At 43.9% G+C, this 52,378-nt stretch overlaps 2 protein-coding genes and 1 long non-coding RNA gene across 6 annotated transcripts; all 3 read right to left on the bottom strand.

Moving 5' to 3' along the window:
- Window positions 1–5,944: 5,944 nt before the first annotated feature.
- Window positions 5,945–9,653, bottom strand: LOC143332396 (oligodendrocyte-myelin glycoprotein-like). Of its 2 annotated transcripts, none has more exons than XM_076749783.1 (2): window positions 9,363–9,653; window positions 5,945–8,537 (listed from the first exon to the last, which is right to left on the bottom strand). In XM_076749783.1, the coding sequence occupies exons 1-2, from the start codon at window positions 9,368–9,370 to the stop codon at window positions 7,115–7,117; spliced, it is 1,431 nt and encodes a 476-aa protein (XP_076605898.1). In that variant the 5' UTR covers window positions 9,371–9,653; the 3' UTR covers window positions 5,945–7,114. The 2 variants fall into 2 exon arrangements, with proteins under 2 accessions (XP_076605898.1, XP_076605899.1); XM_076749784.1 differs by having other exon boundaries at window positions 5,945–8,534; window positions 9,363–9,640.
- A 1,431-nt stretch (window positions 9,654–11,084) lies between these two features.
- LOC143332987 (uncharacterized) lies at window positions 11,085–13,530 on the bottom strand. The gene is made up of 2 exons (XR_013078247.1): window positions 13,446–13,530; window positions 11,085–12,232 (listed from the first exon to the last, which is right to left on the bottom strand). It is a non-coding gene; the product is annotated as an uncharacterized LOC143332987 (long non-coding RNA).
- Window positions 13,531–20,587: 7,057 nt separating this feature from the next.
- Window positions 20,588–45,281, bottom strand: ksr1a (kinase suppressor of ras 1a). 3 transcript variants are annotated; one of them, XM_076750487.1, is made up of 21 exons: window positions 44,715–45,281; window positions 35,989–36,129; window positions 31,475–31,622; window positions 30,883–31,372; window positions 29,302–29,483; window positions 28,933–29,002; window positions 28,714–28,797; window positions 28,463–28,524; window positions 28,264–28,373; window positions 27,661–27,829; window positions 27,327–27,368; window positions 26,928–26,976; window positions 26,777–26,840; window positions 25,615–25,902; window positions 25,341–25,537; window positions 25,155–25,251; window positions 24,615–24,748; window positions 24,073–24,204; window positions 23,822–23,957; window positions 23,474–23,607; window positions 20,588–22,311 (listed from the first exon to the last, which is right to left on the bottom strand). In XM_076750487.1, exons 1-21 carry the CDS (start codon window positions 44,922–44,924, stop codon window positions 22,305–22,307), a joined length of 2,946 nt encoding a protein of 981 aa, XP_076606602.1. In that variant the 5' UTR covers window positions 44,925–45,281; the 3' UTR covers window positions 20,588–22,304. The 3 variants fall into 3 exon arrangements, with proteins under 3 accessions (XP_076606602.1, XP_076606604.1, XP_076606603.1); XM_076750489.1 differs by lacking the exon at window positions 27,327–27,368 and having other exon boundaries at window positions 44,715–45,257; XM_076750488.1 differs by lacking the exon at window positions 20,588–22,311 and having other exon boundaries at window positions 23,338–23,607; window positions 44,715–45,257.
- Between the last annotated feature and the right edge of the window lie 7,097 nt (window positions 45,282–52,378).

Consider the following 52,378-nt stretch of genomic DNA (forward strand, 5'->3'; position numbering starts at 1 on the left):
ATTGAAGGAGAAACATGTATGGATTTTTAAATTGAGCGGTGTTCTCCTTTAATCTGAGCAGCCACCAGTGCCTGATGAAAGTGCCTAAAATGTTTATCCTTCTTTGGGCAACTTTAGGTGCTCTGACAGCTCTGCTTTTGGAGCAATTGAGCGTGTAGTACTGAGGAGGAAGGAGAAGGGTTGTATTTTACTACAAATTATGTGGCCTGGAAGCATTTGTAATGGCGACAGATGTTGAAGATATTTTGATTCGTGATTAGATGAAAGATTTCAAGAAATAGACTCATTTTTACATATCCGACATGCCCCGAACTCATCTGTGCTAAATCACAAGTCGCTATTTACTTGAGATTCAAGTAAAACACAGAGACTTCTGAAATCATACAACGGCATCAGTGCAACTGTAGCTTGTATTCAGTGCTGAAAGATGAACCTCTTCTCAATAGAGGGGAAACTCAGCATGCAAAAAAGCTCGTAACTAACCGAGCCGTTGCATGAAAACTGGTGGATCTGGGGATTGAGAGAGAAGTAAAATTGATAGTGTGTGAAAGAGCTGAGGGGAAAAAGAAAGTGAGAGAAGCAACAGACTGACTGACAGTGTTATGAGATGCTGTTTTGAGAAGAGGCATCCTGTTTCCTGTTGCAGTAATCATTTTACATCCTCAGAATCTTCACTTGACCTTGGAGAAATTGTTCCAGGATCATTTCGACCCATTTCCTCCACACAGATTCCTATAATCTGGTCATGAAAATATGTCCTCAGTCTTTAAATGTCTGCGGACATATTTAATGATAACTGACTTTTAATACTGAAACATGGTGTAAAGCGAAACTTGAAGTCTGCTGGGACTTAACATTTTTACACCTGATTTGCATAATTACCACATGTTCCAAGCATGCGCTGACATGTGAAAGAATCCAATATTAAATATATTAATTTTCACACAATAAGAAAAGCTCAGAGAAAATTCCTCCTACCACTTCCATGAATTTGCTATGGATATAATTCAAACACTTGATTTTATCCTTTGGATTTTGTGAATGATTTCATATTGATCACTGTGGATTGAGTGATCTGTGCTTTCCTCAGGAGGGCCTATTACAGCGAAACTCAGAGCCTAGAGGAAAGCTGTGGAGAAGGCTGCGGATGTGAACAAATTGTCTCCCTCTAGTGTCCTCTCCTTTCTGCTTCTTCTTTGTTGAGCTAAAGCACCTCTCAGCCTGCAAGAAGAGAGCCAAACTGAAACATGCATAATTGACAGTCCTATTTCAGGAATTAGCCACCCACCTTACTGCAGTCTACCTGCTCTTTCATCTTGCCCGGAATAACTTAGCATCTTAAAAAAGTCTATTTCAGTCATACAGGATTATTTACTTGCAAACTGATGAATTTAATAATAAAAAAAAAAATGTCTCTTCCCATCATTGATTTGCGAGTGTGGTTGTGTAAAGGCCTTGTTGACTGATCACGATATGTGAGGATTATGGGGAACGCGAACAATTGTCACCACACAGAGAAACTGTTTGAAGTCAGATCAGTAGGAAGGATGTTCTGGTGATGAGTGATTTCTCTCCCCCCATTATGGCTTCTGTAACTACGCAGATGAGTTAATTAAGCTGTGCCAGAGGCTACACACTAGCATTCCAGGTAGATGGGCCACTGTGATATTCAGACATCCACATTATTAAAAAATGAAACTGTAATATTGACTTTTGAAGTATCTAAAGTGCATAAAGCTTGGTGATGCTTCCAAATTATCCTTGCAAATGTAAAAAAAAAAATGCAGTAATCCCTTGTGCCAAGTGCCCAAGAGCACCTTGAAATACCACAGAATAGCTTGTAGCACCCCAGAGGATCACAGAGTCCTCAGAGTTTTTCAAAATATGCAAAGTATGCAAAGTAAATCCACAGCGCTACATGAACAGAACAGTTTTCCAGAATTACTAAAACCGCATGTACGTTTCTACATTAACAATACAGACCGAGCCAGTTGATCTGCATTCTTGACCTCAGTATTAAAAGACCATTTGCATGTGGGGCTCTTCAGACCAATCAGGCTCCAACACAGGCGGATGATGACGACATCGTTTACCTGCTCCAGTGGGCTGGGAGATAAGCTCATGCCCCTGCTGCTCCCTGGAATGTTCTGGCTGCTGTTTGTACGACTCCGGAGAGAGCTGTGTGTTACAGATGATGACGAGTGGCACTAAAGCACCACGAGGAGCCATCCTATCACCTGTACAGTCAGCAGTGGGGAGAAAGATGTGCACGTTGGCCTTTTGAAGAGCTTTGTCAAGACAGAGGAAGTGGTGTACCCCTCCCCATGCGGAGACTGAACGTGAAACTGCCCTCAGTCATGTAAGTTATATCAATTTCTTCGACTGGTTGAAAATTTGTTTTTTTAAAATTCAGCATTGTTTCTTGATTTTCAACTTGCAGTCCTCAAATCTTTTTTCCACTCGCTGTCGAAGCCCATTTTGTCGAAATCCTCCTCAGGACAGCTGTGCACTCTGGCTTATCATGCAAATTTACAGTACACACTCAAGATTTCCTCTTTACTATGGCGTTAAGACACACTCATGCCTGCATGCAGCTGCATTTGTTGCCGGTATATGGACAACTGACACACACAAAAGCCGACAGATTACCAGCTTGTAGAAGTCTGATTCTGAGTTTTAGTAACTTTCTCTGAGTTTGTTTTATAGGCGTGCATGTGCTATACCTCAGGTATATTTTTAAATCTTCCAGAGGGTGAGAATGGCACAATAAGCAGGCCTCTCTGGACACCACAGCAAAGTGGTGCTTTCTGTCTTCTGGCTCATTCTTTGTTTTCTACCACCTTATTCTCTCTCCCCCCCTAACTGGCTGCCACCATATATTCTCTCAGTTGCCAACCACTTCCTATTCTGCAACCACTAGCCTTAACACTGACCTTGCCTTGTCTGTGCCATTGAGAGGAGAGCGAGAGATACCATATCCTCAGCTTCCCCCCACTATGCTGCAGGGTAGAATTTTGCCTGTCTCATCAGTCTTCTGACTGCTGGAGTACACCTTGTTACTTCCTTCAGATTCCTACACGTTTCGCTTTCAGCTCATCAGTGCCCAGACTGGAAAACATTGCTCTTGGCTCAAAGAGAGGGTGAGCCTTGGCATATAGACCCAAGCTGTCAATGCAGATTAGGTTTATCAGATAAAGTTTATCTGCAAAATTTGAGAGCCCTTTGGTTGGCCAGCCTTATTCTGGGTCACAATTGATACGGTGACGCAGGCTCTAAGGAGGTCACAATTGGCAGCTGGTGTTCTGAGCCATAACCAGGCTGCAGTCTTCTCATGACATGAAACTCTGTGCATCAACATATGTTTGAGCTTTGGTCGTGATGGTCCACGATAATGGGCATTAAGTGTAAATTGAGCCTGGAGATTGTTAGTTATTGTCATGTTTTTTAAAATCTCATGTCAGGGAAAGGTTTCCTGTGAGGGCCATGGGCTGCTTGCCTAGCTAATTTGTTCCCTTATTTTGTGTTTGAGGTTGATGTTATCAGAGAAGAATGTCATTCGGAAGTCCAAAGAGAAGTCCCAGAAGGGTGTACTGAATTATCAAGACTTGTCATTGCAGTCAACTGAAATATATATAAAAACATAGCTTTTGTGCATTCTTAACAATGGTGAGATTTCTCCTAAGAGGTCCTTGAAAAACACAGCATGCCAGTGAAATGCTGTGCCCTGGTAAAGAACAAAATCTCTCTGTGACTAGTCCACTGACTGTGACGTTTTAGGACAAACATTCATTTCTGTCCCACCACCACAAGAGGGCACTTTGAGCACATGTAATCACAAGAGGAGCTGATGTCATTTGTGTTTATGTGTCTTTGTCTACGTGTGCATTCATGGAGGTGGTTCAAAGTGACAAGACTCTTGTGTTCCTTTTGGGAGTGGCGAGGCTAAAATCACACCCAGGATCACCACCTACAGTGGCCGTCTGGCCTCTCTTGCTGACGGGAAAGACTGTGTGACATACAGGCTGCTGTAAGGGGGACAGCTAAAATGCAGGGCTGCTTTCTGGACTCTGTTATTTCTGTATACAGTCTCAGAAAAGGGATTCAATTTCAAACTAACTCGAACCTGTTAGCTTGGTGGTGAGCCAGATTTGTAAGCAGTGCTTCAAAAACAGAAGAAAATTGACTTTTGCAGCAATGGTACACACACACACACACACACACACACACACACACACACACACACACACACAATGATGCATAAAGTAAAAACACACACTTGCCACCAGCATTAAGATAGCAATACATTATATGTTCTTAAAGCCTTTCTATATGCCACTGTCTGATCATGGTGGTATATAAAGCTGAAGGGGAATTAAATGGTACAAGGACACAAGAGGGCAGTGGGGTTGCCGGGTATAAAGAAGTACACTGAGGATGAGTCTTATTGAGTGTGGCTGAAAGAAAGAAGGCAGCTCACTCAAAACAAGCCCGGGTGGAGAGATGAAGGCATGGCAGCGGTAAATGATGCTAGCCTTCTACACCTTGTCAGTTATTAGGAGAAGCCAGAAGAGAAATCTGACATTACATTGTGTTGTCTGCAGAGAAAATAATTGGCAAGCAGGCCAACTCACTGGTACCTACAGTGCTGTACTTGGAAGAGATCTTTTAAAGTTCTGCACCTAAAGTGAGACGGAAATGTGTGTGTGTGTGTGTGTGTGTGTGTGTGTGTGTGTGTGTGTGTGTGTGTATGAATGTAAAAATGTATGAATTGATTCTGGGCATATATAGATACAAATATAATAGAAGTTGCACGCCTTCGCCCATAAACCATAAACTAATGTATTACTTTGGATGACTTGTTCGAATAAGCTCAATAAAAAATAATTATTTAATAACTGATAAGTGATTAAATGAAGATGCAAGTTGAAGGAGAAACTGAGACTCGAGGGGGGAAAATTAAGCCCAAGTTAACTTTCTTTTTGTCTTGAACTGGGCTTAGAATACACTGCTTCAACCACAAGTTTCTTTCTGCCGTGGCTTCTGCTTCTAAGCTATTAATACACGCAAATCATTCAGCAGGTGTTTTCAGCATGTAGGCTGGCTTGCAGATAACATCATCACTTATTTTTGCTCATTCTGTCTGACTCTTATGTCTTGTTTTTTTTTTTTTGGAAGTGTTTCAATGTTCTGTGTGAGTAAGAATTTTTAGATTTGGAAATATATTTCTGTTTGTATTTCCATTCATTTCTTTTTTGGCTAGCTGTTCAGGTGTTATCCATGGCCCGGCTTGCATTACATCAGGCTGTTATTCACAGTGTGGATGGTGACAGTGACTCCATATTGCTCCTCTATGCTGTCCGTGGCTGAACCACAGGGTCACCTGTTCACCAGTCTCGCACCACCCTGTGCCACGCAGCGCAGGGACGAAGCCCTGGTTTTCTCGGTCACAGATGTTCCTGCATGTGCGATTTTCTCACTTCTCTTCAGGACATCGATAAAGATCGCAGTGAGAGCGTGCACTATTCTGGGCTCTGTTCCACAATGCATTTCTGCATACAGCAGTTTTGTCACAGGTGTTCTTTTTTGAAAAAAGTCAGAAATATTTCAGAGCGCTTGCTCAACCAGTCACAGATAAGACGGTGTTTGTTGTGGCCATTTTCCAGGTGAGGTTAAGTGTAAAGCAAGTTGTGACTGGAGGAAGTACTATCGTGCTTTGTGAACCTTCCTTCAATAAATAAATTCAAAAACAAACCTATGCCTGCTAATTAAACATCTACCTCAGCCCCTGTGAGGGTTGACACCTATGTCAAAGACTCATGGGAGATGTTGTTACTACTAATGCTAATTAAAAAAAAAAGATGCTGTTTGTCTGACCTCCCCTGAGATGGAAAGTGTGGTGTAAGAAAAAAGCAGTCAAGGCAAAATTCAAACAATCATCAAAAGGTGTAAATAACTCAGCACGTTTTATTCCACATTACAGAGAGTGCTCCCCTGCCACTGTATTCTTCAGTTTATCAAATGCAACTCGCTGAGATGAATTTCCTACTACTTTGGCGCCTTTTGATGCCATAGGCAAAGATATTTTTAAAATGTCAAAAACTGTTGGCTGGCACATCACTGTTATTTACGCTTAATGCAATCAAGATTGGAATATCTTAACATTTCATGTGAATAAGCTGAGAATGTCTGTGCTTTGATGCTCTGCAGCAATATAATGGTGGGTTAGCATTCCTGGAACGTTCAATCACCATGCAGATCATTTTCACGAGCGTCACTGAATCATGAAGGACACTTAAGTCTGAGATGTGATCAAAATACAGAAGCAGTACTCGGCACTCAGAGTTTGTTAAAGATAGTGACGCAACGTTGTCCATTTGTTTTCCCCTTTGCTCCAGAGTCTCTTTCGCCTCCTTTTTTTGTACTCATGACCAGCTCATTACATACACCCCGTCCTCAGAAAATATTCCTCCTCTGGTGATACGGTTTGTTACACGAAACAAGCAGGCATTTGCATCAAGGACATCTATTAAAAGAGTCAAAATAAGTAAATTAAAACTTTGAGTATCATGTCTTTTTGAATGGCAATGCAGAAAAATAAAAAAAAAAACAAAAACACATGGCCAAGACAACATCAGTCAAATCCAGACAGGAGTTGGGAAAATATAGAAATTAAAGATACACAACAATTTGTAGGTCACACTGTGTGCTAGACAGCCTTGAAAAGGGTAGACTGTAGTTGCAGATGAGCACCAGGCCATGTTCAGTTACATAATAAACTGGTACCTGAAGGTATAGTGCCACCATGTGCTTAGATTTATTCATTACAATGTTATTTTTTCAGTGACAGTGCATTGGAGTGGAGGTTTGTAAAAAGTGTCATTAGAAAAGGTGTTTTTTGTGACCAACTATCATAAAAGCAACATCATACCATACTCAGAGTAGCAGGAAGAGAACTTGTCACCATTGTGTTGCAAATGGCCTTTTGCTGAGAGAGCTGATAATATACAAACATAACAGTACCACACCAGTCAACAGGCTCATATGTGCGCTGTGTTTGTGCTGTAAATTCATATGCAGACTCAACACTGAGCTGTCAGTGTTTTTCATTCGTCTTTCAGAGGACATGTTGCAGAATGAGGGACAGAAGCCCCAGGCTGTGTAGGAGAGGGATCCAAGAGCAGGTAGCAAGAGCCGGGCTGCCGTTCCTGCCACTGGGAACGGACTGATTCTGCCTCCTCACGCTCCTGGTGCGAAGAGTGGTTGTCTTCGTTGTTTGGGTGGAGGGGCTCTCTGTTGTAAAGAATCGGTCTGTGGCCAGCGTCACGTCAGCCCTGATGGGTGTAATGAAGCTTGTGTCAGAAAGAGGGGATGTGTCGGTGGTGTGGAGAGAGTCAGTGGATGAGGCTTGCTTTGTGCCAGAGATGAGATAAGAATCAGTGCGGAGCATGCGCTCTGCAGCTGCCGGGCCAGCAGTCGCTGAAAGGTCATTATTACTCAGGCGTGTGCTTTTGGGCGGCACGGTGGAGATGCTGATGGGTGTGGCTATGAAGGGGTGGTGCGGTGTGTTCCAGGTCTCTTTGGGGGGGTGTGGGGTGCTTAGCAGACCAGAAACAGACAGATACCACCACCCGGTGACACTGTCCTCTGGGGGCATGGAGCTCAGGTCCTGGGCACTCGCTGCCAGGGGGGGCAGGTTGTAGGAGGCAAAGTGCCACCCTCCTGTCCTGCCAGGGCGCATCCCTCCACAGACAGGCTGGGTGTGGCAGGGGCATCCCAGGACGCGGGCAGAGGTATGCTGGGTCCAGGAGACTAAGTAGCTGATGTCGGCATAAAGGTGACAGGCCCAAGGGTTGTCGCCCAGGGTGATGACTCTCAGGGATGTCGTCCTGTCCAGCACTCCAACTGGCAGCGTGGAAAAGCGATTAGCGTGCAGATAGAAATAAGTTAGCCTGAGGAGCCGGTCCAAAGACCCTGGCAGCACCTTCACAAGCAAGTTGTGGGACAGGTCAATAGTCTCCAGGTTTGCAGGCATGTTGGTAGGCAAAGTCCAGAAGTGATTGTGGCTAAGGTTGAGAGTGCACAGATTGATGAGTGTATTGTTGATGAAGATGGCCCGCTCCAGCTTGTTGTTGGACAGGTCAAGCATTCGCAGATTCCACTGGTACACTGTATCGTTCTTGTCCAGCAGCTGGAGGCGATTGGAGGCGGCGTGGAGATGCCAGAGGGAACGAGGCAAGCCGGCGGGCAGGTGGCTCAGCCGGTTGTGAGACAAATCAAGGAAGCGGAGATGAGTGTATGCGGTGAGCTGGTCGTCCAGGTTGTGAAATCGGTTGTAGGACAGGTTGAGGGAGAGCAAGTTGTGCTGTAGGCCATCGGGCAGCTGTCTCAGACCCCTCCAGGAGCAGTCCACCTCCCTGTGGCTGCGGCTGCAGGAGCACATGGAGGGGCACACAGCTAGGACATGCAACCCCAGCAACAACACAAGCAGGAGTTCCAGAAGGGCCTCATGAGGGGGGAGCTTCAGCAGCACATGCCTGCTAAAAGAAAGACAAGGAGACAGGAATGTTAGGGTTTGTCTCATGCTGCATCCCATTGAAGTTCAGGAGGCACACTGTGAAAGCAGAAGTGATGCCTGCAGCGTGCTTGGATAGTGAACGCAGGCAGCATGCACTTGCTATCTGGAGAAGCATAGGAACTGGGGAGGGCTGTGCTGAAGAAAACTTGTTTCATTGTTTCTTAAAGCTCCACCCTCTGCCGAATTCTCTCTCTTCCGCTCTCTCTCTGCTGTATACACACACACACGCACACACACACACACACACACACACACACACACATAGGCTGCTCAATGTGTGCTGCGCATCACTGCATAGCTTGCAGATACACACATCCACAGAATATGCCAAAGTCACTCCCACAGCCATGGGAGGAATGCTTTTTAGGATGCTGTTGAAGTGTCCTTATGAGAAACGCTCATACTGTATATATGCACCATCAGTAGAGGGTTGAAATGTGTCCTTTTCTGTAACTGATAAATATTTGACCTGATCTGTTGGATATTTCTAGTCTATTCAAGGGTATCATTCATCACAAAGGATGAGAAATCCCTGCAGTCATTTTCCCTGGCATCAGTTTACGTCTTCAGTCATCAGTGGTTGTCAGAGCAGTCAGTCCCATGCTCTCAGAGGAGGAGAACTAGCTCAATAGATGGGTTTTATTAATGACTCCACAGAGAACTCATGCATCAGCTGGTCCGACGGCAGGCAAAGACACAGCCAAGAGCTCTACACTGCAGTATATGTGAGCTGGGGTGTGGCAGAATGTGTGTGTAAAAAGAGTCTTTGAATTTGTCCATAACTCACCTTCTCATCTTATCATTCCAGTCACTTTTCTCTGCTCCTTTTTGCTGTCCAGCCTCTCTTCCCTCTTCTCTCCTGCTTTCAAGCTCGGGACCAGCTGCTGCTCTGCTGAAGGTGAATTATTTTCTATGCCTGAATTCCCCTCATAGAATTTGACCCTTGCTCACTTGTCCAGTGCAGGTTTTTTTTGAAGTTGTCTTCACTGCCTTGCAGTTTGGTCCTTTTGTCCTCCTTGCCTCTAATATGGGTCTTTTGGGTTAGCGTGATCAGGCACTGCAGGCTCTGGGCTTACTCTGTGCAGTGCAAGTGAGGGAGGGGTAGGGTGCTGGTTGGGGGAAGGATGGGGGGTGGGGGGGTGGGGGGGATGGAGCGAATAATGGAGGGGTCCCTGCACCCAAGGCTGCTACAAAGGAAACTCCTCAATCCCTTATCTGGCAGCTTTCAGGATTTACTTGTGCATTTAAAGCGACAACTATTGTTGTGCTTAGATTAATTGACTGATTGCAGTCCCGTTTGTCCTCGAAATAAATTAGACTGTTATCAGTTATCACCCAAATCAATATTATCCCCCTCTAAAGCATCCCTTTACAAAGTAAGACTGCTGTAATTGGTTGTTATTTTCCCTGTGTAAATTTAGACACAGCCACAAAAAACTTCCAGATGTATCGCAGAGAACGCCCGTCCACTGCAGCTTCTTACCTGCAATCAGCAAGACAGGCAACACTCCATTCTGCACTGCAATGCTGTACTGCTACCACGCATGATTACCTTGCATTGTAGCAGTGATACAGATGGTGATAGTGGTTTAAACTCCTGAAATGTGGTAAATTCAGCTAAATAATGCTGCATCACTGTAGATTCCTGATTTATTCAGCTGCAGCAGCTGAGAGTTCTTGTTCTTTTGTATGCGTTTGGTGCTTGTCTGTGCTCAGTTGTCTTGTAAACTAAACAAAATATCTCTTTTTCAATGCATTTGTTCCTCACCGACCTCTCCCTGTACTTGCCTGTCTTGCTTGCCGATACTTCCACTAGCTCCCTGCACTGAGATTGAAACTCATGTATCCTGTCATTGCCCCTTACAGTGAGCCTCAATGTCAAACCCTCACTTCCACTGTCAGTCACTACACAACATGTCGGCAATTTGAGCCGTGTTACCATTTTAGCTGCAGTGAAAAAAAATCATCCAAAATCTGCCATATCCGAGTTTTGCCTTATTCCCTTTGAGTGCCTGATGTACGATATGAAAATAAGTTCCTGCCTGAGAAATATTTGACATTCACTCTCACGGAGGATGGCTGGATCCCATCTCCAAACTTACACATCACCCAGAGCTACGGCAGCTCACAGCGTTTCCATCTCCTTGCTATCAGAGTTGAGCTGGAGTTGAAGTGGAGGCTGCATTGAGAAGGGACAAACCGTTCAGACTTTTAATGAAAGGCTCACATCCATCATGACGTCACAAGTAAGTAGATGAACAAATATCTGCACAAGACGGCGGAAACAACCACATATTGGTTTTTTGAAAAGGTTTTTTGTGTGGCTTTGTCAGCTCTGGCTGAGGTGAAAAGGAGTATTCTTTCTGAGTTGAGCGGCACTGCCTGGACGAGGCACATTCTCTGCTTGCTAATCAAGCAGACCTCTCTTTGTCTCTCTCCCCCTCTCACACACACATGTTACACAGCCACAGCTAAATAGGAAATGGATGCATAGTAATAAACTCAAGACTACGGTAACAAGCTCTGTTTTATTCATGTGGTTGTTGCATAAATGTCATGCCCGTCATAAATGTATGTACATCTTGTGCTTTACTTTTTGAGTAAAGCATATAAGTCACAAGCTGACTTGCACAAAGGCGTGTATTAAAATCTGAATACATTCTTATATTCAAAGCATATGAATGAGAAAGAAATGCTCAGTGCCTAGTTTGACAGATTCAGCGGCACACGCAGTTGTTCGACTTACTATAAAGGAAAAGCTGCAGAATGAAATGATCCTTTATTTACAGTCAAGGTGTTCAAAGCTATATAGAAGTGAAGGCAGTTGCTCATGACACTTTGCCCTCACATGCACACACAGACACACACAGATACACACACACACACAACACTACTCCACATCCGTTTCCTCTTTGCTCTCAGAGGTGGAGGCTGCTGCAGCTTTGGTAGGCTGGGAATTGTCGGCCTCCTCTTGTGGCTTTGAGGAGGATGAATTCTCAGCAGCTGAAGCTTCCTCACTCTTGGCGGTGTCTTCCACCTCCTTCTTGTCCTCCTCTCCTATTTGTCTCTCCTCGTTTACCTTCCCTCCTTCCTCGGTGGCACCGTTGCCCATCTCCTGCTGTGTTTGACTGATGTCGCCCATTAACACGCTGGTCTCTTTGGGTTCTGTCTCTGGCTCACTTTTGTTCTTCTTGGCAGTTCCCATCCAGTATTCAGTGTTGCTGATCAGTTCTGCATTGCTGCTCAGCGCCTCGATGCGGCTGCTCAACTGGCACACCTTACATGCCAACAGCAAAGTAGAAAGCAGAAGAATAGTACAGACTATGATCAGTCCACCGGCCACCATTAATATTGGAAGACATTCCTTCCTGAAAAACCAAATGTATTGTGTGTGGAGCTGTGAATCAGCTGAAGGTGGAATACAAGGACTATTGGAGAATCGGACTGCTGTAGATGAGCTGCCGGTCTCAGGCATGTCCCTGGAAGTAGTGCGTACACCAGAGATGGGTGGTGTGGTTGAATTGTTTGAGTCATCTTCACTGGCATCATTCCCCCAATCAGCTCTTAAAGATTCGTTCATAGTTTGAGCTCCACACAATAGTGCACCCAGAATTTCCATGCAGCACAAGAGGGAGAAGAGGTTGTTCATGTTGTTTTCTGAGAAGACATGGAACAGCAGTTTAGTTTCAACTGTGGTTTGGAAAACAAACTCAATATTATAAGGAGACAGGAAGAAGCTTACTATATAATCAGGAAGCCGTCATCAAACAAAAATGGTGTTGTGTTTGTGTTTCAACCCATTTCCAGTAGTGGAAAAATTAACTAAATACATTTACTCAAGTATTTCACTTATGTACAATTTTTAAGTAAGTGTACTTTCCATTTTATGCTACTTTACATTACTTCTCCACCACATTTTGGTGACAAATATTGTACTTTTCACTGCAATGCATTTATCTGGCAGCATTTGTGACAAGTTACTTTGCAGATTCAAATTATTCTTATAAAATATAACGAGCTATTACAGTGTGATATGATATTACAGATTAAGCCAGCAGTGAATAAAGTACTTACAATCATTCAGACCTTGACCAATTTTTCGAAATTTTGTATTTTTTTTTTTTTTCTTTAAATGCAGCCATACATTATAAAAAAAAAAAAAAAACCCTGCAAAGATGTAAAAATTTTGAGCATTTAGTTGCCTATGAGTTTTTTGGTACCCTTTGAAAGTGTGGAGTAATGTGCAAAGTATGTTGGCCTGAAAGATCTTGCGTATGTGCTGAAAATCTGACATGCAATCCATGGGAGCTCGCTACTGAACTGATCGTCACAAACTATGTTTTTTCATGAAAATCAAAGCCTAAAAAGAAAAAATTTGCCAACATGAGTCAATAAACAGATAATGTAATTATGAAAGCTGTTTGCATTCGAAAGGTTTTGAAGATTCTGGCTGACATACCAGATGATGCATGACCTCCACCTTTCCATTACTGTACACCCTTACGTTGGTGGAAACTAACAGCTGCCCAAAAACTACAGCCCGGTTTAGAAAATGCTTAGCAGTAATGTCCTGTAAACTTATTGAAGTATTTTAGTTTTCTCTAAATAGATAAAAAATATCAATAAATATATGGGTTTAGCATCGTTTGAGGACATATTTGTGAAAGCAATTGTATGGTATGTTGTATGTCCCTGAAATTGATGTTAAAGTGATGTTAAACCCTACAACAGTTTACTGTATCTTTCCTTTAAAATAGTCAAAATCAGCAAAAAATATCCCATTTTTATCATCTGGATTTAGATCCATGTAACGACACTACAGACATTCATTTCAAATTAAAAGCATATATAAATACCATCCGTGACTTACATTGCAGGTGATCCTGATATAGTTCCAAGACGAATAAGACTGTGTGTAAAGCGAGATGAACGATGTGTAAAAGAGCTGAGAGGCAATGACTGTAATCAATGGCACTCTCATCTAGTTGTCTTGTTCTTACTTCTCCATTTGGACTATAATAAGACAAGGAAGTGGTTTTAGTGTTCTGTTCAATGCTGATGTTGGTCACGCAGACATCTGTGCTGTGACAGACTATAAAAAGTCGGAGACATGCTAAATGATCACTGAGTTGCTCACTTCCAGTAAGATGCTATAGTTCTAGCTCATTGATCATAAAATTTTATTTGCCTTTTCTTGCCTTCAGTTCAGGTTTGAATGCAGTTTGGGCTTTAAATACAGTATGTGAACACTGGAGCCATCTGCATCTCTGACTGTAATAAAGCTACCATTTACAAATTTCGACAATGCCCTCAACCCCACCCACAAGCTGCATGACACCAAAAATATAAATTGCATGGCTTTATATAAGCAGTAAAGAAGCAAGTTGCACTATTCTTTATTATTGGAAATGGTATCGTCTGTAAGGCCTGTCACAGGCCTGTCTCTCTTTTTGGAAATGCTGACAAGCACTTGCATAGTATATAATAACTTTGTCTTCTTACTGCCTCCCACAGATGTTTTAGGTGATGTAGCTGGAATTAACATGCACACGTCTGTCTTCTTCAGAGTCATCTATGTATTTTTATACAAGCCACAATTGCTGACATTTGACTCTAATTATAGTCATGTAGCAATAGTTAAAGGCCTTCTGACACTTTGACACCTCTTGTCAGTTTACTCTACATATAGTGGAACATGTTGCAGCACATAAAAGTATCATCAGTTTCCACTGATAACAGGCATATTAATTTTATGAAGTTCCCCTTCTAGTTTCCAAACTGTATGTTGTGTTTTCCCTGTAATTTGCGGTCATTTCTGCCGTGTGTCTGCACCTGCACATGAAACTAACAAATTTAGAGTGAAATGCTTCATTTGGCAGGTTGCCTCATCTCTGCAGATGGCACCAGCAACATGCAAGACAGGAGCTACCAAACTCAGGATTCATCAGTCAACACACTCCGTGCTCCATCAGCATCTGCTTTACAGGTATGGAGGAGCGGAGTGCATGATATGTTGGTCAACCTGATGTGCTCTAGACATCCATCAAATATCAGTTAATACAATCTCATAAACATGACCATAAAGAGGAATTAATGGTAAAAGTGATAAGTAAAATGACAGAAATGTGTGAAACGATGAAAATGTTCAGACCAGTTAGAATTTTTCTGCTCTGATCTGTGCTGATAATATCGGACAGGATCCTGTTATTCAGGCAGAAAGAGGCAGGTAAGATTAAAAGTGTACAAGACTCAAAGAAATTATTGTGGCTCTAACATACAACAAGTTGATATGCTGTTGTAATACACCACATGCAGTGGCCACAGATGCTGATTGAATACGATGAACATACTGTTTATTTTCAACTGAAAATACCCTTGATGCTGATTTAAATAGAGAAATCAGGCTACTTATGTGTGTGAGGAAGTGAAAATAAAAGGAATGCAGATGACTTCATCTCAACGCCCCACACCTTCCTTTGAGTAGTGGAAAGTCCCATTTAGGCAAGGCAAGTTCACTTTTGCAGCACCTTTCAACAAGGGGATTTAAAGGGCTTTGCATACTGTAAGACAGAGAGGCATGAAGAACAAGTCACAATGCACTATAAAAATACACATAAAAAGACATATTATTGGATTTTAAATGTTCAACACAAAATAAAATACAAGATAAAAATCTGCTCAAATAAATAATACACAGTGTAGCTACAGTGCAATGCAAGTTATGACTGAATAGTCTCAAGTTTAAAAACAAGACAAACAGGCACACAGAATAAAATTAAATCCTGAATGACACAAACAGGAGGCCATTGTAAAGATCATAGAACTCGAGTGATGTGATCCACTGTCCTGAACTGTAGCTGTAGCACTGTAAATCAGCTGCAGCTGTCTGATGTCAAAGATGGATACGTTTTTCTAAGGCCTTTAATTCTTGATATATTCTTAAAATGACAGTTGTAATTGCCTTAATATGGATATTAACATTTAGACTTCTGGTCTGGTTTGTGGTCTTAACCGTTATTGAGCACTGACCTTTAATTGCTCTACTTTGGACCAAAAAATGATTATTTCTGTTTTATCTTTGCTTAATTGGAGTAAATTTTTTCTACTACTAGTACTTGTGTGAAATCATGGCCTGGTATTGTTATAAAAATCTGTGCGTTATCTGCCTAATGATGATGACAGGATGTTTTGCTGTTATCCATAATCTGCACTAGTGGGAGCATGTAGATGAGAGATGAAGAAGGCCTAGAATGGAGCTTTGAGGAACTCCACATGTCATTTTTGTACACACTGATGTGCAAGTAGTCCCCGTCTTTCAAGTGAGTTTCAAACCAGTTTAGCAATGCGCCAAACGGTCAAACACAGTTTTCCAGTATGTCTAGTAATATGTTGTGGTTGACCAGAGTAAATGCAGCACTCAGATCTAACAACACCAGGACTGAAACTTTTCCTTTCTATGATTAAGTGGATGTCATTCAAGACGTAAATAAGAGCAGTCCTGGTGCTCTCAGCCTTTTTATGACCCTTATTGTGTCACATGCTCAGTCAGTCCATAGTTATCCAGTTCTTTAGTGCTGCTGTCCTGGAGGTTGTCAAATAGAATTTTAAAATCACCATCAGTAAGTGCATAGTCACAGTCAATGTTAAGCAAAGTCATCAAAAAAGTTTGCACTGTATTTAAGTGGCCTGTGGTTAAAGAAGGCAGCTCGACATGAGGAGGAGTTCAGCTGAGGGGCAGCATATTCAAAACAAGCAAATTTCCCACAAGACATCTGCTTGCTCAGTATAGAATCATTAAACAAAATGGCTACCCCATCTCCTTATATGCACTGCCGCTTTGCTCAGGAAACTAGAGCTGGGAGGGGTTGACTCAATAAGAGCAGCTGCACTGTTATCTCAGTCTAGCCAAGTGTCAATTAAAAACATGAGATCAAGATTGTGCATAATAATTAAACCATTAATTAAAAGTGATTTGCCTGCCAAAGACCTGATGTTTAATAAAGCTACATTTCGTGTGATGAAGGTAAAAAGTTTTTTGCCTCAGGGCTGAAGACGAGCTGCAGATGACAAGCAATTGATATCAGATTTGATAGATTTGCATTAAAACAGGAAACAGAAAGATGAAGTAAGACCTTGCTGCTGGGTGGAGGCAGTAGGTCCATGCCCAATAGGAGAAAGGCGAGGCGCGTTGGGGACAGTAGAAATGGGGCAGGGACCTTATCTTTCCTAAGCATCTTCTCTGCTGTCTGCTTTGATGCCAGGCAGATTTGCTTGGTGCTGATTTGAATGGCAGTGAGTGGCAGTAGTGGCATCCATTAACATTACATCCAGCTCCTTAATCTGTGATCTTAATTTGCTAGAGATACCCTACGAAGGGAGGTCGGGGGAGAATGATGAGGCAAACTTTTGGGTGACCTTGCTGCCGGTCTTATCAGTCTCGGCAGGAGAGAGCCGCTTTCTCTTTTTGTCGTCTTCGTTATCAGCAAGGTCGGTGTTACAGAATGTGCCTGGTTGGGGTGGAGGCAGGTGATGTGGCAGTGATGGGGAGGTGAGTCCAATGCCAGAGTTGACCAGCGCTTCTATTTTATCAGTGAATTTAAAAAGGGGTGAGGCAGGGGGAGAGGAGAGAGGGAGGGGGGAGGGAAGGAAGGAGGAATTAGGAGACTGATTCATGATCCATCAACATGCTGAACTTGAGGATGTTTTGTTTTTGTGGTGCCCATGCTGCTGTGCATCAGTGTGCATCACATTGCACCAAAAATGGTCCACATTTGCTTGGGTTTTGGTAGAGGTCACATGCCTTTCAAAGATGTCTACACCCACATAGCAGATTTAAATTATCAATGCAGTAGACACCTTTTGGACTGCAGGTTTTGCTCAGTCGTGTGTAGAGTCCCAAGAGCCTGCTGAACTGCACTGAATCCATAAAGTTCGCCCTTTGTAAGAGTACGGTCTTGCACTTATCTTGAGGTTTAGCACCCGGATAATTCCAGCACCTAGAAATCCCATTCACAGCACTGGTTTCGTTCCAGTGAGTCCAAGGGAAAGTTATGGTGTCATCTAGAGATAGCCAATTAAATCTTGTCGAGTTGAATTCCGATGAACTAACTCACTGGCCGAGTGTCGTGGAGTTCAGAACACTCCTGCAGTGCGGATTTCCCTGTCTTGAGTATGGCAATCATGTCTAACTATTTATGACAGTCTGTGCGCTTCATCGATTCTGATGAGCACAGAGGCATAGTGCAGTCCACAGTACTGTCAGTGGTCCACTGAGTTACTGTTTGGGTTGTGTTCACATGGTGTGCAGCAGAAGGCAAGTTCAAAGTAGATAACTGCAACCCACACTTAATAAATGATCCTCCCAGTGGCTTAGTTTTTATAGCAAACCTCCCCCAATGTGTTGCTGTTTGAGACGAGTAGGAAAAAGGAGTTTGTTGTGACGTTTCAGTGAATTTGAGGTTTGCTGCAATTATATATAATATGTGTGATTTGATCATAAACATATGGTTTTGCACGTATCAATCATCAGGTCATCAGGAGTTTTCTGGTAACGGCATGTAAAATAACAAACAAACAAATGCCTTATTGTCATTTGCTTTGATTGCCACGTGGGGAAGAAAGGACATTCTGTGTCTGGTCTCCCAGTGAAGGAAACAGTTTCCTCTCACCAAATGCTGGTCATGTGATCCAGTACCAGTTGGAGTCAAAGACCTTTTGGTTACAGCGCTTCGACAGCCAGGATACAAGGTCTTTTCTTTGCCTTTGATTTGATACCAGTGTACAGAAAATCCATCCATCATTCTTATTACTCAAAGCCACACTTCAGATGCATCCTGACTGCTTACAGGTTTCAAGGACTGAATGCAAGCCATATTTATCATGTTACTGACAGCTCCCAAAACAGCCCATGCTATTCTGCCACAAATTACAACTATGGATAAGGGATAGCAGCTATTTTTTTCAGGAGAGGATTCAATTGTTCAAGATGATAGAAAGATGACTCCTTCACACCTGAATATCACATGACATACAAATGCAAAACAGCATACCATGTCACAAAAGGTTCTGACCAAACTTAATGTAAAATGCGCACAACTATAATATCAATAATATTCTGAGCACCATGGTTCAGAATATAAAGACTAAAGCAGACTGCTACTACTTTCTGTTGGGTCTTCATGCCACCTAGAGGCAAACGGAGGATTTTGAACATTATGCAGTTGCTACAGGCGAATATAGTGCATAACCTTCTACTCAGATGTTTCTTTCTTTCAGTTTTTCTGCTTGCAGGCTAAACCCAAGCAAGGCCATTAGGGACATGAAACCAGGCTCTTACTTCTTCTTCCTACACATTCCAGACGGGTGTCTTTTAATTTCCCCAAGACAAAAAACATCCTATTTTCACTCATCTACCCACTATGCGTATGATCTAACTACAAACGGGTGACAAAGGAAAAATCAACATTTGTGTGTTAGTAAGGCGTTAGATCATCACTTGCCGCCAGATCAGCTTCAATGCGCCCTGGCATTGATTCTACAAGTCTCTAGAACTCTACTGAAGGGATGGAACACCATTCCTCCAAATGATATTCCCTTACTTGGCATGTTGATGATGGTGGTAGAGAGAGTCCGTCCAAAATCTCCCATAGGAGATCACTTGAGTTGATCTGGTGACTGTGAAGGCCACAGCATATGATTTACATCATTTTCATATTAAACCATTCATGTAACCCTGTCTGCCCTATGCATGGGAGTACTGTCATAGGTTAAGGTTGATTGTTCACCAACTTTGCATTGATTTGTATGTGTATAGATTTCCCTCTATGAGGACAGGTGGACACAAACCATGCCAGCAAAATGCCCCCCAGAGCACAACAAAGCCACCAGATCCGCTTGCTGTGGGGGCCAAGCACTCAGGCCTGCACATGCACTTGCTCGCTTGTGGAAAATATGGTGAAGGATGACTCATCTGACCATATCACTTTTTTCCACATCTCTGTGCCTGTGAGCTTCCAAACGTGCGTTCATCTTTGTAATGAGGGCTTTATCCAGTGGCGCCCTACTATAATACCGCTCTCTGTGTAATTGTTGGCTGACTGTTCCTGCTGACACGGTCTGATCATGTCCTGCACCTCTGACACCTGAGGAGGACCTGCTTTTTCCATGGTCATCAAATGTGTTCTGTCGACCACAGTTCCTGTTTGAAGTGTCTATTGACCTATTAGCTGGTGTCTTTCCCCACAGATCTAAATGCAGACCTCACTGCTCCTACTGAAAGATGTCGAGCAGTCTCTGTGACTGAAGCTCCTGTCATCTGTGTCCCAGCAATGAACCCTCTTTCAAAGCCACTTAAATCTTTTCCTCCCACCATCTTGATATAAAATCAGAATCAGCTGGGCCTGCTCAGCATTCTTATACCTGCCGCAGAGCACGATTGGACGTTAATTGCTTAATTGCACCATGTGGTGCACCTGTGTGGAACCATCTGCATTAGTTATGTTTCGCCACTGATGTATTTATGTTCCTCCTTCAGTTGGCCACCTGTCTGTAACTGCTTCCATTGACTGGTTTGTAAAATGTTTTTGTTGTAAATAAAAGTATGCTTTGAATCCACATGTGCCTCCCATCTCTGTCCCATTTAACAACTCTGGCTTAGAATCACTAATTAAATTTGATTTCTTGGATAAAGGCAAGTCAACTCATCAAAATTCATTCTGTTTGCACATCTTAGAACATTTCTTCCGCTAGTCTGCATTTTCTTTTCCATTTTTAGAAAACCGAAACCTCTGTACAAGCTCATGCATCTTTTTATGCGCACTATTTGTTTTTATATCCTGCACACACTCAGTGTAAAATCCAACAACCCGAATTTGAAAGTACCGTTTAGCTTGTTAGGAAGTGAGACTAGAAAACTAGAGTTAGTCTAAGATTTGTTAATTATACTGCAGCGTCATACTGGTGGGAGGTCAAACTGCATTTCAACTGTGAAAGAACAGAGTTCACATTATTGTTACATGACAAGCTTCATTTTATTGTCTTCCATGGATGAAAACAGAAACTGCGTGTACAGAATGGTAGTCACATGCAATACAAAAATATGAATTTTTACACCAACATAAAAAAACATGTATTGGCCCATTCTAAAAAATTGTACAGCTTTTATACAGTATTTTATACATGAAAAAAATATAAATATATATACACATCTGTAATAGCCATAGCAGTACCTATTCAAAAAATGTCGTGATGTATTTTACATAGAAAATGTTTATACAAATATTAGAAGAATCAGGTTCATTTGCTATACATTAAATAATGTATGTACATTACATACCATTGGATTTGCAACACAACATTTACTGCAGTCTTTCACGAGAACCAACCCGACATATTCAGCACAGTACGCTCACTCAGTCACACGTGCACCCACACACAACACATAAATACAAGCACGCCAACTGAAGCGAGCAACCACAAACAGTATACACAAGCGCGCACAAGAGGTAATGTTTTAGGAAGATATAGGACACTTTTGCGCCAGGTTCCTGATTTCTTTTCTTCTTCTTTTTTGCGCAGAGAATGAAATCACTCAACTTCTTGAAAGAAGGGTCTTTCTAAGTAACTCATATTCTGATAAGGTGCACTTTACACTTCAATGGATGGACAGTTATTAAAAGGTCTTTAATCCTAAACAGCCAGCATTATTCTATTCCCATGTGGATTGTGAATGATGATGGGAAGAGTTCACCTGCTTCTTTTCATTTCACAACTGCCGTTTCGCATACACGAGGCTTCATCAGTGTCCTGTTTTCATATGCATCCAATAAACAGTGAATTTACCAGGTTATACTCCAAAAAGACAACATACAAGTGAGCATATCACCCCGTCTCTGAGACCCTCCTGAAGAAAAATGAAAACACTGCAAATATGACTATTCAAAACCAAACTAAACAACAACAACAACAACAAAAAGAGTTCATGATTACTTTTTTTTTTTTTTTCCCTCCTGATGACAAAGTGCATATTGTGCCTGGACATGGGCTGGTGACCGTCTCAGCACATGCCATCACACAAACGTTAAAAACTGAAAGAGGAGCGGAGAGGCAGTTGGTTTGAGAACATCACTCAAGCAGCCTGTCAAACGCGTGTCAACCCCTCAGGGAAAACATAGATAGATGAAGTGGTCCATTTGGTAGCAGGGTCCATTTTTGTCCAGCAGTGGGTTTCTGTGTGTGTGTGTGTGTGTGTGTGTGTGTGTGTGTGTGTTTCAGAAAGAAAAAAGGGCTGTGTGGTCAAGGCCCCGGCGAGAACAACCAGATCACAGCAGCACGGAGAGGGTGAGCGGGCTGAGGACGGGGCAGCCATCAGCAGGCACAGACCACAGCACACCAGTCAGTCTCAGCACAGACACCACAAGCCAGTTATTCACAAGCCTCAGAGTCCCGAACGACATTACAGAACAAAACCAAGAGGAAGGCAAAGAGATGTCGGACGAACGGAGGGAAAGCGTGCAGGACGACAGCTGCGTCCTCCCCCACCCTACGATCCTCTCTTCCCAACAAGAAAACGCAACGGTTAGACATGGAAGATCAGACTGTGGATTAGTGGAAGCAGTGTCTGTTTCAGGCAGAGGCAATGCTTTGATCAATCCTGTAAGAGTTAAGGATACAGGAGCATGCAAGGCAGACCCAGGCTTTGTTTTGCATTGCTTATGATTCAGAGTGACTGCTACAACCTAGATTAGACAAGAGAAAAAGAAGAGAGAAGAGAGCAAAGGAAAACACAAACGTTAGACGGTTAGTGAAAGTGTAACAGTGAAGAAAGCATAATTTGGAAAGAAGCAAGATATTACATCCACAGATTAGTTAAAGGATATTCGCTACATGAAAAAAAAGGTCAGGCCATGTGAGTTCAATCAGGAAATTATTTCAAGTTAAATTTGGCCATTTTATGACCATGAAGACTTCCTTACTGTTTTCTTTTAAAGAAAACATGCTTGCATCTCTCCCATCATCCAGCTAAACAAAACCAGCATTTAATTAAACAGGAGTGACGGTGAGGCCCCCTGACTGCTCGCGTCACAGTGGAAATAAAATGGCTGTGTGTCGTCTCGGAGCAAGCACGATGGATGTTTGTGAAAAAGGAAATCATAAATAAGAAGCAGAAAACAAGTGGGAAACGTGGAGTGAGAGAGCGAAGCTGGAATGATGTCATGTATGTGTCGATGCTGTGTGGCGGCAGGAAGTGGAAAAGCTGGTCTGGGTGAAAAGAGGATGAAATGGACAGGATTACCACATACCAGTGGAGATGGCAACATGTGAGAGAGGAACTCAAAAAGCTCTAAATGAAGAAGGAAATGAACACCAATGGAATATATCTGTGTGGATCTGTCTTCAGTCCTCTCCATGCCTCCATGCCTCGTTTAAATAACGGCAAAAGGCAATAAACTGTCCAGTCACACTGCGACAGTCTGATGTTGCTCATGGCATCAGAAAATTCTGCAATCGTAAGACAGCGACAGTCATGAATGTGCCATTTCCGTCCTGACACAACTGTCGAGAGTGTTGTCGGACAATTAATAAATTAAACTTTACATTTCGCATCCATAAACCACAAAGTTCACATTTCAGCACGCAACAGCAGAGCTGGGACACGCTGTGCCGTGGTGCCGTGCAATGATATTATCAAACCCTTCAATTTAACGTGTCTTATTTTCAAAATCTATCCATTTAAGCATCTTATCTATCAATAAGACTTTGTAACCACAACCCTAACCCAAAGGCTGAAAACACTACAAGCCACTGTACCACATGGAACTGCAATAAGAACAGAGGAATTTTTCTTTTTGTTTCTCATGTCCAGTGTCTTCACATCGTCCTTCGCTTCTGGATACCTACTCTGCAGACTTCCAGAAGTGTCCGGGGTGGGAAAGCCTGCGGTTGAGTTTTGGCAGCTTCTCCAGCATGTCAGCCAGCTGGGTGAAGGTCGGCCTCTCTCTCAGGTCGTACGCCCAGCAGGCGGACAGGATCTCCTGAGATGACAAACCACTTTGAGTCAGTGCACCTGGAGAAGTGCTGAGTCATGCACTCGCTGGACTGTGGACTATGAATGATGATCGATCTAAAAAGTTTTGCAATATCTCCGCATCACTGGAGCATGGTTGATCATTTACCGCTGTCATACAAGCAGGATAAACATGTGCTTTTCTGAATGCCTGACACAGTTGCACTTCGGTTTCAACTCACAGTGACCTCCTTGCCAAGGCTGATCTCCGCCAAGACCTTTTTTATGCCCTCTCCGCTCCCCACCTGCCAGATGGTAGCTTCCACAGGCTGGTTGGTGATTGGCCAGTCCCTAGCTTGAAGCTCATACCAAATGGTGCTTAAAGGGGGGGAAGCAAAAGCATGATTATTCTGTCAAACGGTAAACTCCTACAGAAGGTCTCCAGGGCTTAAAATAACTAAATTAACTAAATGTGTGAGTGTGTAGAACTTACCCAAAGGCGTACACATCTGCTGAGGTGGAAAAAGGGAGGCGGTCCTCATTGTTACCTGGGCTCATCCTGCGCACAATCTCTGGTGCGAGATAACAAATCCATCCATGTGGAAGTTTTAGTTTGTTCTCACGCCTGGACAAAAGAAAAAAAAAGATACACAGTTTTCAGTAACAGATCAAATGGAGTGGAAAATCTGAGTGGAAAAATGAATTAACTAGAGTGGAAAATGCATTAACTAAGTGCAATCCATCTCCAACTCCTGTGTACAAAACAGCCATTCGTGAAGCGACACACACAGGATGAACAAAATTAGCAAGTTGTGTGTTCAGAATGCACTTCAAGAACAAGCGTTTTATTCAGATTCTACTATCAGGAGACTTCAGCAATACTGGCTGATAAGGGAAACGCCTGCAGGCCTGCAGCCACTGTGGAACTCAGCAATTATTACAAATGACTGGACCTCCCCAGCTAACAGCAGTGCAGTGTGCATAGCACTTTAGCTGAGGTTGTGCTTTTAAGGCCTCTTGAGCTGCATTTCTTACCTCCCCTCCTGGACAACTCCAGAGATCCCAAACAGCCCGAAGTCTGTGATCACGACCTTATTGGTATCATGAAAAACGTTCTTTGACTTCAGGTCTTTGTGAACGATGCCTTTGGCGTGCAGATAGCCCATTCCCTGCAGCGGAAGACAAACAGCCACAGTTCATCAAGTGTTGCCATGTTAATTCAGACGGGGATGTGTGTGTTTAAGCTCCACCTGCTGCCATTTTCGACCTTTCAAAAGTGCACACTGAAGATCTTGGTTGTGTGTAAAAGGTTTTACTCTCAATAGTGCTTTCATTGATCCCTCATTTGTTACGGACTATTCCAGCCTTTCTGTCACGGCACTGGCTTTTCATGCAGCTATCATGCACATTAAGAATTGGACTACACTGGCAAGAATGAAAATGAAATATATTCCAAAAATATATTTAATATCTGTGGCTTCGAGATTTCATGTGATGAAAATATTTCCTAGAATGCATCTACAGGGCTGGTAAAGTCAGTTTGTGGTCTGGACCAGATATAAAAGATGAAATTACCTTTACAATCTCCTGAGCGATTTGTCTTGTCTTATTAATATCCAGAGTGTTTTTAGTGTCTCTAACAACTGAATACAGTGTCCTTCCTTTACAGAAACTGTGGGGGAGACAGAAGAAAAGATTAAACTGATGATGAAATCCAGGTTGAAATCACTTGGGAGGTGTGTTGGATGTTTCTGCTCTCACCTGGTGATGATGGCCAGGTGGGGCGGAGCCATGCAGGCCCCCATGAAGAGGACCACGTTCTCGTGCCTGGTCTGCCTGTAGTTCATCACCTCCTTTTTGAAGAGCTTCAGATGGTCCTGATTGTTCCCGTCAATCTCAAGAAGTCGGATCGCCACCTCACCATGCCACCGGCCCTTGTGCACTTTGCCCCAGCGGCCCTGCGTGAACACACACCTTCAGCACCTTTTCGGAATCTGATCCATATACCAACAAACGTCTAGGTCAGACGCCTCACCTTTCCTATGAGCTCTCCGAGGTCCAGCTGCTCAAAGGGGATGTCCCACTCCTGCAGGTAGACGCTGGTCTGACTCGCCTTGCGGGAGATGGGGCCCTTCCACTGGTTTCCCCGAGAGCTGGGCAGATCATCCAGCTCGTCGCACTCGCCGTCTGAGCCCACGTTCATCCTGATGTCCTCCTCGTCATCCTCATCTTCCCCATCGTCCTCATTCTCCTCCTCGTCTTCCTCGTTGTCCTCCTCCGCCTCGGGGTCTTCATCTTCAACCTCAATTTCCTCCTCTCCGTCCTGCGAGAGTGTGGTGATGGCTTTGTTAGTCCACTGTGCATATGAATGGTAAAATGGGGCAAAACTGGATATAATGCATCTGCATCTCCTAATGGTTCTATATTTAATCTTATGGAGAAGTCAAATGGAAACTGTGCTGTTGCTCTTCGAGATATTCTGTTTTGTCTTGCTGTCTCAGCTGTAAAGTGTACTGATATTTTCATGTCAACAAGACTCTGGTTAACTAAATAACGTCACACTCCAGCATCAACACAGCCAAACAGGGCAACGTGGTTCAAATAAAGAAATGCCAGAGGAGTCATTGGTTTTTGGTTAATACCATGCTAAAATTATTTACATGAAACCTGCATTCTGGGTTTTTTAATGACATGAAAAATTGCTATCATCTTATTACAGTACTCACTAAAAAAAATGACCTGATGTCCTCCAATAAGTATGACAGAGCTGCCCTTTTATTTAACACAACTTGAGAGAAATGAGTTTGACCCACGTGTCTCTGCTTTGACGGCTGATTTTCAAAACCCCTTTTGGTGCCATAACAAACATGCATTCAGGTGTTCCTCTGTCGTGATGATCTGGGTCAATGTCACCATTTTCAGCTTCGTCTAAGGTTAACAGACTATTTTTGCATCCCTTGTCACCAGTCCTGTGCTTCCCAAGGTTGTTTACGCTCATTATCACTCAGTGAGCTCCATGATGACATCTGAGTCTTTCAGCCAGTTTATTTCTTTTGACATTCCTGTGCTTCCTTTGATGGACGACAACATCAGCTTCCACAAACTGACCAGAATGTGAAAAACCTCATTATGCTGACAGTAAAACCTTAACCGAAGTGCACTTTCTAGACTGCACACACAACATGTTGCAACATTACCTCTTCATCTTCATCTTCTACCAGCTCAGCATGTATGTCATCCGCAGATTGCTCAGTCTCACTGCTGTGACACAGAGAATCAATGTCAGAGGGGTAAAATCCCACAAAAATGACAGAATTCATATTATTGGGGTTAATAAAAATGTCTTACACAGTGTCTTGGAGGACATCGGGGTGCAAATGAGCAGGACTGGAGACATCTGCAGAGGAAAATAAGATGGTTTAAGATTGAATGAGAGGCGCCAAAATTCTACCCCTCTTGTACTCCCCCCCCCCTCGTCCTTTAGCAAACCTCATGGCCCACCAAACACATAAAATGACTGTTCATGCAATTCCCCATTACCACCAGCAGATGGTGTCAAAAAGCCATTTCGTGTCAACATGCAATCCTAATGCTGGCACACAGTGAGAGTTTTCTACTGTAAAGGCTACAACCCTGAAAGCAAACATGCAGAGGAGGGAGAGAACTGCGGGGAACTGAAGGTTTGGAGAGTGAAACAACGATGGGAGAATGACAATGCAGCATGACGCTTTGGACCCATCAACTCACCAGGGAAGATAAACTGCTGTCTATGCTGAAAGTAACAGGCAGCTTTTGCAAAAACAGAGGAAAGACCGACAAGCATGGCAGGGAGAGAGACCTTTGGTTAGAGAAGCTCTGAATTAACAGATTTAGTAAAAAGCACTGTTGTTCCTCAGTGTTAATGTCATATATATAGAGAGAAGAGTGTTTGTTGCTCATACTATTAAATAGAAATCAAGAGTTCAATGCTAGCATGCATGTTTCAGTATGTACAGTATGTGTGTGTACTTCTTTGGTCAGGTTACAGCATCTGGCTCTCTGTATGTGTGTATTTGTGTATCCAGGCCCCTGTGAGGCTTACCTGGGAAGTTGAAGCGGCTGTCCCGATGGCCTTTGGGCGAGGGGTTGGGTGGAGGAGTGGCGCTCGGCGGGTTGCTCTGCTGGAACGGCGCTGGGGAGGAAGGTGTGGATGAGGTGGTCGAGGACGGATTGCTGCTGGAGTCCAGCTGGTTCAGCACTGGAGGATGATCCTGGTGGGGCAGGGATGGATGCAAATGAGACTAATTATTTTTATTTGATAGATAACAGTCATATTATATTTAAAGATGACTGCTACAGCTACAACTTTCATTTTACATTGTAGCAGCCAAAGCGATTTTCAGGAAAATCTGCTTGATTGTCTTTTGGCAGAAATACGGATTGCTTTGGATGGTGAAAAGACTGAAAAGCTGATGGAAAAAAAAATCACTCAGAATTATTTGCGTTTTCTCTGTGGAACACATGTAGAATCTGTGCTACAGGAACCAGTGTCTTAATTTCCATATGTACAAATCCTTTGGTACCAGAGACAAACTCTATTAATGTAATGTCATTGATTTTTACATTGCTACATAAAGTGACTCTTTGCATTGTAAAGCAGGACTCCCAAGCTGTTTCTTTTCTTTCTTTCTTTTTTTTGTTTTACCTTTTTTGTAATGGCCTTTGGTAGTGTGCCAAACTGCGGTGCTTCTGGCGGCCGGTCCACAGGGTTGTTTATATCGGACGGAACAGACTCGGTCCTCCGAATTTTGGCGACTAGATCAGAAATGGAAAACGTCAATAATGTATATGCAAAACACATGGTGTCCCTCAACTGCATGACTGAGGATTAAAACAAAGCTTACTTGGTAGAAAGGAGATTCTGCAGGATGGAGCTTCCTTTGTGCATTTATTGTGGCACTTTAACCTGCACAGACAGCAGGCAGCATATGAGAGACCCGGTACTGATGAGCATTCATGTATGAGCGTTCCTACGCTACCACTTCCAAATTTTCTGTCCTGTGTGTCTTTATTCTGCGTACTAATGTGCTGTTGTTCTACAGTCTCAGTCAATGACAAAAATTCTTCTCTTTTAAAGAGAAAGCGCTCAACTCACCGACAGTGTTTGCACTTCACCCCAAACATCATGTTCTTCTGGCACACCTGGCATGTCTGGGACAGCCAGGACTTGGTTGAAAACCTACATTAACACAAAAAAGGTTGTATTATATTACTGTTGAGTTATTATTAGTAGTACAGTTATTTGTTTTGTTATTTCATTGATACCAAATATAGTTTTACTGTGACAGGATAGGATATACTGTGTGAAACCTACCTGTGTGTGACAGCTAGGCCTATGTCCCTCCTCACTGCTTGTGGGGAGCTGCGATGCACTGCTACGTTATCTAGCCACGGAGAAAGAGATGGAAGGAGGTGGAGAAAGATCAAGGGGAGGATTGGGCTATGCTGAGAAAGACTTTTATCTCATGAAGCGACCCCAATGGCTAATCACATAGAAAAGTGAGCATTTAACAATTTAGATTTGGTCATTAGAAAACAGTCAAAGTACATTTGAGATGTGATTCCCTCCCACAAATGACATCTTAAATTGGATAAACATTCCAATCTAAAACAGACTATCTTTGACATGTTAAACATGGATACTCCACCAATCAGCAAACATAAAAAAGTATACATGACCCACTCTTAATGGTGCTGTGCTCTTCCAGGAGGGTGGGCGTGCCAGGCAGGGTGTAAGATGCTGTGGTGGCGGCGGGGGGGACTCCAGGGGTGCGCGCAGACATGACGGGGTAACGAGAAGGCGAGTCCTCACATCCATTCCCGTTGACTTGCATATTCAGGAGCAACTTGTTCTTTTTAACACACCTAGAGAGAGGGAAAGCAAAATTGGAGTATCAGTAGGTCCAAGCAAAACTGAGACCCAGCAGCATTTCTTGAACACAGTAATATATGGCCGGTTACATAAGGGCTGGAGAGAGGCACGTTGGAACACCTAAATAGCATTGGCACGGGTAGCCAGGGTGACATACTTAACACCCAGACTGAAGTCACAAGGACTGAATCGCTAAGCAGTGCCAGTTCTGTGGTTTGTACACACACACATGCACAAATGCACGTGAGCAATCATGGCTGGAAAAACAATCCATCTGTTTCATTTCATCTTGAGTTCGGTTCAATCAGCGATCAGAGCTGTGACCCGTTTTCAGATTCCTGTTATAATATACCGAACATGTGTACGAAGCCAGGAGAAACGAGCAGGATCGTCTGTGTGTGCGTTAGATGCATTGGATCCATATCAGCCCTATTTACTTTTTTTTTTTTTTAGTAAAGCCTTCCATAAACAGACAGGATATTATGGATAAAAATGTGGCTTGTTTGTGTATGTGCATCCAATCACAATAGAGAGAGAGAGAGAGAGAGAGAGAGAGAGAGAGAGATTGTGTGTGTCTTGCCACCTCCGAGCATTAGTCCTAGGAAATACTTCCTGTTTTGACATGAGTCATAATCTCTGGGAATCTGTGCAGGGATTAGCTGCACTCACACAGTCAGAGCAAAGGAGCAACAGGATGTGAAAGGATGTGAAAGAGGGAGAGAGAACACATGTGAGTGTATCCACGCAAAGCTCTGCTTCTGCCCTGCAAACTGCACCAGCAACTGTTCTCATCAGTGAGTGATAAGAAACATAAGGCTGCAGAGTAACCCAATTACTGTAACACCACCATGATCATGTGTTTTTTTGGGAGGGTTTTTGGTAGACTACAGCGCCTGCAAGTGGTTCCCTACATTTCTCCACTGCGTGTGGACATTTTACAGGTTAACCGTCAAGTTCTGCAGTGCTGAAGGAGAGTTTGGCCATGTATATATGATCAATGGATACTTTGAGTAAAAACGTACATTAGTTCTGGATTCATAACAGTCATTAGATCAAGAACAAAGGAATTGAGGCGTGAACAGTAAATGAGACCTCAAAATCAGGCTTAATTCACAAATCAGCCTGCATAATATTGCTAAAGAACTGCAAAGACATTGAAAGAATCGAATGCTTCCTAGCTAAAATATATCGTAGCTCACCTCTCACAGCATTTTCCCCACATTCCCCAGTGCCCGTAAACCTGTGCTAACACAGTGGAAAGTGGAGACCTGGTCCAATTCTAATGTGATCTGAGGATTCCCATTAGTTCAAATCTGACCTACTTATGGAAAAAGCTATTGACGAGTGAGTTGTGGAAAGCGTGCTGGCCCACACAGCAACCCAAGCACCTACTTGTTGGTGGGTGGGTCCTCGATGCGGTTGCCCAGCTGGGACTCGTGGCTTTTGCTGCGCGTCAGGGTGATGTTGGGAAGCAGATGCAGCACTTTGCGGGATGGAGGCGGAGGGGTGCAGGGGGGCTTCAGCCGGTGACGCCTCTTTGAGGGCGGAGTGATGGGTGGGGTGGAAGTGTGTCCGTGGAGCCGAGCCGCGCGAGCTAAGGACATCGGGAATGGATCTGTGAGAGGGCTTTCGCCGTGGACATATGATGCCAGTGGCTCAGGCGTGGGCACTGCTGACACCGAGCCTGAGCGGGGATGAGGGAAGGTACTGCAGGGGGTGGATGGGGTGGATTGGATGGTGGATGGGCGGGCGAGAGGCGAGGGACTGTGCGGGCGGAGTGGAGTCCCCAGGTTGGTTAGCTGATCTGCGGTCAGTAGAGAGCCACTGTCCCTCCTTGTGGGCTCAGACAGCCATGGACTGCCGTCTTCCCTCAGTTCACCTCCTGGACAGCAGACAACACGCACAATCACCACCAGCAGAAAGCCCAGGGTGAATACAATGTGATGCATTTGATCATGGAGGCTCCCACCCGGCAAACACATACCTGATTCAGTGGCACTCTTCAGACAGGAGAGGGCAGCACTGAGCCTGGCACATTCTTCTGAACTGGACCCGAGTCTTCGCATTGTATCCCTCACCTGAGCACCTGTCATCTGCAGTAAGGCATCCAGGGACAACTTCGCTTCCACTGCCTGCAGAGGAGCAATCCCAAGAAAAAGAGGTGAGGGTGAGGACTCAAGAACTATACAAGAATGAGCAAAAAACAAGAAAGGGAAGCTCTGCAACAAGGAAACCAATCAGCAGGTACTGAAACTAAGGGGATATCAGTTTTAGTGTATACAAAGTAATCAGGGTGATTATTTTCTAAAAATTCAGAAACAAGACACTTAACAGCATTAATGTGGCCACAATAAAACTGACAACATCTGTGACACAGGAGAAAGCAAAGAGACTCAGAACATCAATAAAAAACTTCTGCTCTAACAACTGCAGTCTCAACATCATGGCCTGTGGGAGGCTGCAACTCTGCATTAAAAGGGCAGCATGGCAGGGTACTAAATGGGTCATGCAACCTCTGACTTGCACTGTTCCTGGAAACCAGTGTAATCCTGTTTGTTTGGGGCATTGCACATACCACTTCTTCCGCTTATCTGGAAGATAAGTGCAGATTATAAAGCACTACAGACATGATTTTATGCATGTATCAGTAGATAGGAGTGAAGTCTATAGATGGGACTTGGGCCCAAAAATCTGCAGCGGTCAACCAGTCACTGCTTTTATATTCGACTGCTTGAGAGGCGGCCATGTTCATTCAGATTCACATCTAACACATCTATGCAATGAAGAGCAGTCTTAGACAGCAGCTCACAGAAAGAAGAAAGACATGTAAAATGCAGAGAGGATACACATATCACAACACTGTACAGGCAGAGGATTTCATTGGTAGGGCAAAATCAGAGTGGGAGGCAGACTGGCTAGCATGGGTAGGCTACAAATTAAAGACACAGATGCATGGCTGCTAGGACTGAATCCCCTGCAGCCTGTGTGTGTATGTGAATGTGTGTGCGCATATGTGCAAATGCGTATATACGTATTTCAAACTGAGAAGTTACAGGTCCTCATTATGCAACCAACTACTGTCAAACTGGACATTATAACGTCAATCATCTATTTCATCACACAATGAACAGACGGACAAACAACGCCGCTGAGACAGAGCAGAGTGGTACTGGATGAGGTTTTTAAACTAGCAGGCAGTAAAACAGTGTTTAAATCAACAGCGAGGTTAGATTAATAAAACAAGCCTCGGCCCTTGTTAGCTACATTAGCGACAAACCTGCCCGTGATCCTCTGTGCAGCAAGTTCACCATCTGTGCTCATATACTGCAGTTAACCGTCGGCAGCAGATTTTGATGACATTATACAGTCAAGTTAAATCTCAGATCTAAACTGAAACTAAAGCTCCATGGCTACAGACCTACAGGCCTGTTTATTTAATGTTCAGTTAGTGGGACAGGAGGCAAAGCGACAGCACAAACACACAGACCGCGGGAGGAAATAGGAGATAGTCCAGCGAGTTAAGGATGTTTTTTTGACATGGGAAGTACGCAATCGCTTATCAGTCAGGTTAAACCCTTGCTCTGAGAGGGCAAACACTGATCAGAAAACTAGGGCAGTCTCCCACACTCATGTGTACACTGTAAGCAAAATGAAGCGTTTACACACACACACACACACACACACGCACCCAGACAGAGACAGATACACACACACGCACAGACACACAGCAGCGAGGGTGAGTGACGTGATATTCTAAAGTGGCTCTGGGCCCTCAGCTCTCCTCCCACCTACTCACTCTAATAACATGACAATTTTAGCATCATGAACAGCATAGCTTGCACACATGCTTACTGTGCTGCAGCCATCTTGGTACAGTGTTATTGGTCAGTATCTATGCAAAGCAATAAAAAGCATTTTGCTGTTGAATCTACATATTAGGTCAAGTAGGTTTCAGTAAATATGTATAATATATTAGCAACTGGCATTTTAGAACACGCACACAAACTTCTTGGCTCAAGATGCTCTGGTAACCTTTTCCTTGTAGTGAGCCTGGGTTAATCAAGATAAGGCTATTTAGTTTAGCCACAGACAAAATTAATTAGTTCACGGAGAGACACACACGTGATCATTTAAGAAGCTTGCCAACATGGCTTCCACATGCTTGTATAACATTATGCAATACCTCAGTGTCAGTGGCAGCAATGGAGCAGAGAGGTTAGACAGCAGGTTAGAAAATTAAATACTAAGTACAGTTGCCGTAATTTCTTCAGCCCTCAAAGTGTGGAGACAGGAGATGCACTGAAGAAATCTCAATCTAATAATATTTGATCTAAATGGGTCATCGTGACGCTATGACGGCTCTACATGTTTTAGGAAATCCCCCGTTGGTGTACAAGATATACAAATGAGCAGTGAAACTTTCTTGAAGGGAAAGTGGCGAGGCTGAAACGGCAAAGCAAAAAGAGCACTGAGCATGACAGATATGACTAAACCGTCCACGCAAGACAAATAAGCAGATCTGGAACAAGGCGGTGAAACGGAAAACAAAGCGCGCACAAAACTTGGGGCATATTAAAGAATAACAAGGGCAGAAACGTGTAAAATAAGCAGGTTACACTTCGGTTTTGGAAGCAAAGACAAACAGACAAGAAGAAGAAAAACACACAGGAGCTGAGAGGGATTAGGACAGTTTACAGCAGCACAGGAAGGAGGGGAAATAACACTAAAATGTGACAAACAAAGCATGTGGTGGAATGAGGATTGCACTAAAGCTGCAAAATAAGGAAATTAATGCATTTGATTCATTTTGTCAGGAGTCAGTGAGCAACCAGTTTGTGGGTGCTGGTGTTAGTCAATGAACAACACCTTAACCTTTTCCACCAACATGGGACAGGTTCTGGTCTGGTTTGCGCAGCAACCATTTGGAGTAAAAATAAACTGGGTTGGAACCTAGAAAGTTGATTTCCAGCCAGATCCGAACTAAAATAGCAGGTTGCATGTTATCATTAATAATGCCTGTTTTTGTTTTTGTTTTTGTTTTTTTTTTTTTACATAAAAACACATATCTGTAACAATGGGACAAAAGCTTGCAGGTAATCAATGCGATCCGCCATCTTGTGACTACTGTTGACTTCCTTTGTGCGCTGTGCAACGCCCTCCGCTCATGACGCATCCTTGATTACAATAGTTCCGCTCAACACTGGAGGAAACGCGGGCTGGCTGGCTAGATAGCGCCGAGCTTCCAAGAATCCTGAATGGAACTGGTTCAAGAAGCAGAGCTAATTTGGTGGAAAAAGGGTAAACTGCTGCTTTCGTATTTAGTACAACGTGATAATACGCGTGGATCTAAAAGCGGCTGCTCATAAATTAGAAAAAGATAAATAAAAAGCACAATGATAAGATAAGCGCACACAGCCATGGGAGTTCCCTCATGATCAAAAGTGACCTCTTTTTTAGCAGCAGATAGTGTTTATAATTAGAAAACAGCTGTATTGATGAAGGATTGTTCCAGCTGGGAAGCTCTCTGATAGGACCTCCGCTCCTCCACAAGACACCAGAGGTCAGATTAACTGGTGGGGACTCTGTGTTCTGCTCAGGGAGCAACACATGTTGAACATATTATTGACCTCCTCAGGCTGTTAATCTGAAGGTCACCTCTTCCACTTCCACCACGGTGCACATTAATGCTGCTGCATTCATCACACCATTTTCAGATTGACTGTCACTACTTCCTCCACAACCTATTGACAAGAGGTGATGCTGTGCTTATTAGCTGCTGGTCTGCTTAATATAACTGTCCTGCTGTACTTCTAGTTTCTTTTTATACTGCAAATTGCTGTGCTAGGTATGCAGCTTGGTCACAGTTATTATAAAAAAAAAACTAATTTAAGGAACAAGTGTCAAGACTTGCTTGTAAGTTGAAAAAACTTTGCAGATGCTGCTGCATTCATCACACCAAATGAAGCCAAGCAAAGACCTTTCTTAACGATATGTGAGGCGACATTTATTGTTGAAATTCCTCACAAGCTTGTATAAAAGGAACTTTCCAGTCTCACCAACATGGCACAAAGATATAAATGGCAGCAGGTTGGGAGCTAGATTTGTGGCGGCCATGAGGAGTTTGCCTAAAGAAGGACATGCTAATCTTGCTTGAGTGATAGCGAGCAGTCACTCTCTTCCAGATTAGTCCCATGAAACATGCTTTTATATATTGCCTTGAAAAACTATAGATAAAAAGCTTTGCCCCCCCACCCCCACCCCGAAAAAAAAAAATCTAATCAGGTCAAGTTCAGATTTGTTGCGACTCTTTGCAGCTTAAACATCACGATCATAAAAAATGACGGAGCTTCACTTTTGGAAAGACATTTTGATGGTCACCGGTCAAGTATTCCTCATGCGCATGTGAGCGAGCGCTGAGCACACATGCTGAATCCACATAAATATGACACAAACACAGTAATCCGGGCCAGAGGGAGAGGGAGACGCAACGTGACCTACCTCGATGAGCTCCGGTCGCAGGTTGACGGTGCGTAGCCAGTCTCGTAGGTGTGGGTAGCTGTCCAGGGCCTCGGGCCTCTCTGTCTCTGGCACTTTCTGCTTGCACTGCAGCTGTTTACAGATGTATTTCGTCAGCTTCACCTGCAGGGAGCAACAGAGAACACAGCGCAGATGGGAGGGGCGGGTTAGAGGGTAGGCTCACAGCGTGCTCGGAGCTAAGGAGCGGGACCTCACTGAGGAGTCACACCTCTGCGTTGGCTGTATGTGTGTTTTATTGTTATTGCAATACCGCACACAATAAGTCATCCTTTGGAGCAATAGAGCAGTTACTACAACTGTGACCTTGGATGGAGCAAAGTCCGTCATGCAGTCATCACCTCAGATGACACGAACTACTATGTATTTTCCATCAATGCAATAATGGTTAACCTGACAGAGGAAATAACTCCACACTCCCATCGCTTTTCCAGCCTGAGCTCAATGTACCTGCGCTAACAATTCCAGTGTTTGTTTAACCCAATTTCACAGTGCCCCCAGTGCACAAGGCAGTTAATTAGATATAAACAGCTATTATCATACAGAGGAACAATGAGCTGATCATCTAATGAGAGCATCTGCGGAGCTGGAAAAGCAACCAAGTGTGTTTGGAACAAGGGAAGCAGCTTAGTGACATCAAGCTGGAAGAAAGTGAACATATGACCGGTCAATTTTCCTGTTAGTTTCAGAGCTGCTGCACTTTTCATCACCAGCTCATGGAAAACGTGGTACAGACTTGCTAGCTTGTAGTTGTGGACTTGTGGCGGCTACACAATGTCTCAACATTGAAGCAGGGGAGTGAATGAAGAGGAGAAGAAGAAAAGCTTGCCTGCTGAGATAGTCCTTTCAACATGGCTTACTGATGCACAGCACCCCCCCCAAGTCTTCCTCTTGATGCTTGCATCTACTAATCAGCCCATTAATGACTAAAGCCCTGGTGAAGACCTTTGTTGTAGTGTCTCATAACCTGGGATGCATCAGTTGACACTACCAAAACATCCCAAACCCTTGAAAAGCCAAACCCATCTCAAAACACTCAAATAACCGACAACATATAAGCTTTCCGAGCCAATGTCAAGTGCAGTGGTCCTGTGAGCAAGTATTACAATGAACACCATGGTATTGGTTTGCAGCGGCCCGCGTTGTGCAGCTCGGCGCGGCCGTATAGTGTGTCTCCTTATCTCGCCGTCTATCTGTAAGAGTCCATTACAGCAGGCAGCACCTTCAGATGAGCCGTGCAACACCAGCCGGCTCTCGACCCGCCGCACACCTCTCGAGTGCCTGAGCAACAATGAGGAGCGCGTGTCTTTCTCTGCTCATTCAGTTTTCTCCCTGACACATCCACTCGCCAAGCAGACAGAAAAACTCATACCGCCACACTACTCTCAGAAAGTGTGGCCTTGGGATGTAAAAAGGCTGCTTCGTGGCAGCTAACAAAAGCATCTCCACTCTGGGCCAGGGAGATGAAAGAGGAGAGAGAAAGAGGTTGGAACGGAGGTAAATGCTCTCAGTGTCGACTCTGACTGCAGCTTTTTACTCATCAATTATCAGTTGCACTGAGAGCATTATAAAATAATAATACAGCATGCATTATTGAACGCAAACTAATAAAATGTGATGTTTTCAGAACTTAAAAGCAAGGGCCCCATCATAAAAGCTGATTGGTCCATAAAAAAACCACTAACTTTCAGGCTTCACATGTCAATACCTACAAAATCTTAAAAAGTAAGCACAGAATAAAAAGTCAAACAGTTAAGTGGTGTCCAAAATGTTTGCACCCCCTCTTAGTTGCATGCATTTGACCTTAGAGCCCAGCCAGTAAGAGCAGCTCCATCTGTGGGTGGAGGTGAGAGACAGGCAGCCCAGCCAGGCATTGGAGGTGGGCTGCATGTATACCAAAGTAGATGGGAGGCTTAACGAGACAAATTTCATACCCAACCCTTCACAAATTCTGAATTGCAGAGCCTGTGCCCTCATCGGGTGTCTCAGTTCAGTGTTTCTGGAGGTCTGGCCCAGCATGGCCAGCAGTAAGAGGCCTTCACTTGATGTGGCTAATGAGCTAGCCTCCAGCTTTACCTCCCTATACAACAGTGCAGTGCTGTGACGTCAGGTTACCTAGCAACCCCTCTTCTGAGTCGTCAGCAACATTTCAGTGGGATTTTCCCACACATGTGAAACACAGAGCGCAGACACAACACATCTCAACATACAAATGTCACTGTGTTCCTCCACGGGACCACAAGTGTAACAGTCACGACACGTCACCAGCGTTTTTATCTCCGCTAACGCGCAGAGCATTCACTTCAGCCATTATCGTCCTAAATAAATAAGGTGGATGGGATTACACAAGTCCCCAAATCCCTCGCTGATATCAGTGATGTGTGTGTTTGTGGTGTGAGCACAGTCAGCCACATCAACAAACCAAAAGATAATGACAGGCCCCGTGCAAATTATTTTTGGTGCAGAGTGGGGAAAGCAGCATTTGACGTGTGGCCTGGAGGTGGGAGGAGGTGCGGGGGGGGGATGGCGTCAGAGCCCACCTGTCAGCAGAGCTAAACTACACCATGGCAACGGCCGAATGCTGTGAGGAGATGAGTGACAGCCCGTGTGTCAGCCGCCAGGGAGGGCCGAGGACTCCCAGCAGCGGCCTGCCTGACACAGCAGACTTGGGGAGCGGATCCCACCGCTCCAATTGTTTTCTCGAGGCTCTTGCTGACACAGCCACTTTGGCGCACCTGCCAAGGATAGCACGGCCCATCTGAGAGCCGAGCAACAGCGCTCTGTCCCAGAAAATGATATTTGCGCAGGAAGGTCAGTTTATTTCTCCTGGACTAAAAAAGCACACATTTCTTGTGGTGAGAACAGCGCAGTGAGACCACTGAAGCGCTTCTACTATGTCCAAGCAAACTCTGGGATCGGAGGAAACCAAACCTGTACACAATATTACCATCACTGGGAACATAGTGACAGGAGATCGGGGGTCCTTTAGTATTCTTTTTTGGTTTTACCCTGTAGTCTCCTCTGTGTTTGCATGTGGCAGCTCCAGTCAGTGTCACAGTCAAAATGGAATGTGACAGTAGCAACAGTAGCACTGGAGCTGGAAGATAATGCAAATTTACAGCTAATTTTAATATCGCTTTCAAGGACACATTTTATACAGGGTGGCGCAAGTAAACTGTGATGAGCGCGCCGATGTTTTATGGCTTCTGCACAATTTTATCCAGGCAGGAAAAAAACAGAAAGAAAGATGAAAATGTCAAAAGACAAAAACACAATGGAGCCGGGCAGAGCTAGTTATGCAGATGTCAGGTCACATGGATGTTTGCGGTAGGCTGAACGTGCATGGTTGACGGTCCCAGACAATGGCCTGCCGCCCCTCCTCCATCATTGTTACCACCAGTGCAAGTTGACCCCTACACTGGACGGGGGGGGAGGGGTGAGGAGGTGACAGAGCGGCCTCCAACTGTCTGTGGTAAAGCTTTGCAAGGTTAGCCTATGCCTTGGCCTACAGCCTACACGCACAGACAGACAGACAGACAGACAGACAGACAGACACACACACACACACACACACACACACACACACACACACACACACACACACACACACACACACACACACACAGCCTTGGCCTAGTTTAGGCTTACACTGCGATGTGTCTGACACAAGGACGTGTGGCCAGTGCCATCTTATACATGTCAAAACATATACAAAAGTAGCACTGTTTAGTGCCGCTGCAGATAATATTGGCCATTTTGTGAAAACTGAAAATGAGTAAACAAAAAGTTCAAAAACAAGGACGCGCTTCACCCTAATTCAAGCACATTGCTGATATATATAGCTACAACACACAGCAATTTTAACCATTTACAACCGGGCATGCCATGCTAACTTCCTTATAATTTGGAGCTGGGGCAAGCAAATCCCCCCTTTCCCACAAAAGAAGCACAGCAGACCTCAAAATTACAGGACGTAATGCATCTCATTCTGAGTCAGTTTAAGAATAGATTAAGGCCAGCCTACACTGCTCATCCTGATTTCCACACCATGCAGTCCATTCTTATTGACTACACCACTTATACTGAAGGGGGGGGGGGGCAGAGACAGGGTCAGCATTGCTACAGTCACTGGAGTTGTGTTTCCTCTACACCCTCGCGTAAGCAACATTCTCCATTGTCTTCTCCTCGGCCTCCCACACACACACACACACACACACACACACACACAGCGGTTGTCATGTCATAAGAAGCGGCCCAGCGGATTGGCTTTGATTCTCCCCTCCCCTTTCCTCTCTGCTCTCCCCTCTTGCACAGGCTCTTTGCGCGTCATTTGATTTTCTTATTTAACAACCAACCCTGAAAATGCGTAGGAAGAAAGATGTCTAAATATAGATGCAGCCACAACAGCTCGCACCACGAGCGCACAGCAAACTCTCTCCAACACCATGAGGAGACAAAACAGAGTGACGCTTTGCCGTTTGCTGATCATGACTGAGAGCAGTCATTAAAAAGAGAAGAACTGCTTTCATGTGAGGATTCATACCGACCAGTTCATATCTGGCAGCATTTGATGCTTGCTTGAGGTTACGTAAAACACAGCACATGAGCAAAACACTTAAGTTCTACTGTTTACAGGATGTTTGGAGTTCATGTTTCCATGTGTCTCGATCGTGGTTTCAAAGCAAACATGCTGCAAAGGCAGCGCAGATAACATAAAGTTAAAGTCAGGCATACATAAAGAGCTACAGCAGAAGTAACACACACACACACACACAGCACGAGAGGCAGAGACCAGGCTGAGTGGGATTAACATGTGAAAAGTGAAGTACCAGTTAGCACTCCATTTGAGAGGCCAGTATCATTATCCTCTCACTGGCAAGGCAGAAAAAACACACAGTTCAAGTGGAATAATAAAGCTCTCTCAATGAGAGTATAAAGTGAGTTCAAGCCTCTCTTCATGGCACTCCAGTGCAATGTGGCCACGATGCCCGTTTGCACCACAAGTGTGACAACTACTCTGACCTCACGCAGTTCGCTCAAAATCATCACAGGAATTAAAGTGGCTTAAAGCTTCCATCATGTGTGGCTACTTCCTGCTACAGGCCGGCGATCACCTGGACACACATGGGGGTTGCATGCTTGGTAGAATCTCAAGATATTGCGCCCCCCTCTCACATGAATGGGTCAAGGTTTAGACACAACCGAGAGGCGTTTTAGAGATGTCTGCTGCATGTCTGAAATACAGCATCTTGACATATGGGCTGAAATTTGACACCGTGAGCTATAGACTCAGCCTAAATCTACGATTAAGTCCACAATCTGCTGACTTTAAACATTTGAGGCATGGGGCAAGTGCAATCTCAAAGAGGGCTAAAGCAAGAACTGAAAGTGCACACTTATGGCAAGATGCGGTTTCAAAATGGTGTGCCAGTAAAGACAGGAAGTAAGACTGCTGATCAAGACAGCACCCCATGCCGTGCCGGCTCCACTTCATAGACTGATGTAAGACGCTGAGACCAGGTTTCTTGGCAATGATGATGAGTGTTTGACTGTCTGAATGTTATGTACAGCCTGATCAAACACCGTGTTTGTACAATTCAGTTTAAAACTTAATATGGGTTTTAAAAGGGAGGAAATGTGGGTCAATAGACAGCAACTGTCGTATCAGGTTAAATCTTAGAAGCTGGATAAGTTTCAGCTGACATTTGCACGACTGCCTTTGCTTTCTTTACCTCCGATTATTTGTTTGAATAGTCATGACTTCTTCACTTGTTTCAGTGACAGGAAGGCAGTTTGAAAGAATCTAGTATCTATGGCACACAAGAGGCAGAGGAAGACGAGAAAATGAGAAAGAATAACATGAGTTAAACAGTGAATAATAGCAAAGCTTGCTACAGCAGACCGGAGTTTGACTCGTTCAACAGTTCCGCTGGTGCATAATGAGACCAACAGCAAGAAATCTGTCCAAGGGAAGTTCCTAAAAGTTTGGATTTGACCAAAGACACTGTTACTCACGATTTGATTAAAGTGTTGTCGTCACATTTTAGCCTTTGTAACATTCGAAACAGCTTTCAGTACGGGTTACATATATACTCTTTAATATGAGGTACGGCTAGGCTGAGTAGCTGCACTCTGAACTCGCTGCTAACTAGAAACTCTTTTGACTATTGTGACAAATGTACAGCTAAAATCAGATGAGATAAAATGTAAATAAATATATCATTCAGACCTACGTTTAACTGTGCTGTAAACCAGAAAGTATCTACAGTACCTGTTTCCAATGCAGCAAAACAAAGCTGTTCAGATCCTCGAGGCCCGACAGAGAAGGATACTGAACCTTGCCAAACCACAAATCAGCAAAGCTAACTCGAGGTAACCGGACCCACTCTTTGCACTTCTGACTTTTAGAGATTCCCCCCTTATAATGGCCTCTAACCACAGGAAAGAGACCTCAGAGCCGTTTTAATAGGCCTCAAGAAACACGTGTGACCGGCATGGCCTGCCCATTGTCATGTAGAACAATACCAGTGCAAAACGCACCTATGAGACAGCGTACCTCAGGAAGTACTCTGCCAGATCACGTCCTGTTCCACACAGCGACGAGGTACGCATGACAGCGGACGAAGAGGGCTTGAAGGCATATGGGGCCGGACGGGCCGTAAACATGCCTTCACATTGGTTTGGGTGAACTATTCAAGCAGGCTGTGTTTTTAACCGTTTTAAGACGTGACAACATGCTACGCTCAGCAAGCCCACTCACACTCGTTGTACAGAAGGAGTGGGGGGGCTAAAACGGACAACTACAGGCGCACAAGCTGATCTGGTCTGGTTTCCATTTTAGCTAATACTTTGAATTTTTCATTTAATACCGGGCTTCTTTGCTTGAGCCTGTGAAAATTTGCTCCCACACAGTAGCCTGCCAACTTGCACCTGATGCCTGCCAGCCGGCTGAGGAGCTACCAAATGATTCTGTGGACATTAATATTATGAAAATGGATAAAAACCTAAAAACACAGAACTGCTTGGTCATCTCTCCCTTGTTCTACGCTCTCTCTCTCTTTTCTCCTGCATACCTCGATACAAAGACTACATCACACCTACAAACAGATAGCGGTTTGCTACCTGGCCTGCTGTGGCAGACAGTCTGACAGTAACAAGATTACTGCTGCACTGTAACTTGCTTTAAAGGGCTGCTTTCTCTCTCAGCCGCGGTTCTTGACCACTCTGAAGGTCACTTGAAAACCAGTTCGGCCGGGCTGTTGCGTCTCTGCGCGGGTGAAACTAAATGCTCGGAGCTTTCTGGAACATTGGTTTATAGGGCCACCGGCACAATTGTTCATGGGGTGTTCAGTTATACAGAAATAAAACAGACATGGATAATTGATAGCCTCAAGCCAATCAGGAGTGAATATTCCTTTTATCCGAGGTATAACGCTTAAATAAACCATGAGCCAGAAAAGCCATTTACCATCTATCATATCTCCAGAGTGACAGCATGTCTGGAGCCTATACCGACGATACATTCATCTACGAGTGCACATTAACCCGGCACTATTCCGCTGTTTTTCACAACTCATGGAAAGGCACCACATGGGCCTGTCATACCCCACACGAACCCTCTCTTCCCACCGGCCTCCTCGGCAGATGCAGTGCCTGCTGTCCCCTCATGGCATTGTTACTAACAACACGAAGCTGGACTTTCCATGACATGATTCCTTCAGTCGTCTGGCAGCTGAGAATATTACAACAACAATATGTGACTGTAAACACACCACGGGTGGACACATGCAGGCCTGAGATAAAAGTGACCCTGACAAAGAGGACTGTATCAACACTACTATCAATTTCAGACAGTGGAAACTCTAATTGATAAAACAGATATTGGGCAGATTTGGCATAAAAGGATAACGTGAACTGCTTGCAAACTGCATTTTCCATTTGTTTTAAATATGCAAGCTGAGAATATTGGGAGCATCCTTTGCTGATGCCTGCATGCTACCAGGCATGACTGCCTACTACAGCAGGACACGCTGAGGCCCTCACAAAGCCACGGCTCTTGCGCAAAGCAATGTCAAGTCATCCCTGCACGACTGAACTGAATCTGCATCCAGATGCGGGAAAGCGGCGCGTCCCCTAACCCTGCCTACTCACGGCTGGGAGACGGATCAGCACATGGAACACGTCGTACATTTCGTTTTGTGTCAGCGCGCGGCTGCTGCGCGGACTCCAAATCCCGGTGCGGAGAACAGAACACGGGAAACATGAGGAACAGCAGCATCTAGATGGCTGAATGTGTGCCATTAGGCCAGGCTGTGTTCGGCTGCACAGCACGGCGCTGGGAACTATGCGAGGGGCTCCTGACAAATACTCCCACCTACAGAAAGAGGTCACACAAATAACTGGATCAGGCATGCCTCATATCTCGACTATTTAGGAATCTTGGCGATATAATGAAGCCCAAAGCTTAGAATTTCGTTTTTGAGCCATCTTCACCTCAAATGCATCGATCCAGTTGTGTATGATAAGCGACAAAATGTTCTCACTGACACTCAGGGACAGGGCGCCTCGCTTGCAGCCAATATTGAGCCTATACGAGGCGGACATAGCGTTTGGGCTTCATGACTCCGCAATTTGACTAGACCGCTTTCCATCGCAGGACGCGGCTCGGACATATCTGAAAAGCTCATTACCTCTAAAGTGCGGATCTCTTGCTGTGTGAGGTCGTTGGACGCGGCGCATTTGGTCCGAAGCCCCTGTAAACTGGAGATGGAGATTTCAATCATATTCTGGATGAGTTCGCATTGATGTAGTGCGGCCATCGCTGCGCCACCGCCACTGTCCCTCTTCGGCTGCTCATCACTCTCGACCATCTTCCCACCTTTAGCAGACACGCTATCCATTCCTCAGCATTGGGCACGGCTGGAAGGGCTGGAGTCAAACTGTTAAGCTCAAAGAAAACATATGCAGCGGTCCTGCGACGCAGCGAGCGATTGTGGAAGTTAGCTGACAGCAAATGTCCCCAGCTCCCGATCAGGAAAAAGTCAGGATGCAAACCAAAATATGAATGTATATATATTTTTTTTAATCAAAACACGATGCTCGACGGCGAGCCGGGCTGAGAAGCGGTCCAGAGTCCAGCAGTGCGCGGCTTGTCTTGTCAGTCCGTGTTGGCTACCGACGAGAGGCTACTCTCTTCCACCGACAGCTCTGGCAGAGGCTTTCACCGTCTGTCAGCTGTTGGGAACATCATGGGGCGCGGTGCAATCTGGGAAATGAAGTCACACAGGTTACGCTCCATCGCCTCCCTCTCGTGCGCGTGCTCACACACAAACGGAGAAGGAGCAACAGTAGTAGTTTTGGAGCCACAGATACTACAGTGACTTTTAAATGAAGGTGGGCTGTTATAGGAAGGAAATGACGGGAAACGCTCGCGTAACATTGATAATGGCTGCATTCCATTTAGGCCCCTGATAAAGGCCCTTTTTCATAAACACATTTTGACATGTTACAGCAGGAAAAGCACAGGGGTTAATGACAAAATAATAAAATTGCTCATGGCTGATTTTCATTTCCTGCTTCAGGTTCAGAGTCCTGGTGTTGTGCGTGGCAGCTCACTGCTGCACTGTCAAGGCTTTCCTGGGACACTTGAATAGAAAAGTGCCATCATTCATACATTAGTTTCACCTGGGCGTTTCCTGCTGTAACAGGTCAAACTGCCCGGCCTGGAAAGGACCTATTTCCTGACAACAAAGCAGATAAAAAAAAAGTATGATGAAGTAATATGATAGAATGTGCTTCACGGGAGTGCTGTGAGGAATTCTGGGATGGAGATCGCTTTTGTTTCTCCCACACTGGTACAGCACAACTGCACAGTCGTGTGGAGAGGCAGGGCTGGCAATGCAGGCGTAGCTTTGGGCCCCAGGAATAATCACCACCTTTCACCTCACTTGCGGCCACTGTGCTGAGCAAATGAGATGTACCGTGAGGCCTACAGCAGTGCTATAGACATTTTAGCAGCATGATTAACAGGCCGCGGGCTCTTTATGTATTCTATCAGAGGCACAATATGTGATCAGTGCACAGCCCCCTCCCCACTCCGCCAATCCAAGTCCACATAGTTGGCATTCCACTTGCATGTAGTTGAGTGTACACGGTCTGCATTCAAATACAGACTGTGCACTTTTCGCGGTGATGGGATGTTTGGCGTGGAAAGCATGCTGTACACCTTGAGAGCGGGGGGGCGTTTGATCGTACATATAGTAGTTTGTTGTCTGGTGCATATAATCAGACTCCTCATAAGTCTCAAGAGTTTTACTACAAATGAGGTGGTCAAATTAAAAATGATCACTTAATCCTCCCACTCAGTCTGATTTCCGCACTAACAGCAAGAAAAGCATGCAGCCAAAACTGAAGAATAAAAGTATGACATGAATCTCGACAGCGATGGAACTTACTGCAACTCCAAGACCATACCTTAATAGATATGCACCGTCCTCAAATCAGGACAGTACATATCATATGTAAGGGGGTGGGAGGAGGGTGCAGGCTTCCACAACTATGAAGCAACAGTACACATGGCTCATTGCTGCAATGAGGGTGTGATGTTCCTTCCTTTAATATACCCTGATTATACAATGGAACGTGAGTCACTTCTCATGGAGCCCTGTGTTCCTCCTCTCCATCTGTCTATCCGTCTCTTCTCACAGTCTGATCGCTGGGGAAATTGTACTGTATCTTACACTGGCCAGACATGCACCAGTCCAAATAGCAGGCTTGCATGGTAACATATAGGGATCAGAGTGGAACACCAAATTAAGGAATTAGAAACCTCATTCAGGGCGTTTTGGTGTACCACTAAGTCAACCTCCAATTAAAAACTGAAACTAAATCTGAAACTAGCAATATAAATTCCTCTGAAATAACACTGCACTCTGACATTGATTTAACGTGAAACTGTAAATCAATGTAACACCGCTGCAACAATAGACTGGAAGAGTTTCAATCGTAAACTATTTGTTGTTGTTGGTCCAGTACTTTGAAAATTCAGCCCTGCTGTATTAACAGCACAGATTTGATGGTGACACGCCAGCAGAACACCCTGCCAATTTCAGCTCTTCTTAGCCGTCAAAATCAAGTTACTAAGTGGGAACAGTGGGTTCAGACGAAAAGAAGCCTTCAAGGAGATGTTTAATGTTACTTGTATATGTTCTCCTTTGAGAGAGAATACTCAAACTGCTAAGCGGCACTGAAGGAAACTGCCCAGTCACATTAAAATCACACTTCAAACATGTACAGCATCATTTGCACAAACACTAAAAAGGTGAGGCAGATCAGCGTTATTTCATTTTGATCTATATGACGGCAGCTTCTGTTAGAGACAGACTGTTGCTAAACACTGCCTACAGTCACAGAGCTGTCTGTTAACAAGAAAATCTTGCATTTTTAGGAAAATATAATGTAAACCTCTTTCACAGCACAGATCTGCTTTACCCTCTATTGCATAACTGCACCATAAGGACTCTGGTAGTGAGAAAGTGATTATTGTTGTGACTATCACAAAATGGTGAAATGTGAGCACAGCAGAAGCCACTGGTTTTTTTTTCTGAGGATCCAAACCAAAATCTTTTCATCCCATGTGTAATGTCTTTCACCAAAGACCTCCAGCGTCTCTGATGGAAAACATTTCAGCGCCTCACCGGTTCTCTCTCCTCCCCTCTGTCCTCTCTCTTTTTGCTGCAGGTCTTTCCAAGAGTTCATTTTCCTCTTAAAGGATACTTGAGGATTACTGACCTTTCATCATGCAAGCAATCCCAAAAAACAAAACAAAAAAAACCCTGCAAAGCATTAAAAAAAAATTAGCATGAGGAATGCTCATAGGCACTTGACAGCTTGCTGACACGACTCACTCAGCTGAGGATAGCATGATCCTTTCCCAGCCTGACGTTCTGTTAAGCTGTTTAAACTGTTGTACTATTGGACAGCCAAGACACCACATGTAGCACGGGGCTCACGGCTTCAGATTAAATTAGACTGTGGACAGTCTGATTCCATCGTCTTTGCTGGCCGGGATTTCCAGGAGCTAACCCTCCAGGTCTGGGAACGCTGAGCCTCGAAAGGATCAGTTAAGACTCACAGTCCCGCAGTCTGCAAAAACAGATGACACATGATTTTGATGCAGGTTTAGGCATTCGATAAGTCAAAGAAATACCACCAATTAATCAAAAATCTAAGAGTGTGTCTGCTACTCTTACAATTCACACATAGTGCCGTCCATAGATGCTCTAGAGGCCTTCCAGGACAGTTAGGACAGACGGGCAGAAGGCAGCAGCTTTAATGTCCCTAATGGCATGTATTGATACTGTTGTCATAATCATAAAGAAATTATCCTCTTGAATGATTCAACATGACAATTAATGTTTTTTTCCAATGTAACGAGGTGTGTATGAAGCCCACACATATCACCCCACAGTGACACTATTGGCTGATTCAGTGCTTGAGGGAGGGCACTTTGGGTAGACATGATTGTAGTCCTTACTTTACAACACTTAGGTGTCACTGCAGTCGAATAATACCACTTAGGTTTCCGACTTGGGATTGCAAAGGGTTTCTAAATTTCAGGAATTTTTTTGAATTCTAGAGAAGTTTCAATATAAATTTGTACTTTTTAAAAGTGGTTTAATAATTCTTGGTGGGAAAATACAGATAAAAAAAACAATAATAGGTCTTACGGCGTGTTTCACTAAACAGTACGGCCATATAGTTGGATTGTAACCATGCACTGCATTCAGCAGCACACTCTTCCATCACATGTGCAGATATTTTCTCAGCATCCCATTAAATAGGAATTGAGTAAAATCACAACCCCCTGCATGCGCAGTGCCTTCTCACATCACATGTGCAGCCCACACGACTGCACAGTCCGAAAACTTGATTAAACTGGAGTGAATATGCTTCAGATTTGTAATGATATTTAAGCTGATAGAGGCCTTACGTAATGTTCACAGTTCACACCTTATGCTTGTTTTTGCAAGCTCGCTGTTATCATGTCTGTCATTTCTGTTACAGTGGTCTTCAATTATGTTTGCTAGTGGTATGATAAAAGGTTTGTTTCTATCTGCATATGATATGGTTCATACAGTCTGAGCAGATAATCCCTAAATTTCCATTTTATTCCCTGTATTTTCTGTTACTTCCCATAAACCTCTTAATTCCAATTGAAAGCTTCAACCTTAAATATTCCTGGAATTTTGCAAACCAGGACTGACCATACAGGACTTCATCTATCTGCAGTGAATAAAGCTGAATTAAGCTTTAAATGTCACCTGGTGTTTTGGTGTGGGAGCACCATCATACTGGTATCACAGCATACTGGTATCATGTAGTATAATCAATGTTATTTGTTTTGTCATGTGTCTGCACAGCTTAAATCATAAAGCTTTGTCCGTTGGATCAATATGACTCTCTTAATTAGCTCCACAGCTCTCATTTTGAACTGTCTTTATTTTACTGCATGTTTAAACCCTTTTTAAAATGTAGAATTAAACTGTGTCCGTTGTCTATTAGACATTATTGCATTAATATGAAAACAGGAAGTACGACAGAGCTCGCCTCCTGTGAACTCCAGTTGAACTCTCCACCCTGCAGAGTAGCCAAGTCAGTGATTTTTTTTTGTCGTTTATGGGACAGGGCAGTCTTCTAACCTTTTCTGTTTTTACTGCATACATACAGCTGGGAAACAGAAATGGAGGCAGCACAGAAGGAGAGCAGAGAAGAGAAACGCTGGTGGGCTTCAGTTCTTTGGAAGCACGAGACGTGTGCTGAAGCCTTAGCCTTTTGACTCCGCTAGATTTTAAAGCAAAAAACAAATGAGGACATTGGTGGAGGTCTGCATCCGGCTCGTTTGGCCTTCCTGAACTTTAGGAAATGTCGCTACCGTCAGATGGATATAACATGAAGCAGGATGTAACATTGCAACATATTGTGTTATAATCTAAGAGAAACAATTGCCTTTGCATGATTGACTTTATACTAAATTGTTCCACTGCAGACATAAAGGTGGTCAACATTATAAAATGTCCACCACCAGATACTGATACAGATTCTCTCTGGAGTGTCTTTGCATGCCATTAGGTACGTAAACTGGTTGCTGTCATACAGCAGAATGCAAATCAATATGTCCACATTGGAAACCAGTTGGATTATTCCTTTCGGGGGAACACAGCTTAGCTAAGACTAGAGAGGACTCAAATGTGAAATATGCACAGACAACACCATCTGCTGGACGACTCTGTACTGCAAAAACACTAAGTCTCATTCAGCTTTGAAGGCATTCCATAAAAAGATGACATGTCTCCATTTGTGTTTTCCAGAAATGCCTTGAAATTTTTATGAGATTGCGGCCGAGTATAAGATAGACAATCATGGCTTTTGATCTGAATTGGAGACAGAGACTTGAATATATTATTAAAATAGATTCAACAAAACAGAACATCTTGCATCACACTAACCTCCAGCAGACATTAAATTCTTCAGCAGAACATGTGTCGGGCTGATGGCTTTTATGGTTGGTTACACATTGCCTACACTAATCATCCCCTTCAGGAACACCTGCTCCAACCAGCGTCTCTGTTTGGTTGCAATTCAGTGAGCACGCAGGCAGCAGAGAGCTTTGGTGGTTTGACCAAGTAGCGGGCAGCCTGCATGATCTAAGTGATTCTGAATGTGGTGTGATTGCTTTTGCCAGATGTGGTGGTCCCACCGTCTCAGAAACAGCTGCCCTCGAGGGATTTTCATGCATTCGGGTGTTTAGAATTGACAGCTGACAGAGGCAGTTCTGCAGGTGAAAACAAATTGTCAATGAGTGAGATCAGAGACCAATGGGCAGACTTATGCGAGCTAACAACAAGCATGAGTGCAACACTAGGTCTGGTTTAAATGTGTGGCCCTGGATTCAATTAGATTTTTGGCCTGAATTATCATTCCAGTCTGGCCCCACAGACAGTATAATATGCACATTTTTAACATTTTGCTCTGAGCTTAACGGCATTGGCTCTCTGTCGCTTTAACTAAACTTTATGTCTTTAAAAATGTATTTAAAACCGATAATAGATTAAAAATTGCCCAGAGATTCTCTGGCACCCAACACCCTCTCTTGGTTGCAACACCTCACAGACATAAAACATGACACGTATGGATGAATATCATGTCATATTCAGTGTTTGAAACTTGAAAACTAATAAAACAGGTTCATGAGACTGCAACTAAGTCAGCCATTGGCAGAGCAGTCTGTCAATCCCACCTAACCTGGTAAATGTGACACCTGATTTGCCAGCACTTCAGCAAACAATAGGCTAAGAACAAATGACCCTGCCTCCAGGATCCCGGCTCTTTTCCTTTTTTTTTTTTTTTTTCAGACCATCTGTTTTGGCAGTCCAGAGGTTCAGAGCAGGAGCCCTGTTTAAAAAACTCCGTGGAGAATCCACAATAAAAAATTGCATATGTCCAAATGAGGAAATGTACATGTGGCAAAAAAATCTGATTGATAAAATCTTGCATGCGCCTGACAGTGCGCAATTTCCTTTTAGAATTCTCAAATTAACTTGGAATTGTCTGCATGTGCACAAGCCCAACACACCACCAAGTTCACTCCCACAATTACCCAAAAAGGCAGAAGAAACACCCTGAACTAATACTGATGTGCATCCTTCCTTGTGTGGTGCCCTTATTGCAATTTAAGTGCAATTGATGGCACCAGTTATACTGGAAAGCAGATGTTGCTGCAAATAGCGCTTTGGTGTTGTGTAGGGAAACCATATGTATTGCTGTGTTATTCCAATCATGCCATCCCATATGGGTGGCTCACAACACTCAATTAGGGATGTGAAATCCTCCTGTCTGCCAATTCCCTCTGGAATGTGTTGGTTGCCAGAAACCCCTGAGTGGTCAAAACTTGTAAAAGGACTGGTATTGGCCGGTTTCTAGAGGTTGGTCGTTCTAAAGTTGGGTCCAATTCAGCACACAATTCCAAGAGAATTACTCTTAGGAATCAAAATTGGCTCATAAGCCAGTTGTTATCATGGGCCAAAAAATCCTTGTGGTCCCTGAGCACGCTCTCCACCCAAAGAGCCATCGGCACCATCCTCCAGCAGTGCTAAAGCAGCCATTATGAACGATTCTTTCACCCGATAGTCACCAAAGTAAATATTGGATCCATTTTCCAAAAGCCCCATATCTTCCCAACACTCTAACACTAAAACACCATTTTTTAGACACACTAATCAGGAGCAAATCAAGTTTGTTTGAGATCTGACTCAGCAACACACTCTTGTAACATCTGCGGCAAGTGTAAACTTCA

The sequence above is a fragment of the Chaetodon auriga genome, chromosome 15 (assembly GCF_051107435.1).
Source record: "Chaetodon auriga isolate fChaAug3 chromosome 15, fChaAug3.hap1, whole genome shotgun sequence".
NCBI classification, from domain to species: Eukaryota; Metazoa; Chordata; class Actinopteri; order Chaetodontiformes; family Chaetodontidae; genus Chaetodon; species Chaetodon auriga.

Coding starts and splice junctions, on each gene's coding strand:
- ksr1a (XM_076750487.1), bottom strand. CDS start 44,924: ATGGATAGCGTGTCTGCTAAAGGTGGGAAGATGGTCGAGAGTGATGAG. Junction 36,130..44,714: donor AAGAGATCCGCACTTTAGAG/GTAATGAGCTTT, acceptor TGCTCCCTGCAG/GTGAAGCTGACGAAATACAT. Junction 26,841..26,927: donor GATGTCCTCCAAGACACTGT/GTAAGACATTTT, acceptor TCTGTGTCACAG/CAGTGAGACTGAGCAATCTG.